Source organism: Cynocephalus volans, chromosome 2 (assembly GCF_027409185.1).
Source record: "Cynocephalus volans isolate mCynVol1 chromosome 2, mCynVol1.pri, whole genome shotgun sequence".
NCBI classification, from domain to species: Eukaryota; Metazoa; Chordata; class Mammalia; order Dermoptera; family Cynocephalidae; genus Cynocephalus; species Cynocephalus volans.
The window spans coordinates 133338990-133400438 of record NC_084461.1 but is presented as its reverse complement, the minus strand read 5'-3'; the positions used below and the strand labels follow the sequence as shown (position 1 = coordinate 133400438).

The window sequence follows — 61449 nt, the reverse complement described above, 5'->3', positions numbered from 1 at the left end:
GGTGACAATCAGCTTTGCACCCCATGAATATTCATATCCAATAAAAAAAATTTTTAATGTGTATTCTGTAAAATAACTTGTCTGGATTCTTCAAAAATGTGAATATCGTGAAAGATTAAAAAAGGAAAAGTCTGTAAAAATCATTCCTGATTAAAGTAGAATAAGAAGACAAAAAAAAATTGTGTTCGTCAAGGATTCAGATCCCTGTACTGGCCAGCTGCAAAAAGAAAAAAAAAATTGAAATAAATAAAATACTTGTGTTTGGTATTTGAAAAATAATATGTATTTTTTATTTACTGGTAAAAATGCTTATTTATTTCTATGCAAAATTAGTAAAAATTTCTAATAAGTTTATTTAGTATTATATTAATTTTTGTGTATCTCATAAGGTTTGATTTCTATGATAATTATAATGTCACAATGTGATTGAAAATGTATGAACTTTTATGAATCTTTTGGCTATGCATTTTAAATTCTTATCTATTATGTTTATAAATGTTTAATGGCTAAGAATATTGCCTGATAGATTGTATTAACCACACTGATTCATCAAATTATTTTTGTTTATATTATTCTTCAAATATCATATTATTTTGTGTTTGTTCTTAGTAAAAACATTTTTTTCTTTCTTAAAAAAAAAAAGAATCCTCCCCCAAAAAACCCATATGGACAAAATAAAATAAAATTTAAAAGTTCATGGAAAAATAGAATTGAAAGATAATACAAATCTTTCCAAGAACTTTTTTAAGTACCCTCGTGTTTAACATTAGCTGTTATGATTTTGTGCATATAACACATATTTGTGATAATTCTAATATCTGGAGTATTGTAACTCTGTTTATGTTATTAACATATCTATTACTACAGTTTCTTATTATTTTATTGTTCTTGTTATATTTAATTGTATGATTGATATTTTGTTTAAATTAGGATTTATAGAAATAATTGGAGACTTGGATGATATCAATTTCCTCTAGAGTGTATTTCCTTTTCTTTTGTGGAATGGAGTTACAGGTCACTTAACAAAAGAGATCTATCTGCCTAATCTTGACACAAGGCTTGAGATTTTTCTGGGCCATAGAAATGACTGTAGATTGTGGTGTCTTTTTTGTGTCATAGCTTGCTTCATGTTATTTCTACGGTGCAGAGAAAAGTAATCGAGCCCAAATTAGTGAGATGGTATTATAAGCTTCTTCATCTTTTTGCTCAATTAGTTCTGTGAAGCTGTCAAAAACACAGCATAGCCTAATCTGTATTTTTTTTGTTCAACACTGGCAAATTTCCTTTGGGCAAAAGCAGCCCAGAATCCACAGATCATGACATTGGACGAATATTTCCTCCCATATTTGCCTATTGATTCCTCACTATATTGTTAATTCTTTGATACTTTAAGAAATATTTTGTAAATATTTCATACAACTTAAAATTTTTTTTTTCTCTAGTAGAAAGGTAGGTCCAAAGTACTCAGCCAACAAATCCATATCCAGAAATCTAACTAACCCTAAATGCATTTTTTAATGCTGGCAACAACTGTTTAAAATAAAATTTATAAATATATATATAACACAAATGTATTAAAAATATACAGTAAATCTAAAAAAGTGCATCACTTATTTAGACAAATTAGAATTTTTAAGATGATATTTAAATAACAATAAAAATCTTTATCATATACAGTAATATAAAGACAATATTTTAATTACGTCAATTCTCCCTAAATAGCTGCAAGGAAACACCTATCAAATTTCCACCACGTTTTTTCATGGAACTTGACAATTTGAAATAAAGAATTTGCATAAAATTTAATTTTACCTCAATTAAGCTGGGGGGGCAGAAATATAAAAGAGCAAAGGGTCAAGAAAAACTGAAACACTACTGAAGAAGGAAAAGAAAATTTGATGGTTAGAGGTAAGAGAGAAATAAATACAAAGAAAAAGACATAAATCCATTAATTGAAAAATAAAATGTTACGTCTTTTGGGGGGTAATAAAATATTCTTAAATTAGATAGTGGTGATATTTACACAACTCTGTGAACGTACTAAAACCATTAAATTGTATACTTTAAATGAGTGAATTTTATGTTATATGAAGTATACCTCAATAAAGATGTTTTAAAAGGAAAAAATTAGATGTTTTATCTAAGTCCACCCATATCTCCCCCTTTTAAAGGCATTCAGTGGGTCATTTGCTAATGATCCATTGAGCCATCAAGTAAGGGCAGAGTAAAAATACCACTTTTGGGTAAAGCGGTAACATGTTGTGTTGCTTTGTTTCAATCGGTGGTATGATAAGGTGTTAAAGGAAAAAAAAAATCTACCCATATCAATAATTACATTAAATTTAAATGGTATAAGCATGCAAAGTAGAAGAGATTATAAGAGCCATTAAAAAGACCCAAACAGGGCCGAGCCCGTGGCGCACTCGGGAGAGTGCAGTGCTGGGAGCATGGCGACGCTCCCACTGCGGGTTCGGATCCTATGTAGGAATGGCCGGTGCACTCACTGGCTGAGTGCCGGTCACGAAAAAGACAAAAAAAAAAAAAAAGACCCAAATATTCTGAGTATTTTTAAAAAACCATTTTTACTATAAAAACATACAAAGGTTAAAAAGAAGAATGGAAAAATATATACCATGCAAACAATAATCAAGAGGAAGTAGTAGTGGTTATATAAATGCCAGACAAAGTAGAATCCTGAACAATGAAATTAGAAGGGAAAGTAAACATACATAACAGCTGAAGGTCATTTCATCAAGACACACAAGCCTAGACATATGTGCACTCAACAGTTTCAAAATACAAGAAGCAAAACGTAGAAACCAAGAAAAAATAGACAGACAAATACACAATTTTAGTTGGAGATTTCAACAATCCTCTCTCAATAACTGATAAAACAACTAAGCAGAAAATCAGCAAGGATATAGAAAATCTCAACAACATCATTAACCAACAGGATCTAGTCAATATCTATAATACCTAATAATACCAAAAAGCACATTCTTTACAAACACAGAATATAAACCAAGATGGACCATATCCTAGGCCATAAACAAATGTTAACAAATTTAAAAGAATTGTAGTCACACAAAGCATGTTTTCTTACCACAGTAGAGTCAAACTAGAAATTAATAACAAAGACAACAGGAAAATCACCAAAAACATAGAAACTAACAACACACCTCTAAATAATACATGGGTCAAAGAAGAACTCTTAAGGAGAAATATTTAAATACATTTAACAATAAAAATGAAGATAAAACAAATCAAAATTTCTGGGATACAAGTGAGAAATTTATAGCACTAAATGTTTACATTAGAAAAGAAGGAAAGTGTCAAATTATAATCTCAATTCCCAAATCAAGAATTCAGAAAAAGATGAGCAAAATAAACCCATAGCAAGAAGAAGGAAAAAGAAGAAAGGTAAGAGCAGAAATCAATAAAATTGAAAATGTAAAATTGATGGAGAAAATCAATCAAACAAAAATATGGTACTTTGAAATGACTGATAAAATTCACAAACCTCTAAAAAGACTAACTAGAAAAAAGAGGAAAAAAACACAAATTACTGGTATTAGAATTGAAACAAAGAATATTACCACAGACCCTGCAAACATCAAAGAATGATATGAGGATATGTCAGGCAGGAATCTCAGATCCTTCTGCCCCTTCCTGTACAGGTCACGAGTCAGGTAATTGAAAGAAGATCCTAGCAGCTTTATGCAAGGTAAACATACTTTATTCTTCAGATGTGAGCTACACAGACATGCTTTGTTCCTCCAAGACAAGCTCAGGTTCTGCCCCCACTCTGCTGACCCTCCTCCATGCTCTCCCAACCCCCAGTGCCCCTCTGTGCTCTACTGACCAGCAGTTCAGAGCAGCTGTCTCTTTTATATTACACAATAGTGGCCGCAAGCCAAATGCATAACCTAACTACAGCAAACATGCTAAATCAGTAAATAGGCACACATGTGCAGTTACACTACTCTTATTATAATGTGTTGCTAATGAATGTGCTGAATCTTGCCCATTTGTAATAGATGTAAGGTGAGTGAGCCTGACTAAGCTGTTCTTTATTTCATACTGGTATTACTTTCCTAACAGGATAATACAAAAAAATTTGACAGACGTAAATTTGAAAACTTAGATGAAATGGGCCACAGCCTTGAAATGTACTCACCATCACAACTCACCCATTATAAAATAGTTTGAAAAGTCCTGTAATTACAGAGGAAATTGAATTTGTAATTTAAAAACTCTCAAAAACAAATCTCATTTTACTAATGCATAAACAAGAAAAGGAAATAAAAGGTATAAAGATTGGAAAGACAGAAATAAAACTGGGGTTTTTTTCACAGATTATATGACCATCTATGTAGAAAATCTAAAGGAATTGTCAAAAAAAACTCTTAGAACTAATAACCAATAATAGCAAGGCTGCAGGACACAAGGTTGGCATACAAAAGTCTACTGCTTTTCTATATACCCAAAACAAATAAAATTTGAAATTAGAACACAATGCCATTTACATTATCACCAAAAAAATGAAATAGTTATAAATCTAACAATACATGTATGAGATCTATATGAGGAAAACTACAAAACTCCAGTGAAAGAAATTAAAGAACTAAATAAATGGAGAGAAATTCCTTGTTCATGGATAGAGAGACTATTATTGTCAAGATGTTAGTACTTCCCAATGTGATCTATAGATTCAATGAAATAAGTTCTATTGGTGTACAGTTGAACTAGGCATCTACAATTAACATTAATTTACTGCATGTTATGAAGTAGATAGAAGAGAGGAGATCGAATGTCCTCATCACGAAGAAATGATTAAGTTTCGTAATGATGAATATACTAATTATACTGATTTGATCATCGCATTGTATACAGATATTGATTTTCAACTCTGTACCCCCAAAATGTGTATAATCAATTACATTTCATTAAAAAACAATAAATCAGAAAATTAGAGCAAGTTATTTTATGGATATTATCAAAGCAATTCTAAAGTTATATGTTGAGGCAAAAGGCCCAGAATACCCTACACAACATTGAAGGAGAAAAGTTGGAGGACTGAGACTACCTGACTTCAACACTTACTGTAAAGCTACCGTAATCAAAATAGGGTGGTACTGGTGAGAGAACAGACAAAACAGATCAATGGAATAGAGAGCCCAGAAATAGATCCACATAAATATAGTCAATTGATCTTTGACAAAGGAACAAAGGCAATACAAAAGAGAAAAGACAGTTTTTTCTTTTTTTTATTATTACTATTTTAAATTTTTTTTTATTGAATCATAATTAATTATACATATTTTGGGGGTTCAACATTGAGATATGTTGATCAAATCAATATTACTAGCATATATACGGTTACAAATCGTAATTATTCTTTATGCCCCTTGTCCAATCTCTCCCCATCCCCCTCTCCCTCCCCCTACCCCCTCAGATAACCCTAGATTTCTTCTCTCCTTCTGAAAGAATAATGGTTACTCTGTTGATTTGTTGCCTAGATGATCTGTCCAATGCTGAGAGGTGTGGTCAGGTCCCCCAATACTATCTTAGAGCAGATGCTTCTTCTGTCTCTCTGAAATTCGCTTTGTGGAGAGAGACATCCTCTTCTTTTCTCTATCTCTGCTGGTGACTCTCCTTGTGTCAGTGCACTCCAGTGCCTGGCCGACCATCTACGTGGAGGTTGTGGTGTCTAGCTGCTTTTGTAGCAGCCATGGTTATTGTGGTGGCTATAGTGCGCCACCACTTGGAGGTGACATTTTGGGCATCCTCCTTGGTGCTGCAGGCAACTCTTTGGTTGTGGGGAGTGTCTGGTCCCTGGCTCCGGCACTGGCACAGTGTGCCTGGTTGTAGAAGGGGGGTCTGGTTCCCAGCTCCAAGCCTCGGGTCCCAGGCAGGCCCCGAAGCGCTGGCACATTGCCTGGTTGTGGGAGGAGGTTCCGGTCCCCAGCTTCATGCTTAATGTCCCCTGGCAGGCCCCAAGGCACTGGTGGTGTGCCTGGGCCAGAACTAATTTTTTGTCCTTTTCTTACTTCTAACATGGGGGAACTTCCTGTGGGAACCAGTACTTGAGCTGTGTGGTTGAGCTAAATTGCTGCTTTGCCGCTGTTTCCCTAGGGAAGGCTTTTTGTGCAGCTCAGGGTTTAATGGTTGACCTTATAGGTACTTCAGGCTCTCCAGAGACCTGGTGTACCTGGGTTGTGTAGATCTGTGACAGGCCCCTGTGATCTGGGCCTGAGTTTTTCAGCAAACTGCACCTCATGCAATTCTATATTTCTGACCAGTTTCCTCTGAGTGGTCCTGCACTGATTGGGGGGTGGATTGGCTGTCCTTGCTGTGTCCCAGTGTTCTCCTGGTGGGCCCGTCTCCCCCACCGCCAAACACTTCGCATGGGGTAGGCCCTGTGCCAGTCCCTTGCGATGACTCACCAGCCTCTGAATGGCTCCCCTTTTTCAGCTGTTCTGGCTCCTCACTCCTGCCTGGGTCCACAGGAACCCTATTAGTGGTTTTGCTGTCCTGGGGGCCACCAAGGCCCTCTTCTCCCCTTCAGCCTCCAAGTAACTCCATCTGAAGGGCACAGCTTCTGCTTCTGCCGGCTCCTGCACCATGTGCTCAGCAGTTGCAGCCTTAAAGTGGCTGCAGCCCAAAACACTCGGAGCAGTTCTTTCTTTCTCTCATCATGGTTTCTCCCACCTTCGTGAACTCCATAAGTCTCTTCTCCTCTTCTCCTGAGCTCCAATGGCCCCAGCTCGGCTGTTGTTACATTTTTATGGTTGTAAATTGGTTGATTTGTGGGAGAGAGTGAGGCTGGGGACCGTCTATTCTGCCATCTTGACTGGAACTCTCTGAAAAGATAGTTTTTTCAACAAATGGTGCTGGAACAACTGGACAGCTACATGCCAAAAAAAAAAAAGATGTATCCAGACAGGGTCTTTACACCCTTAGCTCAAAATTAGCTCAAAACGGATCTCATATCTAATTGTAAAATGCAAAACGTATAAAACTAGAAGACAACATAGGAAAAAGTTTAGATGATCTTGAGTTTGAAGAATTGATAAGCTGAACTTTATTAAAATTAAATTTTTCTGCTTTGCAAAAGACACTACCAAGAGAATGAAAAGACAAGCCACATACTGGAGAAAATATTTGTAAAAGACCTATTTGATAAAAGATTATTATCCAAAATATACAAAGAGCTCTTAAAAGTCAACAATAAGAAAACAATCTGCCTGGTTAAAAAAAATGGGTCAAAAATCTGAACACACATCTCACCAAAGAAGGTATACAGATGTCAAATAAGCATAAGAAAAGATGCTCCACATCATATGATACCAGGGAAATGAAAATTAAAACAGTAAGAGGGCCGGCCCATGGCTCACTGGCTGAGCGTGGTGCTGACAACACCAAGTCAAGGGTTAAGATCCCCTTACGAGAAGGAAGGAAGGAAGGAAGGAAGGAAGGAAGGAAGGAAGGAAGGAAGGAAGGAAGGAAGGAAGGAAGGAAGGAAGGAAGGAAGGAAGGAAGGAAGGAAGGAAGGAAGGAAGGAAGGAAGGAAGGAAGGAAGGAAGGAAGGAAGGAAGGAAGGAAAGAAAGAAAATTAAAACAATGAAATACTACTACACACTTATTACAACAGCCAAAATCCAAAATACCATAATACCAAGTGTTGGTGAGGATGTGAAGTAACAGAAAATCTCACTCATTGACAGAGGGAATACAAAATTGTATAGCCACTTTAGAAGACAGTCTGGTGTGTTTTACGGAACTGAACATATGATTGCTATATGATCCAGAAATCATGTTCCTTCGTATTTGCCCAAATAAGTTAAAAACTTATGTCCACACAAAACCCCACACATTTATGTTTCTAGCAGCTTTGTTCATAATTGCCAAGACTTGGAAGCAACCACGATGTTCATCAATTAGGTTCATCAATTGTAACAAATGTGCCACTTTGGTGAGGGATGCTAATAATGGGGGAGGCTGTGCATGTGTGGGGTCAGGGGGTATGTGGGAAATCTCTGTACCTTCTGCTCAATGTTGCTATGAACCTAAAATCACTCTAAAAAATAAAGCCTATTAAAAAATAATAATAGATTTCCAGGCTCAAAGGATGTTATGGGAGAATTCTACCAAGCTTTTAAGGAAAAATTAACACCAATTCTGTACAATTTCTTCGAGAAATGATAGAGCATCACAAATATTAGTTTAGCATAAGAACGGTCATGTTAGAGCTTAATGCTGAAGGAAGAATTCTGCTTGAACAATGAATAATCACTGCAGTTTGTAGGAATAATAAAACAAGGCCATAACTCAGTAATTTGCAAAACTAACAGTCTTGTTTGAAGTTGCAGATATTCTGGGGGGGAGATAAAGCCAGAACCAAAAAGTCTGACTCTACGCTTCACAGTACTGAGCCTGAGGATGGAGATTAAGACATGCTGATCTGCACATAGTTACTGACCCCATCCCTGCTCCATTTTTCACTACGCTTCTCCCTTTGTCCTTTTGTCCTAGATAACCATCCCCCCAAACCCTAAAGCTCTGAGGCAGTTCTAGTCTGTCTCCTCAGACATCTAATAATAAACTTCCTGCCTTGCAACAACATTTGGGACTGACAAGTCTTTTGTTTCTGAGCAGAGAGCAGCAGGACCTGTCTACCAGTAACAAAAACAGGCAGGAGGGAACACTTCCGAACACATTCTATGAAGCCAATATTACCTTGTTATCAAAACTAGACAAAGACACTACATTAAAAAATTACACACTGTAGTGGATTGAATTATGTCCCTCGAAAACTCACGGAAGCTTGAATTGTGTCCCCCAAATTCTATATGTTAGTAGCTTAGCCCCCACTGTGATTATTAAGAGAGTGGAAAATCCTATTATGGTAATCAAAACGTGGAGCCTTGAAGAGGTGATTGGATTGTAGGACCGTGCAGTAGTGAATGGATTAAAAATGATGGTCAGGGGCATGGTTCTGAGGGCTTTAAAAGAAGAGGGAAGAGAATCTCTCTCTCTCTCTCTCTCTCTCTCTCTCTCTGCTGTCTCTGTTTCCACCATCTTGCAATATGAGACCCCTGGGTCACTGTCACCACCACCAGATGGACTTTGGACTTTCCAGCCTCAGAAACTGTAAGCAATAAATTTCACTTTCTTATAAATTACCCAGTTCCCTGTATTTTGTTGTAAGCCACAGAAACAGACTAATACACATACCAATTTCCCTCATGAATATAGATGCAAAATTTTTAGCTAAAAATTAGCAAATATAAATATAAAAAGAGTTGTACACCATGACAGAATACATGGATTTAGGCTTAGTACCCACAACAGAAAAAGTGGCAGCAGGGGCACAGTGCAAGTCTCATACCATATGCAGCACATTCCAGTGCTTGGCTCAGACTCACAAATGCTCTCACAACTTCCCCCTGCCCCAACCTTTTGGGAAGGTGCCTGAATGCAAAGGGAGGGCCCTGGGAATAACAGGAGGGAATGGGATGGTTTGTGTCTTCAGGTGTATATTCCACCGTGAGACATAGACATATAAAAATTGCCAGGGATTACAGGGTGAGGAGCAGCATGGTTTCTTCTGGTTTTTGCTCCTCCTAAGGTCTCAAAGAACCAGTCCATTCAAACAAAATGCCAGAGAAGCTTATTTTCTTGTAAACATTACAGGCTTGGATGAGGTGTTGTTTAAATATTTTCCAGTCAGCACAACTACTCACCTCAACTGAAATAAGGGGGCAAAATCCCCCACTGACCTGGTTTCCATCCCTAGGGAATCTGGGGCTAAGATGCTGGAAGCAGTGTTTCTTGTCTATTTCACAATGTATGTCCCCACAGGAAGAAGAGCAGAGAGGGCATCAGAGCTGTTCTGTTCCAGCCTGGTCCTGGGCTGGGGAAGCCAAATGAGGGAGGGCTGAGCAAGTAACTCCAGTCACCTGCCAAGGGACCATCTTCCAAGGATGTCTCTCTGTGCTACCTCCATTGCCCACCACCTGGTCTGTTGATTGCAACTGAATGGGAAAAATGACATGAGTCAGTCCCTGTCCTGAGAAAAGGGCCATAACGGAGAATAAAATTGGTATACATAAGGTTTTGTTGGTTCTTAAACATCCCCCACAGTGTCAGTGTTCTGGAAAATAGACACCTCTTGTTCCTGCCCTGCCATGTCTCAGTAATTCCCAGCTCTGGGGACCATTCCTGCCAGGAACTCTGCATCTGTGTCCTGTATCTGAACATAAACTACCTTAAAATTTGTTTTGGAATCTTTCTACCCTCTCTAACATCTTAGTCCTCATCAGTGCCCATGGAGACACAAACAGTATTGTCTACAAATTCCCCAAAAAAGGTTGAGCAACTTCTCTGACACCGTGTGATGATGTCAGCAAATGAGGATGTCAGTGACTCCACGTAAGACAGATGATAAGTTAACAAGAAGGTGGTGGAAGAATTGGTGGTGCCTGAGTCTCCCAAGATGGTAACCCCATGATATAAATGAAAATGTCTTTACTTATGAGCCCCAAAATCCCATCCTTGGAGGCTGGACCTTCTTTACCTCCTAAGAGTCACTCTCCACACACAAAAAAATATGTATGTAGGTAGCGTCTACCTTACTGTGACCATTCTGGGAAGATAATTTTTCAGTTTTGTCACCTTAAGGGACTTAGCTAGATTTAGGAAAGAGAAAGACATAAGTTCCTCTACCCTAATTTCCGTGTCTCTCCTGCAGGCTGATGATCATAAAGGTGCCCGTGTGTGTACTGAAAGCCTTTTTAGAAGCATGAGAAGGCTCACTTTCATTTCCTGGACATAGGGGCCAGTTCTTCCGATGTCTTGCAATGACCATGTATCTCGTGACACTTATAAGAGCTGATATTCAAAGAAGACACTAGCTGTCACTGATTTCTTATTCTTGCAAGTATTTTGTTGGAAAATTTTTAATCATCTAAAGGAGGAAGAGACTTCCTGGAGCTGCCGGCCAGGGAGCTGGCTGCACTCAGCGCAGGAGCCAGAGCCCGCGGCCACCGCCATGTCCCACCAGACCAGCATCCAAGTTTCCGTGCCACAGTCCATTTCTGATGTCAGTGCTTCCATCTTTGGAATGGAAATCAGTAAGCAGAGCAACTTGTGATTGGATCATGTAGGCAGGCTTCAGATTCCTGGGATTGTAGTGGGTTAGAAATCTGGATTCTCCTTTGATCTTAGAATAGGATTTTTAAGTAATCCATGAATGAGCCAAAAGACTCCTTGAGTAGGGGACAAAAGTCCACAAATAAGTTTGGCAAAAGCCATCTAATCAATTCTAATCACTGTTTAGGGATGGGATTGTGTACTTTGACTGTTTTAGGTTGCTGGTTTGATTCCGGCTTGAATGACTATTGACTGTTTAACCTACTGATTGTTCTTTAGATATGTTAAGAAAACTGCTTGAATGCTGTTTACATATGCTAAAGAAATCGCTGTAGGAAGTATATAGAAAAGAAAATGTTTACTAAGGACAAGCTGTTTGTTGGTGAATTGACCTAGCTTTTTACAAATTACATTCTGGAATGTCACACTGTTAATTTACTGCTGTTACTAGTTTTACACTGCCTGTTTTTATGTCCTTCTTTGATAATTGAATCAACTGATTTATCTTGTGAAACTACCTTGTCCTGTCAATAAAAAGAAAGGCTGGTTTTTGAATCAGGGCTGCTCCCCTGATGGGTGGGAGTCCCTCCAGGCCTCATTGATGGTACTTTGAGAGTGAATTCTTTCTTTCTCTTTTTTCCATCTCCGTTACACAGAGGAAAGTGTAACATGGGATAAGGACTATGATTCCTTTGTTTTACCCCTGTCGGAGGACAAACAGACATGCTATAAATTATTCAGGTTAGATTCTCAGAATGCTCAAGGATATGAATGGATATTCATTGCCTGGTCTCTAGATCATTCTCATGTTCGTCAAAAAATGTTGTATGCAGCAACAAGAGCAACTCTGAAAAAGAAGTTTGGAGGTGGCCACATTAAAGATGAGGTATTTGGAACAGTAAAGGAAAATGTATCATTACAAGGATATAAAAAATATTTTCTGTCACAATCTTCCCCTGCCCCATTGACGGCATCTGAGGAAGAATTACGACAGATTAAAATTAATGAGGTACAAACTTACATGGGTGTGGACAACAAACATCAAACACCACAAGGAGTAGCTGAAAGGACGAGTCGACACCAGTTGACATCCACCAGAGAGAGCTCGTTTATTAGGCGGCACACACACATATATATAGGGCTTCTAGGGAAGGCTGATTGGCTTAAAATACAATCCCTACTTAGAGGGCAACCAGCGCCATGATGGGGTGTGGCCGAGAAGAACTTATGTGATCAGGGTGTGATCCCTTGGGGCATTTGGGTCCTTACATTCCTCAGTGTGATCCCTTGGGGCATTTGGGTTCTTACATTCCTCCCTTTTTCTTGTTTTAGGAAAGGGGACGTTGAAGTCATCAAGCTACTTCCTGCTGAACTGGGGCGTTGTGGGGGGGGCAAAGGGAGGAAGGTACATAAATACCCATTATGAAACCCCAAAGGAGGGTGGAGAAACAAGTCATTTCAAAAGGGGAAAAGTCCATAGTTAGGGAAATACCGACCATGATCTGGAGGAAGGCGGCCCTTTTTTGCCTTGAGGGGGGATGAAGAAGATGGAGATTAAAGCTGAGTTGGTGATTGTGTTACCCTTGGTGTTAAGCAGACCACGTTCTTTCCATATGGTGGCATGAGAGAGAAGTATATGAAAGACATATTTGGAGTCCGTATATAAGTTAAGAGATTTTCCTTCAGCTAGAACGCAGGCTCTCGTGGCAGCGATAAGTTCAGCCTGCTGGTTGGTAGTACCCTTGGGTAAAGGTTGGGCCTCTATAACCGAATCAAGGGAGACTATGGCATACCCTGCGTAATGAGTGTTTCCTTCCTTGAATGAGGACCCATCCGTGAACCATGTGAGATCAGCGTGAGATAGGGGTCCCTCAGTGATGGAAGAGCGGTAAGGTATAAAATTTTGAAGGCTTTCTACACAGCTGTGCATAGGGGTGTTGGGGGAATCTGGTATAGGCAGTAGGGTGGCCGGGTTTAGGGGTGGGCAGGTAGTGAAGGATAGGGTGCAGGATTTTCCAGAAATGAGGATAGGAGGGTTAGGATTCTGGAAGGTGGGAGGGATTGGAGAGCCTTATAGGTAAGGAGGTCTTTGAGGTGATGTGGTGAGAGAATGGTGAGAGGTGCCCCAAATGTTAATTTGGATGCCTCTTTATGCAGTAACTGCCCCGCTGCCAAGGCTCTTAAACAGGGTGCCCAGCCTTGTACAGTGGGGTCTAATTGTTTTGATAGGTATGCTACGGGGGCAAAGGAGGGGCTGTAATTCTGTCCTAGAACGCCCAGAGCTTGTCCCGTATTTTCATGAACATAGAGGAAAAAGGGTTTAGTTAGATCAGGGAGATGAAGTGCAGGGGCTGTTAGGAGGGCCTGTCGAAGCTTGAGAAAAGGGCGCTGAGGTGAGGAGAGTAAAGGTTCTTCAGGAGGACCCTTACTCATATTATAGAGAAGTCGGGCTAGTAAAGAGAAATTGGGGATCCATGCTCTGAAATATCCGGCTAGACCCAGGAAAGATAGGATCTCTGTTTTGGTTTAGGGGATGGGCAGGTCAGTAAGGAACTGTTTCCTGTCCAGGGTGATTTCCTTCTATCCCGGGGAGAGGAGAAAACCAAGGTAGGTTACAGACGGCAAGGAGATTTGGGCCTTGGCAGGGGACACTCGATATCCCCTACCGGCTAGGAAGTTAACCGAGAAATGGGTAGAGGTTGCTGGGACCTTGGAAAGAAGAGTGTATGGATTTGATACAAGAGGTGAATGGGAATGACAGCGGCGTTAACAAGGCAGAGATCTTGGACGAGACGAAAGGCGCCATTAGGTTTTTTTACAGTGAGTATGGGAGTATTGAAAGGGGAGCGAGTGGGACAGAGATACCCCTTTTTTAATAGGTCCTGAATGATGGGGCTTAACCCGAGGAGGGCTGTTGTGGTTAATGGATACTGAGCCTGACAAATATATTTGGAGGGGTCTTTTAGTTTTATGTGTACAGGGGAACACTGGGCCAGAGTGGGGCTGGCAGTGTCCCAAACTGTGGGGTTAACAGGGTGCATCAGGATGGGTAAGGGCTTCCTTGGAGGGGTGGGATCAGTAGGATCTTGGGCTTGAACTAGCGCTAGGAGGAAGGAAACGGGGGAAGAGAAAGAGGACAGGGGCAAGGTAATGGAGGCTTGAAGTCGAGATAGAATGTCCCAACCCAACAGGGGGACAGGGCATTGTGGCATGACTAGAAAGGAATGGGAGAAAACGGATTGAGTGCCTTGAAGGAAGCAGGTTAAAAGAGGGGTTTCTTGGGGAAAGATTTGTTTACCTCCTACCCTGACTACAGGAGAGCTGCTGGAGGTGGTGGGGCCTTTATATTCCCTTAAGACCGAAAAGGTGGCTCTAGTGTCCAGGAGGAAAGATATTGGGTGGCTGTCCACAACCATGGATACCCTGGGCTCCTGCTTTGTTATAGAGATGGTCGGGAAGGGCCCAAGGCTCCTTCAGTCCTCCTCAGCGAGGCCCACCATAGGTGGTGTCCACGGTTCAGGGGACTGTGGGGCAGTTGGTCCCTCACCCCTTTGGGCGAGGGGGCAATCAGATCCCCAATGTCCCTTCTTTTTGCATTTTGGACAAGGAGTGGTGGGTGGCCTGGGGGTGGGGCAAGCCTTTGCCCAATGCCCTTCCTTTCCACATTTAAAGCAGGCTCCAGGTGGAGGCTTAGAGGTGGAGGCTGTGGGAGGGTGCCCAGGGGGTTTGATAAGCCGGGCCAACATCTGGAAGTTGGCGTGGTCGGCCTTTTGTTTTCGTCGTTCTTTTTCCTCCTCCCGATTATGAAAAACCTTGAAGGCCACTGACAGGATTTCGGTCTGAGGGGTTGCAGGACCCTGCTCTAATTTTTTAAGTTTAGTTTTAATGTCGGGGTAGGATTGGGCCAGGAAATAGGTCATAAGGACATGCCGGCCGTCTTCTGAGTTGGGGTCTAAGTTAGTGTATTGTTGAAAGGACTGAGTTAATCTATTGAGGAACTTGGAGGGAGTTTCCTCCTTTTTTTGGACAATTTCTTGAAATTTTTGGAAATTGATGACCTTGCGAGCCAATTTTTTGAGGCCAATTATTAAGCAAGAGGCAAAACGGTCTCGAGCCTGGATTCCCTAGGCTGTGTTATAATCCCAATTAGGTTCCTGTTCTGGGACTGCCTGGGGGCCTGGCAGGTGATTCGGATTGGTACGATGGGTGTCAGTGGCATGGGTTTGGGCTGTATCCCAGACCCTGCGGCGTTCCTCGGGGAGGAGGGTATTGGCTAGGAGCATGAAGATGTCATGATGTGTGAGGCTGTAGGCCTGCAGGATCCATTGGAATTCTTTAATGTAGGTGGTAGGGTCGGTAGAGAAAGAGCCTAGTCTTTTTTCTAATTCTGTAAGGTCAGCTAAGGAAAAGGGAACATGGACCCTAACTACTCCTTCAGCCCCAGCTACCTCACATAGTGGGACGATTGTTAAAGGAGCAGGGGGAGGTCCTCGGGAACAGGTGAAAGGGGGGCTTAGTGGGTCAGGAGTAGGTGAGGGTAAAGACGGGGGAGTGGATGGCGCAGGAGGTGCAGAAGGTGATGCAGATGACCGGGGAGGAGGAGGTCAGTAGGGTGGGGGTTCATCAGCAAGGTCGAAGGTGGAAGGATCGAGGGGTGACTGTGAAGAGGGTTTACAGGCTAAAAGGACTTGAGAGGGAGCACAGGAGGAGCAGAGGGTGGGGTTCTGAGCCAAGAGTCGAAAAGCCTCGATGTAGGGGATCTCCTTCCATTTTTTTAGGTGCTGGCAGTAGTTAAAGAGGTCGCGTAGAATGTTAGGCCCCTCAGGAGGCCATGTGTTTTGATTATATAAAGGATAATAAGGCCAATCTTGTGTGCAAAATTTGGTAAGGAGTTTGGGCTTAATATCTGGCCTCAGGGAAAGATTGGTGAGGTTCTTCAGAAGGCATTGAAGTGGAGAGTCCTCTAGGGAGGAGGAGGAAGCGCCCATTCTGGTCTCTTAATGGGAATTTAGACAGAAATCGGACAGAGATTTAGTGATAGGACAGATCCTTCGGCCGGTTGGGAAAGGCGGGATCCTAGAGGGCGTCCCCAGTAGGTCACGTCAGTCCCGGCAGGTTCAGGTACGAACCAGGAGGAGAGAAGGGAGGTGTGGGTCGTCACTCAGACCTCCACTTCTCTAGGGCAAAAGCCCGGTGCCTGAAGGAACCTAGTGCCAGGATTTTCTGGTCGGGTCCCGGACCCGGCAAGTGGAGAGAAGAGAGTGGTGGACAGGAGGGTGAAGGAGAGAACAGAATGGGGCTTTTAACCTCCAGAAATGAAAGTAAAAGTTTACCGGGGCTTTGGAACCTGTTATAGTTTGGGAATTTATGGTGGTCATGAAGACCGTGGTGGGGTGGGGTATGGGCGTTAGGGGCTACCGGACGATCCAGACTCCCTGTGGTAGCCTGAAAAAGGGCTGGTGCCCTTTAGGAAAGGGGGCTTACCTAATGATGAGCTGGTGGTGAGTGGAAGGAGCCAGTGCCAAAAAGAATGGACGAGGGTGGACCGTCAATGGTGAGCGGTGGAAGGGAGGCTGGTCCTGGCAGGATGGAGCTCCGGAGGGGCGACTTGGAAAGTGCTGCCGCTGCGATCCGAAAAGTGTCGCTGCTCGAGAGAAGCTCCGTCCCTGGTTTCGGCACCAAATGAAAGGACAAGTCGACACCAGTTGACCATCCACCAGAGAGAGCTCGTTTATTAGGCGGCACACACACACATATATATAGGGCTTCTAGGGAAGGCTGATTGGCTTAAAATACAATCCCTACTTAGAGGGCAACCAGCGCCATGATGGGGTGTGGCCGAGAAGGACTTATGTGATCAGGATGTGATCCCTTGGGGCATTTGGGTTCTTACAGTAGCATTTCCTATTTCTCGAGAAGCTTTTCAGGCTTTGGAAAAGTTAAATAACAGACAGCTCAACTATGTGCTGTTGGAAATAGATATAAAAAATGAAATTATAATTTTGGCCAACACGACAAATACAGAACTAAAAGATTTGCCAAAAAGGATTCCCAAGGATTCAGCATGTTACCATTTCTTTCTGTATAAACATTCCCATGAAGGAGACTATTTAGAGTCCATAGTTTTTATTTATTCAATGCCTGGATACACTTGCAGTGTAAGAGAACAGATGCTGTGTTCCAGCTGCAAGAGCCCTCTGCTAGAAATTGTAGAAAGACAACTACAAATGGATGTAATAAGAAAGATTGAGATAGACGATGGGGATGAACTGACTGCAGACTTCCTTTACGAAGAAGTACATCCCAAGCAGCATGCACATAAGCAAAGTTTTGCAAAACCAAAAGGTTCTGCAGGAAAAAGAAGAATTTGAAGACTAATTAGAGGTCCAGCTGAAACTGAAGCCACTACTGATTAAAATCACTATATTAAATGTGGCAATACTCGTTTTTTAAAGTCCAGCTTTTAGTATAGGAGAACTGAAATTATTCCATGTTGATATATAGTAGGTAAAAAATTGCACTTTTTGAAAAATAGCACTTTTCACGTCTGTGTGTTTTTAAAATTAATGTTATACAAGACTCATGATTTCTATTTTTGAGTTAAAACTAGAAAAGGGTTCAACATAGTAATGTTTAATTTTGTCACACTGTTTTCATAGAATGTTTGTTCTATACTTTCACATAATTCTTAAAATTTTATACAGTTGAGCAAGTTCCAGAAAGTCTAATGTCTCAAAGTAGATATACTTCTTATTACTCCTTAGGGAGACACCTGAATTTTTTTTTAAGACAGAAAGACCTTAAAATATTCATAGTACTTAATGATTATGTTAAGGATCAGGTTAGATTATTTTCTAAGCTAAAAATTTAGTGTGCCTAAAAAACGATGGAAGTTGCTTACTCTGAGGAGCTGTGCTAACTCTATCAGACTGTGGGAACATGTCTGCAACTTTTAGAAACAGTGCTTTATTGCAGCAGTCTTTTCTATTTGATTCTCTGGTTTTTCATGGCATTGAAGTTCAGCTTACTCTGAAACTTTAAGGTTACTAGATATTTCCTAGACTGCAGGATTTCTGATGGCATTGAAGGACTTTAGACAGCTTTAGTAAATTCTCTATCTAGTGCTTTAGAAAATTTCTGTTTCCAGATTGTCATTTCATCATAAGTAATGTAAGGCCAAATATTTATGTTTAGATTGAAATTTGAATTAATATCATTCAGAAGTAAACAAAACTAAAGTTAAAAATGCTGAAAAACTTGTAAACATCAAGATCAATTTTTTTTCTCCAAAACCATGTATTTATAGGTAAATTGTGTTCTTTATCACTTTTGAGCAAATATTCAGATTGAAAATTGTTTTAAAGTCCTAGTTCTTAGCTTAACACAGATAACACTTAAGAATCTTGTTTCAATTAATACCTTATTTCAAAACATATTTAACTGTTTTCTAAAGCTTTGCACACTTTCAGTTACAACCTAGAGAAATTTTGAGACTCATATTTCTTTGATACTTGAAATGGAGGGAGCTAGAACACTTCATGTTTAATCTGTTAAACCTGCTGCAAGAGCCATAACTGAAGAGTTTTCTAAATAAACTGGGGGGATCCAGGATTTGGAATTTCTTGATCTAAACTTCATGCTGCATAAAACAAATATGAGACATGCACATTTCATGTATAAAATATGAAACACTAATTTCTAAACCTTATTATCTAACGTAATATATGCACCTTTCAGAATTTCCATGTGTGTTCAAGTAAGTAAAACATATTAGAATAATTATGGGTTGGCAGATTTTTAAAAATAGAATTAAAGAGTATCTGTGTGGGGTTTTGTTTGTTTACAAGTATCCGACTATAGTATTTAAACATGCAAAACAATCAGTGGTAAAGTTGCATTTGTTTACTGAAGATACACGTTAAGTAGTTCCATGGGTGTGCACATAGACAGATGCACATACACACAAATTATTGCATTAAGAATCCCGGAGCTGTATTGCAGACCATAGCTGAAGCTGTTATTTTCAATTGGGAAGAATGTTATCTGTCATGAAGGTATAAAATAATTTAGTAGTGAATGTTTTTCTGTACCATCTGTGCGCAATTGTACTCTAAATTCCACTATACTACATGAAAGTAAATGGACATTCCAGAATATGATGTGATTATGTAATCTTAAACTAATTATTATTAAACCGATGATTGCTGAAAAATCAGTGATGCATTTATTATAGAGTATAATTCATTGTTTACAGTATGTTTTAGGTGGCATCATAACTAGATGGTGAATAACATATTCCCAGTAAATTTATATAGCAGTGAAGAATTACATGCCTTCCTGTGAACATTTTATAAGTGCATTTGATATCACAATAAAATTTTTTTCTTTTTAAAAAATAAAAATAAAAAAATAAAGGAGGAAGAACACAGTAAAATCCCATATGATATCCTGAAGAAGTTATTTAAGGCATCAAACCTATTTGGGACATTCTTACAAACATTTTTATGTCCATGCAACCCAAAGGAATATACAGATTCAACACAAATCCTATTAAAATCCCAATGGCATTTTTCACAGAAATAGAAAAAACAATTCTAAAATTTAAATGGAACCATAAAAGACCCCAAATTGCCAGAGCAGTTCTGAGAAAGTAGAACAAAGGTGAAGGCATCACACCTTCTCATTCTCAAAGCTATAGTAATCAAAACAGGATGGTACTGGCATAGAAACAGACACTCAGATCAGTAGAACAGAATAGATAGCCTCAAAATAAATCCAAACATGTATTAACTCATTTTTGACAAGGGCACCAAGAATAAACAATAGGGAAAAAGTAGTCTTTTCAATAAATGGTGGCATTTTCAATAAATGGCAGATGCAAAAGAATAAAATCAGCCCCTTATCTCACACAATATCTCAAACAATAGAACTACTGATGAAATTAAGGGAAAGGTTGTTAGGAACCACAAACTCCATAAAATTTTATACATCAGCTGAAGTGTGTGTGACCACATATATAGATTTCTATGTCTTTACATTAAAGAAGAGGCTTTGTTTAATCTTCAAATGTGCCTTAGACTCTAAAGATTCAGATGGCAGTGACTGGGTATGTTTCTTCTCACCAGGACTGGGGCCCTGCACACAGCATCTATCAGTATATATTGAGCAGACTAGCTCGGCAAAATAGGATTTCTACTGTTTTTTCATGCAATAAATCAATATACCTTGGAATACATACAGATATATATACACATACACACATGCGTGTGCTCATACACACACACATACATTTTATTTATGTGTGTGTCCATATATGTATATATAATTCTTTAAGATCTTATTATTTCTTCTTACCCAAATTTACTGGTCAGTATCCTCTTCCCTCACCAGACTATGTTCCAAAATAGAAATAGAAAGTAGAGGATAAATGTCCAACATGTTCCAGTTTTTTTAAATTTTGTTTTGATTTTTGGCGGCTGGCTAGTGTAGGGATCGAACCCTGTATCTGCACCAAGCTCTAACCAACTGAGCTAACCCACCATCCTCTCGTGTTCCAGTTTTGAAGGGAGAACATGTGGCTTTCTGGTGGAGTCAAGGGTAAAACTTGACTCTCAGATACTGAGAATAGTAATGGAGATTGGGTAGGGGATGAGTCAGTAACGTGAGACATTGCTGAGTACTAATCTCCAAGAGGAGAGAACGCCATCACTCTGAAGTTGAATGTTTTCCTTCAAACTGACCTGGATGCTAAGTTGAAATGAATGATGACATCAGTGGGTTCCAATGCTCCTCAGTGGAAGATCCAAGATCAGGGGGCACTTGGCATCAGATGTGGACAACAGTTTCTTCTCAGAGGTCTTTCTAACTCCACGTCTTCCCCCGTCTTGAACAGACAAAATGAGCACAGCTATAATCCAGAATCAGAGTTTTGACAGATCAGGAACCTAAGTGTGAACTGGGCAGGCTCTGAGGAAGGGAACAAGTGGTCTGGGATAAATTATGGCTGAGTGTCTTCCATCATCCCAGTCTGTGAATGACAGTCCGAGCCTGGAAACAAAGGTGGAGGAAGAACATGGGAACAACAGGTAAAGAGCCTGGAGTAGGAAGAAATTTGAGTGGGCCGACTAAAAAAAACAAAGGGGCACATTAAGTTAGGAAATTATGCCTGAGTCGTGGATGGGAAAAGTGAGGAGGAAGTCAGGAACCAGAACTTTGGGAAGAAGAGGTACAAGAGCTAGAGACAAGGACATTTTTATTGTGATCATTGATTAAAACTGATGTAAGGTCTGCAGATGTTCAGCCTATAGTCTTTTCTAGAAGATGACCTTATGCAGAGGTCCTCCTAGTTTTGCTTCTGATAAGAAACCTGAATTCTTTCCTCATGATAGGAAGGAAGACAACAGGCTACTTACTTTATGGGAAAAGCTTCCTTTATGGGAAAAGCTGCTTCTAGCATCCTGTGTTCCACAAGCTACAATTATTCTTCCATTCCGTGTGCTGGAAGACATGGGTTTCCCAGGAGGAGTGTGAGAAGGTAGAGTTGTGATGATGCTGGAGAGTGGTTAAACTAGACAGGAGAGAGGAAAGCAGGAGATACTGAAGTTCGGATTTGAGGACTGGAAGAAATTAGAAGTTGGATGAGGAGAGAGGAAGGGCACACTTTTCTGGAGAGTCCTCATCTTTGCTGTTGAGTTTTTCTTTCCAGATCCAGCCTTATGAACTGGAGCACTGAGTATATGGGCAGGACTGCACTCTCGTTGCCTAGAGCTACCAATGACCACAGAGGCCTGAGGTTATCAGCCTGAGAAACCAAAACCTGCAGCTGTTCTCCATCCTGCAACCTGTGAACTTTACGCTGTACAAGACTGAGTAATTAACAATCCTCTGGAATAAGAGGTGGAAAAAATTAGTAACTAAGGAACTTTTTATGTAGTTCTAAGGACAAATGGAGAAGGATAACTTTTCTTTGTAATAGAACAATTTTATATTATGTATTTTCAATTAATCCCTGTTTAAGAAACTGTGATATGAAATATGGAATGTGTTTCACTTGTTCTACCACTGCCCTTTGAAAATAGAAAGTGAGCCTTATTACATTAGCTAGATGAGCCTTTTACTACTGATTAGATGACAGTTTAGCAAGGGCAGGGGTAAATAGTTCTCAAAGGATTGGACTCTCTGACTCAGTTTAAACCTTGTGACTACCTGAGGTCACACAAGGGATCACATGTGAGTTTTGGACCTTTCTGAAGCATTTCAGACTTTCTTCTTGGGAATTTGGGAAAAATTCTTCTACTGTTTTGTAATATTTATAGTTTGGGAACCTTTTCTGGGTTATCGGGGGAAGGGCATTTCTCTTCTTACAGTTAGTTTGCTGTAAAATATTTTGAGTTTTTAATGTTCCATAAGAGGGAGAGTATTTTTAAAAGCTACACGTTTGAAAACTACAGGATAATCTCTTAATCAAAAGTTATCTTGATGCAACATGCTTTACAAGGAAGTTCTAGTGTAAGTGTGCAGGTAGAATATAGCTGAAATGTTTTGTAATTTATAAAATGAATTCCTGGAAATTTCTCCAATTCACATTTATAAGCTTCCATAATTACCCAGTGCATAAAGGGTAAAATTTATATTATCACATTATATTATTGCACTAACTTCTGAAATGTGTACTTCAACAAGGTTTTCTCCCACTACATCATCTCTTATCTACCCAATACCATCCTCTCAAGATACCACTCATGTTTTCTTCACTTAAGCTACATAGATATCCTCATCAGTCTACACAATCTTCCTTCATTTAATCTTCATCGTACACTTGCTCTTGCCATCTGTCCAAATTGAGTATTGTTTCCTCTTCTGCAGAATTTTTATAACCCTCCCCCTAATCTGAAGCCTAGCTCAAGAGCCATTTCCTTTTGATCCTTACCTGATACTTTCACAAGAAGTTATCTCTCGGTGCTCTAACATTTCATCATTCTTACAATATTTTTTACCTCACTTACAGTCGTCTGTGGGATATACTCACATAAGGGAATCCTATGCAAGAAACAGTGCAGCATACAGGCTTTGATGCCTGACCATTTAAGTTGAAATCCTACACAAGCTACTCACTAGCTGAATAATCTTAGGCAAGTAACAACTTCTTTGTGCTTTGATTTGTTCATCTATAAGCAGGTGTTAATATAACACCTATCTCAGAGAGAGGATTCAGAATTCAGTGAGTTAATCCATGTAAAGCATCTGCTCATGCATACAGATGACAGTTTCTGACACATAATGAGCACTCAGCAGAGATTAGCTGTTAATATTTAAGCATTAGAATTTTTGCATATGGGATTATGTCTTACTAACACAGATTTCTTTTAAAAAAGTAGTAGAACTAATAAGTGAATTTGTCAAAGTGGTAGAATACAAGGTCACTATACAAAAACCTATTGTATTTCTATATAGAAATTGTTTGTAGGGATCATCCTACAAGTAATTTGAAAGAAGAAAAAGACCATTTGTAATAGCATAAAAAGACAAAAATAGGAAAATTTAAGAAAATATGCATAAATTCTGTACTCTATAAACTATAAAACATTGTTGAGAAAAAGTTAAGAAGACATAAATAGATGGAGATGTTCACAGAGTATAAAATTCCATATTGTTAAAATTTAAATTTTACCCAAATTAATCTGTAGGTTGAGTGTAAGTAATCCCAATCAAAATCCCAGCTGGGTTTTTTCAATGTGTTGTTTCCAAATTTTGTATAAAAATGCAAAAGATGTAGAAAAGCCAAAATAATTTTGAAAAAGAAGTTCAAAGACATACGTGACTTCAAGATATAATTTGAGATGAATCATAGACCTAAGTGGAAACTCCACAACCGTAAAACCTTTTAAAAGAAAGCATAGCAGAATATCTTCACAACCTTGGGATTGGTAAAGATTTCTTGGACAGGTAAAGATTTCTTGGACGGAACACAAAAAGCATGAACCATAAAAGAAAACATTGTTGAACTAGATCTTATAAAAATTAGAGATGTCTGCTAATCAAAATACCATTTAAAAATTAAAAAACAGTCCACAGACTGAGAGAAAATATTTGCAAAGCATGCATCTGATAAAGAACTTGCATTGGACTATATAAAGAATGGCTACAAATGAACAAAAAACCTAATTTTAAAAAATGGACAAAAGACTTGAACAGACACTACAGAAAAGAAGAAAAATGATTTTTCAATAAGCTCATGAAGAGGTGCTCAATATCTTCAGCAACAGGGAAATGCAAATTAAAACAGCAGTAACACATCCTTTCACAATCACTGGAAGGGCTAAAATCAAGAAGACCAACTATACTAAATGCTGACGAGGATTTAACTCAACTGGAACTCTCATACATCACTAGTGGGAGTGTAAAATGTACAACCGATTTGAAGACCTGTTTGGCATTTGATTGTATAATTAAACTTACATCTACCCTATGATACAACAATTGCACTTAGGCAATTAATAATAGCCTAATTAATAACAGCTTTTTATAATAGCCCCAATGGTGGCCAGTTAGCTCAGTTGGTTAGAGTGCAGCCTTGTAACACCAAGGTCAAAGGTTCAGTCCCCATACTTGCCAACTGCCAAAAAAAGTAAATAAATAATAGCCAAAAATGGGAAACAACAGTAAAATGGCTAAACAAATCATAGCATGTTCATGCAATGCAATATTTCTCAGCAATATAAAAAACAACAAACCACCAACACACGCAATAACACGGATAAAACTAAAATACAGAAGCCAAACAAAGAGGAGAATCCATCACATACTTCTGTATAAAATCAACAACAAACTAATCTATGGTTATAGAAATAAAAAAAAGTGGCTGGTTGGGAGGTGGTTGAAGAATTGACTGGAAAGTAGCACAAAGGAATTTTTTAGAATGATAGAAATGCTCTATATCTTTTCTTAGATGGTGTTTATATATAATTGTCATATATAATTGTTAAATACATCAAACTGAACATCTAAAATCTGTGTATTTTGTTGTATCTCAATTATACCTAAATTTACATTTTATACTATTCAGCCTGTAAAAAGGAAATTCTGACTTTTGCGACAACATGAATGAACCTGGAAGACATTATGTTGAAGTGAAATAAGCCACACACAGAAAAACAAATACTTATATGATCTCACTTACATGTGGAATCTAAAAAAGTCAAATTCATAGTAGAGAGCAGAATGGTGGTTACTACAGGTTGGTGAAGGCAGGTGAATGAGGAAAGGAGAAATGTTAGTCAAAGGGTACAAAGCTTCAGCTAGACAAGAGAATAAGTTTTAGAGACCAGTTGTGCAGAAAAGTGACTATAATTAATAATAATGCATTATATATTTCAAAATAACTTAAAGATTAAATTTTAAATGTTCTCACCACAAAAAAAATTGATAAGTATGTGATGAATGTGTTAATTAATTTGATTTCATCTGATGGAGTTTGGATGTGTTGTCCCCTCCAAAACTCATGTGGAAATTTGATCCCCAGTGTGGCAGTGTTGGAAACGGACTGAGTCATGGGGGAAGTTCCCTCCTGAATGGATTAATGCTCTCCCTGGGGGGTAGGGGAGTAATGAGTGAATTCTTACTCTATTAGTTCCCATGAGAGCTGGTTGTTTATAGGACCCTGGCACCTCCTCTTTCTCTCTCTGGCTTCCTCTCGCCATGTGATCTGCTTGTACTAGTTGGCTGCTTGCCACTTTCCACCATGCGTAGAAGCAGCCTGAGGCCTGTGCCAGATGCAGCTGTCCTAGAATCATAAGCCAAATAAACCTCCATTTTTTTATAAATTACCCAGTCTCAGGTATTCTGTTATAGCAACACAAAACAGACTAATACATCATCATTCCACAATGTGAACATATTTCAAAACATCACATTGTACCACATATGCATATATACACAACTATTTGTCAATTAAAATTTTTTTTAAGTTTAATTGGAAATGTTCAAAAGGAATATTAAACACTGCATGCTTATATTCATGATCAATATTGCTAGCAATAAAAAAAATACAAATTTACAAAAGAAAAAACATTATGCTATACAGACAAACACCCTCAAAGAGGTAAACATATGTTCTAAATATAATGTATGAGATCTGTGAGAGTACAGGAAATGCCACCCTTAACAATATGCTAGTGGGAGAGTATATTGACACGATATTTCTGAGGAGGAGAGGTGGAAATGCATATCAATACCTCTTAAATTTAGCAATACTCTGACCCAACAATTCCATTCCTAGAAATTTATTGTAAAAACAAATTTATCAAGGTCTGGTGGCTTAGCTCAGTTGGTTAGAGTGTGATGCTGATAGCACCGAGGTCCAGAACAGGTCAATCCCTGTACTGGCCAGTCACCAAAAAAAAAAAAAAAAAAAATTATCAGACAATGGCATAAGGAGATCAATGATAGATAGATAACAGGGTTGAAGAATAGTGTCTACCCAAAATTCATGTCCACCCAGAATCTCATAATATGATCTTTTAGAAATAGAGTCTTCGCAGAGGCAATTAACTAAGAATTGAGATGAAATTATGCTGGGTTAATGTGAGTCCTAAATCCAATGACTGGTGTTGTTATAAGAGAGGACACACAGAAACACAGAGAAGAAAGTGATGTGAAGATGGAAGCAAAGATGGGAGGAAGCATCTACAGGCCAAGGACACCAAGGATTTCCAGGAGCCATCTGAATCTAGAAAGAAGCAAAGAAATATTCTTCTGTAGAGTCTTCAGAGGAAGCATGACCCTGCCAACACCTTGATTTGATTTAAGACTTTTAGCCTCCAGGATTAAGAGAATTAATTCCTTTTGTTTTAAACCACTAAGTTTGTGGCAGCCCTAGGAAACTAACAGATAGAAAGATGGATGGATGGATAGATAGACAGATAGAGCTAAATAGAGGTCAGTTATTTATAATAATGAAAACAGAAACAATGAACATATACTGAAGTAGGTCATGTTACAGTGACAATACGTTGGAGAAAAAATTTGCATGGACAAATGGGGAAAATACATTTATTTGTTAATATGTTGTGGGTATTAATACACTTTCTTTACAACCCATCAAAAAACAACGGATGAAATGAACAATTGTTATGCTAGAAGACAATGTGGCTCTTTTTCAAATTGAGCAGTTCACCCTCTATTCCAAGCTATCATTTAGAAGTGCACAACTTTCTTAAATCAAAGTTTGTACTTTTGAAATGCTGGAATCAAAGACTGAGGTATGTAAGGGAACTCAGAACTTACCTAGCTTTGACTCCTCATATCCTTTTTATGCCTGGCTTCCAGAAATCACATTTATAGCATCATACAGTTAACCTGAGCACCTCCTACTGAACACTTCCTCTTGAAGCTGCCCATTGAGATATGAGAGAACTTTGCCCCCCCAAAAAATTCCTCTTGGATCTCATTGAATTTCCTTAAGATTGTTCCTTGGAATTCCTTTTCAGTCATTTCAAGGGTTTCCTGTTCTATGGGGTCTGGTACTTGTGAATACCGTATTTCTTCAGTGGTGTCATATTTTCTTGGTTTTTCATATTTCTAGTATCTCTACATTGATGTCTGGTCATCTGGTAGAGCAGTTGCTTCTTCTAATACTCTGGAGTGGGCTTTGAGGAGAGAGACATTCTCTTCTTTTTCCAGTCTCTGCAGGTGACTCTCCTTGTATGAATGCAGTCAAGTGGGCAGAGGGCCACCTGCATGGTGGCTGTGGGGGCTACTGTGGCAGCAAGCCACCCTTGCAATGACTGTGGTTGTGGTGCTGGCTGTGGTGAACCACCATGCAAAAGTGGTGTTTTTGGCATGCTCCTGCCTTTGCTGGATGGGGAGTGTTGCCCATGCCTCCAGCCTAGGCCCTAAGGCATATGCCTGCCTTCTGTTGGGTGGTGGGTGCTACCCAAGCTCCTGCCTAGGTCCCTAGGCATGCCTTCTGCCTCAGTTAGACAACATAATGAAGTGGAAAAAAAAATCCAGGATATGAGGGAGGAAATTTAGAAAGAGATTAATCCCTTAAAAAAGCATGTAGCAAAACTCTGGAACTGAAGGATTCATTCAATTAAATGAAAAACACAACCAAGAGGTTAAGAAGCAGTTTAGGGCAAGCAAAAGCAAGAATTTCTGATCTCTAAGACAATCTTTTAGAAATAATCCAGGCAGACAAAAAAAATAGAGAAAAAAAATTTTTTAAATGAAGAATATCTGAGAGAGCTAGCAGGCAACCTTAAGTGCACAAATGTCTGAATCATAGGTGCGCCAGAAGGGAAGGAGAAAGGAAGAGGCATGGAAAACCTATTCAACAAAATAATAACAGAAAACTTCCCACACATGGGGAAAGACACTAACCTTCAGATCCAGGAAGCTCAAAGATCTGCTAACAGATTTAACCCAAAAAGATCTTCTCTAAGACACATTAGTCAAACTGGCAAAGCTCAAAGGCAATCTTAAAAGAAGCAAAAGAAAAGTGTCAAGCACCTATAAGGGAGCCCATATCAGACTAACAGCAGACTTCTCAATAGAATCTCTACAGGCCATGGGCCGGCCCGTGGCTCACTTGGGAGAGTGTGGTGCTGATAACACCAAGACTATGGGTTCGGATCCCTATATACGGATGGCCAGTTAGCTCACTTGGGAGAGTGTGGTGCTGACAACACCAAGTCAAGGGTTGAGATCCCCTTACCAGTCATCTTTTAAAAAAAAAGAAAGAAAGAAACTCTACCAGCCAGAAGAAAATAGAATAATATGTTTAAAATACTAAAAGGAAAAAACTGCTAGCCAAGAATATTATACAAAGCAAAACTATCCTTCAGAAATGAGGAAAAAATAGTGTATTTTCCAGACAAACTGTGGGAGTTCACCACCACACAAACAGCCCTGCAAGAAATCCTCAAGGACATCCTTCATCTGGAATCTGAAAAATGATAATCATTACCATGAACACACAAGACAGAACCAAACCCACTGGTAGAACAAAAATGCAAACAAGAAACTAAAACTTACCACCACAAAAAACCACAATGATAATGTAATGATGCCCCTGCTTTATTTCTGATTTTAGTAATTTCGGTCTTCACTCTTTTTTCTTGGTCAGTCTAGATAAAGGTTTGCAAATTTTATTGGTCTTTTTAAAGAATCAATTTTGTGTTTTATTGATTTTCTCGATTGTTTTTTAATTCCCTACTTCATATATTTCTGTTGTCATCTTTGCTATTTTGTACTTATATTTGCTTTTGGTTTAATTTGCTCTTCTTTTTCTATTTTCTAAGGTAGAATTTTACATTACTGATTTGAAATTTTTCTTATTTTTAATATAGGTGTTTATAAGAATAAATTTTCCTCTAAGCACTGTATGAGCCCTACATCCTATAAATTTTGATATGTTGTGCTTTGATTTTTATTTCAACGTACTCTCTAATTTCCCTGCGATATTTCCTTTTACCCATTATTTAGGAGAGTGTTGTTTAATTTCCACACACTTGTGAATTTTCTAAATCTCCTTCTGTTATTGTAGTCAGAGAACATATTTTCCATGATCTTAGGTTTTTTAAATGTACTAAGATTTGTTTCGTGGCAATAAATAAATAAATAACCTAAAAAAAAAGGAAAACAAATGACATTCTTCGTAGAAATAGAAAAGACAACCCTAACATTCAAATGGAACAACAGAAGACCCTGAGGGAAAAAACAAAAGTTGCAGTCTTTACACAACCTGACTTCAAATTATACTACAAAGCTATAGTAACCCAAACAATATGGTACTGGCATAAAAACAGATACTCAGGCAGTGGAACAGAATAGAAAACCCAGAAATTAACCCACATATTTACAGCCAACTGATATTTGACAAGAGCATACACTGGGGAAAGGACAGCCTCTTCAATGTGTGCTGGGAAAACTGGACATCCATATGCAGAAGAATGAAACTAGACCTGTACCTCTTGCCATGTACCAAAATCAATTCAAAATGGATTAAAGGCTTATATATAATGCCAGAAACTATAAAACTACTAAAAGAAAACATAGGGGAAACACTTCAGGAAGTAGGACTGGGCAAAGACTTTATGCCTAAGACCTCAAAAGCACAAGAAACAAAAGAAAAATAAACAAGTGTGATTATATCCAACTAAAAATTTTCTGCACAGCAAAAGAAACAGTTAATAGAGTGAAAAGAAAAGAATGGGAGAAAATATTTGCAAACTATGCACTCTACAAGGGATTTATATCCAGAATATACAAGGAGCTCAAACAACTTAACTGTAAAAAAACAAGTCACCTGATTAAAAAATGAGCAAATGAGCTGAATAGGCATTTCTCAAAGGAAGCTATACAAATGGCCAACAGACACATGAAAAAAATGCTCAACATCACTAAGCATCAGAGAAATGCAAATCAAAACCACATTGAGATATCATCTCATCCCAGTTAGACTGGCCATTATCAAAAAGAGAATAACAAATGCTGGCGAGGATGTGGAGAAAAGGGAACCCCCATACACTGTTGGTGGGACTGTAAATTAGTGCAGTCAGTATGGAAAACAGTATGGAGTTTCTTCAGACAACTACAGATGGAACTGCCATAGGATCAAGCAATCCTACTGCTGGGTGTATACCCAAAGGAACAGAAATCATCATATTGAAAGGATTCCTGCACTCTCATGTTTATCACAGCTCTATTTACAATAGCCAAGAGTTGGAACCAACCTAAATGTCCATCGATGGACTACTGGATAAGGAAAATGTGGTATATATACACAGTGGAATACTACTCTGCCATAAAGAGGAATGAAATTCTGCCATTCACAGCAACATGGATGAACTTGGAGAAAATTATGTTAAGTGAAATAAGACAGGCACAGAAAGAGAAATGCTTTATGTCCTCACTCATAAGTGGAAGCTAAAAAAAAAAAAAAAAACAAGTAAACAAAAAAAGAAAGAAAGATACAATTATCACAATTATTTGTTGAACTTTCAAAAGGAGAGAACAGAACTGAGACCACCAGAAAGGGAAATGGGGAGAGGAGGTTTAGTGAGAAATTGGTAAAGGGCCACAAAAAAAGACTACATTGTGTAATGATAAATATAGAAAAAATAAATAAAATCTTGAACAGAAAAAAAAGTTCTTCTTTAGACCAAGCTTAAGGATACTTAGAGATACTCCCAGTAACCCTAGCTAGTTCTGCCCATTGGAGCCACATACAACGTCTCCTCCCTGCTTCCACACAACTACTGAGAGCTATTCTTATTTTTCCTCATATTTGATCTTATTATCTTCTCCAGGTAGAAAAATCCCCGGTTTATTTCTCCTTGTATGGACACAGGTTACGATTTCTTCTTCATATTTTAACTATTTTTCTCCAGGCATTTTCCAAGCAGCCTTTTAACTAGTGCCTAGGGCATGGGGCTTTGAAATCAAACACTGCTGGTGACATACTTTTTTGCTTGGCTGAACTTCAGTCAGGCTACCCTGGACCATCTCCCCAGTAAGACCCATCTATGTGATTCCTTGTAGAGTCAGTTTTAGCAAGAATCCTGCTATGTCATTTTAGAGAGAACTTCCCATTCCCTGATCTTTCCTCCTTGATATCGAATTCCTCACACCAACTATGCCCCAGGTGATATCTGATCACACTGGCCTGCCTTCAGCAAGAATCTTGTTAGGTCAGTTCAGCCAGAATACCCCCAAACTTGATGTCCTCTCTTAGTAATTTTCCATTCACCAATGCCTCCCCAGCAATCTGCTCCTTGCCTATAAATCCCTACTTGTTCTGGTCATATTTGCAATTAAGCTCAGGTCTATAGTCAAGTCTCTCTCCCCCTATTGCAAAAGATTTTTGAATAAAATCTATCTTTACTACTTTAACTTCTGTCCAGGTCTGGTTTTCTTTAACACAAGCTTAGAATCCAGATTTCAACACTTACTAGACACATGATCTTGGGCAAGTTATTTAACGACCTTTAGTTTCAGTTTCTTTCAGCTATAAAATAAGAATAATAATAGAACTACAAAACATGAAGGTGGTTGTATAAAATGAGACAATTTGCAGAAAGCCAACAGTGCAATGTATTACATAAGCTGGCAAATAATGTAGGAAAGTCAAAGGTCTCAGTGCAAGTTTGTGAAGACATAAAAACACAAATGGGGCAGAAAGAGTAGGTGCTTTAGGCACAATTTAGTTAGATTAGGAAGGAAACTTACCAAGTTTCCTGTAAAATTGATAATAAAGTCATAATGGATTTTAACTAACTAAAAATCTAGTCTCTTCTAGTCACTCATTTTTCTCTCAGAAACTGGTTTATGCAATGGGTTGCCAGTACTTAACAAAAGGCAAACATCCTCAGAACTCTTTCCTCCTGTATCTTTTTTTCTAAATTATTGAAAGTGATTCACTAAATAGAAGTTTAGCCACTAGAACATGCTTTAAAACAGAGTGAAAAGAAATAAGATTACAAAATGAAATGGCATAAATTACAAAACATCTTTTGAAATTTTTAATGCCATAATTAAAGAACATTTTCTTTACATACAATCTTTTCAAAGTGCCTAATTAGCAAAATAATACTGCATTGAATGATCTATCCTGAGCTTGTAACTGAGACACCTGAGAATTAGTATCCCCCAAAGCTTTATATACCAGTAATTCTATAATGATCATTAACTTTGAAAATGAACCACTTTTTCCTACGTATTTGAAAACACTTGAAATATGTACATGTATACACACATACACAGCTTCCAAATTAAGAACATTAGTTTATAGCCATTGAGATAAGATGATAATGGGAGGTAAAGTCCAGTCCTGGATCTGCCACTTATTGGCTGTGGACTGTGGCAAATGACCTAGCTTCCTTCATATTGACTGTTCCAATTAGTAAAAAGTAATCAAGGTCATTATGTCACTAAAATTAGATAATATAGAGCTTAGTAAATAGCATTCAGTAAATATTTGCCTGAAAATAAAATAACTTTTCTTTTATCTTTTCCTTGATCAGATCAATCCTAAGGCAATTAGGTAGCCAGATAAATGACTATGGCAGGGACAGGGGGAATCCTGTGGTGGCCCAAAACAGGGTGTTAAAGCACAAAAAAGATGAAGATGATGGACTGGTTAGGGGTATTGAACAAACCCAAGTAGGGTGAGAAGAACATTGCTCAGAGAAGAATCCTGGTATGGCATGTTAGAGCCCAAGAAGGTGAGGAAGGCATTGCACAGGGAGTGTAGGATGCAGTGGCAATGACATATTGGTGACATACACAGAAGGTTTGACCAAATAAATATATTAAGGCATCTCATTGTTGAAGAAGATAGTTCCAAATATGGAAAGGGGAATGAACCCTGTGGTGTTAAATTGGAATTAGAGGTATCAATATGAACCCTGGTTTTCAATATAAATAGATATAGTTATCTGGGCATCACTTAGCCCAGTCAAGTTAACACATAAGATTAACTACCACATCTCACTTCTTTTGTTCTAATCTTCACTCCCTGATTTTAGGCGGAAAATTGCTGTGATGCCTCACTAAACTTCAAGTTAACAGAAACATTTAAGAAGAAACTTTCAATAGATGCTTAGAAAATATTTTTATGAGGGAAAATATATCAAAATAATTTTCTAATAACAGAAAATTCTATTGAACAGTTAGAAAAAGTTACTTTTGAAGTAAAATATTTAAGTAAAAGTCTATTAAATTTCTAAACATTGAATGAGAACAATGGAGTATTTCGTAGAATTTTATATATATTTTCCCTCCTTTTTTTAGGGGGGGGTCTTTAACTTCTGTCATTCCTAGCTGAGTAGCTGAAGTCCTCTGATTATTAAACCTGCTGCTTTCTATACCTTGAGCCTTTTCAGAATTTGTCTAAGTCTAAGGCAGAGCTAGTTCTCCCATTCCAATGCCCGTTATTTAAGAAATTCCTTCCTATGACAGAAATCTACACCCCCTCACCATTATTTTCTATCAGAATTCATAGAAGCGATTATATTAAAAGCAATAGTTCTTTAGTTACATTACTATTTATGCTCTTAAATCTGAGGGAAATGTTGATTTTAAAAGTTTCTTAGACTACAAGTGGTAACATTCTATTATTTTCTTCATCTTGTTTGCAGTCTTCTCACTTTACTAGAGAAAGCTTAGTTCTGAACTCTGCTAAAGTTTATAGTTACTGAGAGATTCTCACAGTTTTTTCATGACTTGAGATAATTTTTCTGAGAAAAATAACACCAAAACTGCTACCCTCAACTAAGCATAACTTGAGATTACTTTTGAGGGACTCCATTGAGGCAATTACACAAAAGAAATAAAAATAGCTGAGCACAAAATAGGAACAGAAACTTCCTGGAATTGATGTAGATAGGTATGTTTTTCTATTTCTCTCCTGGATTTTCCATACTATGTCTGCCACCGGCTGGCAGCTACGCTGTGCCCGCCTCCCCCATGCCTTCCCGAGCTGATTGGATAAGACTGAAGGGGTGGAGCCAAGCCTTGCTCTCTGCCCCACTCCCCGCCCTCTTCCTGACCTACACAAGGACTTGCCTCCATTGTTTTCTTGCCAAAATGCTGGAAAAATCACCATTTTCTCCCCAAAGTCATTAATCAGGCAATGGAGTAATTTCATAGAATATAAATGAAACCTATATTCCCCTTCTTTTCTCAAAGAAAAATCTGTGGCAAAAAATATGACCTACTCTGGAAATCAATGGTTGAAATAAGAATGTATGTGATTATTTGGGACTGGAAGAATTTTATTCAGGCAGAGCTTCTTTTTTTCCTCTCCCCTCCGCCTGGCAGGAATTACTAAGCCCTCAGTTTTATTCTGGAAGTTCTTGTGTCAAGAATGCTCAAAGATCACAACAAATTTCAAGAAAGTTACCTTTACATATCGTTCTACTCTCCCTCCCAAGCTGAAATAATACGTTTCTGATTAATTTTGAAGTTTCAAATATTTTTGGAACATATTTTCTTTTCCTCTGTGTCCTTGTTTCTACTGTCTAATTTTAGGTGTACAATAGCTCTTTTACAGAGCTTTTAAGTTTACTGAAACTTTGTAAGCAGAGACTTTCAACAAATATTTTAGAGTGCATTTCAGTGAGGACCAATAGCTTAAAATGAGCCTTCCAAGTAATCATAAGAATAATAGAAGTTTCCTTGAAGAATTCTTAAATAAAACATTCAAATTAAGCAAGTTCAAAATTCTGACAACTTCAGGAGGACCAGGGGGATTGTACAATGTCTGCCATTTTGATCATTCTTGTTTCTTTTCTTAGGTGTCCTAAGCTTCTATTTTCCACGTACTTACGGATCATTAAAATCAGTTTCTGTCACATCCAGTCTTTCAGAGTAAAACAGAACCTCTCAAAGGGCAGAGCTACCTCCCACCCTCTCCCAAAGTTTAGAGATCCCTTTGGATCAACAGAAAGGCCCATAGTCTTTGCCAAAAACAGATTTTTTTAAAACAATGAATAGCCTATTTTCTCAAAACTATTACTTTGGTATCTGTGCTGCAGGACTGTAAGTGAAAGTGTTCCATTTTCAGAATTTAAAAAACTTGACTGAAAAAAAACCTTGACTAAAGTTAAGAAAATGCACTGGGGCCCAGAGGTGTGGAGCCAGGGGAAGCTGAACCCAGCTGCAACCAAGAAAAGAAACACCATTTCCACACGGGTAGCCCACCATAGCCACTGCAATTGCCATGGCTGCCACAAAAGCAACTAGTCTCTATAGCAGCAGTCGCAGTCACCATGCAGATGGCACACCAGACTCTCAGTTGCATTGACACAAGGAGAGGCACAAGCAGAGACCAAAAAAAAAAAAGAAGAGGTCCTCTCTCTCCACAAAGTGCACTGCAGAGCAATAGAAGAAGCATCTGATTTACGATAGTAGGGGAGGACTTGATCACACCTGTCTCAGTACTGGACAGATCATCCAGGCAGCAAACCAACAGAGGAACAGTTAATCTACCAGATGGAGAGAACAAATCTATGGTTATTAGAGCGGGGTAGGGGGAGGAGGAAGAGGGAGGGGAAAAGAGGAAGGGAGGGGGAAGGGGAGAGATTGAATAAGGGGTAAAAAGAATAATTATGATTTTTAACATTGAATATGCTAATAAAGCAAAGATGCAATCCTCCATTAATCTGCACAGCTAAGCTTTGTTAAACATCAGTGAAAAACCTCAACTCTTAGAAGTTTCCTGCTGTTCTTTTCTAGGTGACTTTTCATTCTTTTCTGTTATCTCATGTTTTTCTTCCCCGTATGATGACTGAGTTCTGCATACCTTCATACTTAAATTTATGGTTTTCATTTAGGCTCTTCCATCATCCTAACAATATTTCTGAAGGGAAAATTAGCAAAATATTGCATTTCATTCAAAAACTTTCTCTGAGAGGCTGTTTCTGAGGTGAAATATTTACAGATGGTCCTGACTTAAAGATGGTTCAACTTACAATTTTTCTACTTTACAATGGGGCAAAAGTAATAGGCATTCAGTGGAAAGCACAGGGAGCTGCAGCTCCCAGTTGGCCACAGGATCACGAGCGTGAACAATTGATTTTCCACAATGCACTGTATTGCCAGATGATTTTGCCCAACTATAGGCTAAGGTAAGTGTTCTAAGCACATTTAAGGTAGGATAGGCTAAGGTAAGTTTTCTAAGCACATTTAAGGTAGGATAGGCTAAGCTATGATGTTCAGTTTATGTTAGATGTATTAAATGCATTTTCAACTTAAGATATCATCAATTTAAGATTGATTTTTCAGGATATAACCTCATCCCAAGTCGAGGAGCATCTGTACTTAATAACACACACACACACAAAGGTATCTGAGTAAGATATGAGAAGACAGTAACTCCCTGGAATTGAACTGTTTATATCATCTATTTTTCTCTTCAGGCCATACTCTCCTTGGCTACCTGACAAAGCTGCCATCTCACATTCTTTATTCAACCTTCCTTTTCTCTTTTTCCCCCTTTTCCTTTTCTCCCCCCTTTCTGATGGGCACCACGTCATCTCCCCTTATCCAAGAATGTTTACTCTTTAGAATTCCTAGTCTGTTCATGAAGTTGTTGAAAAACTCTGTGATCCCACATCAGCTTGCCACCCGTATTCGTTTCCTAGGGCTGCCATAACAAATTATCACAAACATGGTGCCGTAAAACAAGAGAAATTTATTCTCTCACAGTTTTGGATGCCAGAGGTCTGCAATCAGGGTGTCAACAGGACCACACTCACTTCAGAAACAATGCATTTCTTGCCTGTTCTATCTTCGGGTGTCTCCAATCTTTCCTTGGCTGCATCATTCCAATCTCTGTTTCTGTGGTCACATTGCCTCCTCCTCTCCTCTCCGTGTGTCTCTCCTCTGTGTGTCTCTTATAAAGACACTCATCCTTGGATTTAGGGCCCATCCAGATAATCCAGGGTGACCTGTTCATCTGGAGATCTTTAACTTAATGAAATCTACAAAGACGTTTTTCTTAAGTTAACCCTCACAGGTTCTGGGAATTAGAAAGCGGACATGTCTTTTTGGGGGGCCACCATTCAACTCACTACAACGAGACAGCTTATTTGTTCCCTTTGAAAGTGTTAGGCTCCTTGCAACAAAATAAAAAGTTGTGGTTGCATTAGCTTAACTTCTCAAAAATTTAAAATAATTCAGTACTAAGTATGGAAAAGGAAAAAGTTAAGAGCAATTTACTGCCCTATGTCCAGAGATTCCACAGATCAGTCTTTGACCAACTGCATCTCAATTCCTAGAATACAAAATATCTTCATTTTTAGAGTGGTTATCAATTCTTTATTATATATGACCCAAACAATTGCTAGGTAGAATGAGACAACAGCATCCATATTGGACTTTTTCTAACAAGAAGAAAATTTAAATGTTTTCTGAGGTGCAAATCTCGGTTAAAGGTAAATAGAAGTATAACGAACTCCAGTAATGGAAATTCTAAAGTCATTAATAACCATTTAAAAATTCATAAAGTATGTATTATTTATATTGTTGTTGAAATGGAAAATTACTTAAACTATTTTCGTATATCACATATGCTTTTTCTCTTTCCATTTGCCTGGGTTTTCATTTCATTGACACTGAATTCCAACCACTAAACGTTCACAGTACAGTCATATTATAATCTGCTTTTTTTCATTAACATGCTAAGACACGAATCTTATTAAATCTTATTAAATTTTCACTTTGCATTTGTGACTTCATTTAATACTTATGAGGTAAGCATAATTATTTTCACCCTTAATTCACAAGAAAGTGATGTTCAAAGAGTTTGTATTGCTTGCCCTCGATCACAAAGCTAATGAATAGTGAAGGCCAGATTCTATGAGCCCTTGCTCTTAGTCTCTGGTTACGTTGTTTCCTGGAACGGGAGGGAGGGAGGAAGATGACAGCCAATGAGTAGTGCGAAGTGTGAATTTTCCACCCAGAGAGGGTGGGGGTGGGGGTTAATGTAAGTCACGATAGCTACAAAATGCTGAGACATCTCATAAGGAAAAGCAAGTTGTCTCTTCAGTGTAATCCCAAGAGGGCAGAGCTAGCAGCCCTGGGTCCTGATGTCACTCTCACTGAGAACAGAATTCTAACAGAATAGCTCTGAAGGGGTGGCTTCAGCAAGAAGTGAACTCTTTTTCACTGGCATGTGACTCTCGAACTTTTACACTGATCACCCAGGGATCGTTTTTATGAAGCAGGTACTCAAGACCCTCTCCCAGGGATTCTCAGTCAGGAAGTTTGAAGCAGGGCCTTGGGATCTGCCTTTGTAAACAAATGCTCCTGGTCAATCTGTCACACATGGTCTAGGACCACACGGGAGAAATACAGAACAGGCAACAACTGGCAACCCTGCAGTCACAGAAGGAGGTTGGACTGGATGGCCCCTGGTACCTCCAGAGTCTCTGAAACCACAACTGTAAAGATAATGTCCTGATCTGCTAGGAATGTGATAGGATTAATGCCCAAAACTTCTGTGGGCTAACCTCTCCATGTGAAAAAAAACAGTTGTATCACCCTCTGTGGACTGCCTAAAAGTTCTAAACACTTATTCACCCTGAAAACACGGAATGATTTTCTCATTTAATTCTTTTTTTTTTTTTTTTTTTTTTTTGTGATTGGCTGATAACAGGGATCAAACCCTGGACCTTGGTGTTATTAACACCATGCTCTAACCAACTGAGAACAGGCCAGCCCTCTCAATTGATTCATATAGGCTGCACATTTCACAGACAGGGAACCAGACTCAGAAAGGCTCAATAGAATCTAGGCACACACAGAATGCTGGTCCCACCTCACCAATTCCCAGTCTACTGCTTCTCATGAACTTGAATTGTGCAAGACTAATCTTATGTTTGTCAATCACAAATTTTCCAGGTTTTCCTCCAGCAGGCAATTAAAAGAAGGTTTAAGTTCTAGTTAGCTATCACAGTGAAACAAAGTTCCCAGGTATTCCAGTGCAATATTTTCAAAGGGTAGGAAACTGCCTTAAAAACGCAGAATTCTTGGTTCTCTCAAACCCACTGAATCAGAATCTTAGCAAATAGGGACCAGGATTTTGCTTTTGTAAAAGTTCTCCAGGCATCTGGGTGCATACTAAGGTTTGAGAACCATTGCCTTCAGGAAAAACACTAAAATTTTGAATGAAAAGAAAGAAACTTTCCATCTGCAAATTAAAAGTAATTCTTACTAGTGACAACTAATACTAAACACTATTACTAGATACTAAAAGAAAATAAGATTTGCTGTGTGAGCATTTGGAAGGTAGTACAAGAAAATTTGTTTATTTCCAAATACGTTTATCACTAAATGGATGATTAAGTAAATAACATGAAAAACTGCATTTGCATTTTGTGTGGATTATGTTATGCTTTAACACATACACACAGGAGAGTTGCACACACACACATACATAAACACACAATCTCCCAGACTGCGTTCCCCTGGACTAGGTAGATATGTATAGAGGCATGTCTTTGGAATGTTCGTTTCCAAAGATACAGGTTTGGTTGAAGAAAGAAATCTGATGAACCCAGTTTTGTTAGAAGTATAAAAGCTGAAATTACCGCTGTAACAAGAAATGGAGCAAAGTGTCACAGATAATTTTATTAGTGACAAATCAACAATACATGTATTCATCTCTATTTGCTGCATCCCAAATTCTTTTGTATGAGCAGTTGACCTTTTCCCAATCTTACATAAAGGGCAATGAAAAATTATAGCAGTTCAAGTGCATTTTCCAACCAGATTATCACCCATTAGCCCATTATATTAAAATTCTGGAGGTGCCACTGAGAAGGTGCAATTTTGTATTTTTATCTTTTGTTGCTTACCAGTTGCTATGAGTCAAATGTGTCCCCCAAAAGTCCATGTGTTGGAAACTCATTCCCCATTGTAACATGGTTAAGAGGGTGGGAAATCCTATTATGGGAATTGAAAGGGGGGCCTTTAAGAGGTGATTAGATTGTGAGGACTTTACCTTGTGAATGGATTAATCCATTGATGGTTTGATGGGTGGTCATGGGTGAGGTTCTGATGGCTTTGTAAGAAGAGCTCTCTTGCTCAGCCTATTCACCATGTGACACCCTGCATCGCTGGGGAGAGTCACCACCAAGAAAAAGGCCCTCACCAGATGTGTGCCCTGGACTTTGGACTTCCCAGTCTCTGAAATGTAAGAAGCAAATTGTAGAGGGTTAGAAATCTTGATTCCTATTTGATTATTAGATAGGGTTTTTAGGTAATGCATGTATGGCACAAAAGTCCTCGGATAGGAGGCAAGAGCCTACAGCTGGGGGGGCAAGAGCCCACTGAATCAATTCTAATCAAGTATATGTTGATTCTCAGTTGATTTTTAGTATAGGGTTTTTAGGTAATGCATGTATGGGACAAAAGTCCTGGGATAGGAGGCAAGAGCCTACAGCCAGGGGGCAAGAGCCCACCAAATCGATTCTAATCACTTTTAGGTAAGGGATTATATATACTGGTTATTAATATAATGGGTTCATTGGAAGATTTTGTGAAAAGGAAACTCACACACAGGTTTAAAGCCTTTGATGTGAACAAGAGAACTGAAACAGAACAAGGATTGTTCTGAGGGCAATAACCTTTAATACAACGAAGCTTAAATGATGGGAAAACATGTGAGTTAAGATTTCCAAGGATGTTTTGCTAGATTAGTTAGTCCATGGAGGGTTTTCCATATTTTGCTTTGAGCTGTTTCTGTGAGTTTCTCAAGAAGTTGGGCACTTTCACGATTGTTTATTGTTTCTTTTGCATGTCACCTAGCTTAGATTTATGATTCTCTTATGATATATTGTTTAAACTATTTTAAACCATGCATGCTTGGATGGAGATTGTCACCTCGCCAATTTCTGTATGTTCTCACTATTATTGGTTAACCATCTGTTCTTTTCCTGTAACTTCCTTGTCTTTTCAATAAAAATTGAAGCAAAAACCGATTCAGGGCTGCTACCTAGTTTCTCCTTCTAACAGAAGAATTGCTGAGGGGCAGTCCCTTCAGGCTTCTCATCCCATTCATGTCACTTTGAGTAATCTTTTTTCCTCTCTGTTGCACAGCGAGAAGTGTAACAACAAATTTTATTTCTTTATAAATCGCCCAGTTTCAGGTATTCTGTTATAAGCAACAGAAAAAGACTAATACACCAGTATAGTAGATAATGCTCAGTTGCCCTGTTTTATTCCACTGTTTGTACTATTTACCAGACGTCTCCACTATAATTTTATAAATGTTGCAACTGTTTTTCTTTTTTTCTAGTAATTCTCAAATTAGTTGGTTATTTTTGGAGTTGGGGTTGGAGAGAGTGGAAGAAAGGTTATTAATGCTCTTTAGTTACTACAAGAAATATTATTGTCCCATTTACCAAACATCCTTTTCTTCTAAAATGTGATTTCTGCTAACTGCAGTAAGGATATTAAGTGTTAAATGTGGAAACATGAACTAGCATATATTGAGAGTATATTAAAAACATGTTCATGTGTTATTCTTACCTATAAGCACACAAATACTCTTTTTACTTAATTTAAATCATTCCATGCAACTAAATAATATAATGTAAGCACTAATTTCCATAGATACAATTTTTTAACTCTGTTATTTATTACCAGACCCTACATTTTTCAAAGTGGCCTATGAATTTGGTATTTGTATTTTCATTCTCTTTCAAAACCGCTATATGTTGTCTCACACTTTGGATGATGTTCACATAACTATTTCACTATTCTTATAGGTATTTGTATTAGTCAAGTTTCTCTACAAAGACAGAATCAATAGGAAAGATAGCTAGATATAGATATAGACATAGATATAGATAAAAGATATAGATATATGAGAGGGGATTTATTAGGGGAATATACTGATGGGATTATGGAAGCTAAGATGTCCCACAACGGGCTGTCTGCAAGCTGGAGACCCTGGGATGCTGGTAGCATGTCTCAGTCCGAATCCAAAAGCCTCAGAACCAGGGAATCCAATGGTGTAATTTTTGGTTTGAGACCAAAGGCTTCATTCCCTAGGGGCTGCTGGCATAAATCCTGGAGTCCAAAGGCCAGAGATCCGGGAGTTCTGATGTCCAAGGGCAGGAGAAGGAGTGTCCCAGCTCCAGAAAAAAGAGAGGAAATCCTTTTCTCTCCTTTTGAGAGGTGGGGCCTCTGGGAGGTGATGAGGTCGTGAGGACTCTGCTTTCATGAATGGGACTGGGGCCTTTGTAAAAGAGGCCTGAAGGAGCTTGTCCGCCCCTTCTGCCATGTCAGGACATATAGAAGACACCATTTATGAGGAACAGGTCCTCACCAGATACTGAATCTGCTGGCACCTTGACCTTGGAATTCCCAGCCTCCGGAACTGTGAGCAATAGATTTCTGTTATTTCTAAATCACGCAGTCTAAGGTATTTTGTTTCAGAAGCCCAAATGGACTAAGACAGAATTCTCCTTCACCTCTTTTCCCCTGAAGCCCTCCTCTCTTACTTCTGTACTACTGCGCCACTCCTGGGAACAGTTGTCTGTTCTGTCTCTCCCTCCTAACCTCACACTCACTCCTTAACGATTGCATGCATCCCTATGAAAACACCGCCTATCACATGACTTTTTCAATCCCCTTGCTTTGCTTCTTTCTCTTTGTTCCCCTTCTGCCCCTATTTAGTGTTTCCCAAGTTCTACGTTTAGCACCTCACTCCTCATTTGTATATTCTGATCCTGTCCACTTGGATAGCATATCTACCATATGTGATAATCCCCCAAACCATAACTCCAGCCATAAAATTTCTCACAAGGAATAGACCCAGTTTTCCAATTGCATCCTGAAAGTGTCCACCTGAATATCACAAGCACCTCAAACTCAACACGGCCAATACTAAACTCATTATCTTAATTCCAAAATATGTTCTTCCCCCCTGTATCATATGCCTGGGTAAATTTCACCCACTCACTGAAGCTACAACCCTAGAAGTCAATCTGATTCTTCTCTTTCTCTTTTTGTTTCGAAATTTAAACTGTCTCAGAGGCCCATAAATTCAGTGGAATCCTTTTACCTAAGTTCTTAGTTTATTAGGTGTTCTTTAAATAATAACTTTACACATACTCATTCTAGCACTTTATTGGAAATTTGTTGAATGCATTAAAGAAATCAGATCAAAGTAAAAGCATCATTTTCATACAATAATATCCTGATATCTCTGCTATCTTCTTACATAATTTAATATATCCCAGGACATTCCTGATTTTGGTATCAAAGCACTTGAGTCCAGAAATATCTTTATATAAATATAAATCATAGCATCTAACATAACCATCATTGTTTTGAGTTGGTTCTAAAAGCCCTGGGAACATCTCTTAAAATATAAGTACCTTGGACTGGCTGCAGTGCTTGTGGGAGGGAGTGAAGGGAGTGTACATAGAGCTAATTATAGCGGAATCTGGGGCAGGGGGACACAGCTCCTCTCATGAAGGGTACACAAGAGGAGGGGGCTGGAGATCCTGAAAGCTGGGCAGGGAACTCAACCACCCTGCATTTTCCAACATTGCTTGAGTGCCAAAGCTGACAGAGACATGAGACTCCAGTGCAGAAAGAAGCCCATCACCTCAACTCCCTTGGCATTAACCAAAAAAGAAGAAAAGAAAAAAAGGCAGAGCTCTTCTGCAGATTATACAGGGGAAGAGATTCTGACATAGAGAAGATTCTGGAAAGTTCTACCCATTTCCTTCAACCTGCCATACTCAGTTCCCTCCCAATTGAGAAAACATGAGGGAATGGCACCTCAAAGAAAATAACCTTAAGCCAATGTACCACTGGCCCCTGGAATGAGGACAAGGTGCCCTTTGTTTGGTTTGACATCAGGGGCACTGGCAAAGGCTGCTCTACCCCCAGTGTCTCCCTCAACACCTTTAAGGCCATCATCAGTAATTAGGTTCTTTGGCTCTTCAAAGTTTCTCAGCACTCAGCATAACATCTGTATACCTGTGGCGGCTTTGCTGCTCACAAACAGCTTTCACCTCCACTTAGTCCATTGTTTCTCACAACCCTACGAGGTAGGAAGGGCAGGGATCATGATCCCCATTTGAAAGATAAGGGACCTGGAACTCATAGAGTTAGGTCCCTCAACCCAATTCACACAGCTGACCAGTGACAGAATCAAAACTAGAACTCAGGTCCAAGCTCCAAAGTCCCTCCTGCTGCTTTTCAGAGAATGGGGAAGAGGCTGGGGGATGGGACACCTGGCCCTCTTGGGAGGTTCTCAGACAGCCCCACTGAGGACTGGATGAGTTCGCATGCGATAGATGATGACTGCAGTGGCTGGGCACAGCAACAAGGAGGTCATGATGACAATGGTGGCCAGGATGATGAGGACAATGACCCAGACATCCAGGATGTGCTTGGGAAGCTCGACTTCCACAGGGACTTGGCTGACCACATCCATGCTGCTTCACTCTGCAACAGACAGGAAAGGAAAGTCACCATTGTGCACCCTCTCCCTGCCTCCCTGGTTGGAAGGAATCCTCCAGAAGTCAGAAACTTGGGTTTCTTACTATCTATGTGATCATAATTACAATGATCAGTAATTACAATGGCTTCATTTGCTGAGGGCTTCTATTACCAGGCCTGTGCTAGACACTTCATGTCTATTAACTCATTCAGTCCTCGCTTCAGCCACCAACCCTATGACATAGGGACTATAATTACTGTCTGTTTTTTATTTCTGGCCTTTATCTTCAGTTACACCCATTTAACAGATAAGGACTTTAAAGGCTTAAAGGGTATAGATGTTGTTGATTTGACCAAGAAAGGGAACCCAGATGGGTGAAACTTCAAAGCCCCCATGCTTACCTATTAAACCACCATACTACCAGTCTGTTTCCTCATTTGCAAAATGAGAAATGCATTGTTTTTGGTCCTGTGCCCCTTCTCCAATTCTCCTGGTAACAGAACTCCCTCTTTTCAGAGGAGAACTTACCTATTCTGTGTGGTTTAGGTGGGGCATTCACCTGAGCACAGGAATGGATATGTGACCTAGGGCTGGCCATGACAAATCTCCATTGCCACAATTCAGGGATGGACAAGCAACCCAGGTTAAGTCAACCAAAGTTTTTATACACAAGCTCTTAGGGAAGATGATCTTTTTCTATTGGGATTGCTAAATTGAAATGATGTGACTCTAGAAAGAATGGGCCTGGAGCTATTATGCCCACATGTGAAGAGCCTGCCTAGAGATGGAAAGACAGATAGAGCCTTGATGACCTCATTTGAGCACCTGCATCCAGCCAAGATCAATGTCATCTGCAACCCTGGACATCCCAGATACATGAACCAGTATGTGAGTTCCTGTTTTTGCTTAAGCCAGTGTCCATTTCTTGTCTCTCACTTGCAGCCAAAAGAGTTCAGATGGATAAAGACATAAATCAGTTGTTCCCAATCATTTTTGATTCACAGCATCTTTGGTATCTTATTAACTATTTCATAGCACCCCAGGCCAAAAGAAATAACTAGCAGCTTCATACAACTATTTATGGCCTAATAATTTAGTAGCTGTTTGAAAAATAATACCCACAAATTGAAAGAAAAAAAATTTGTATTTCATTCTTAACCAGTTACTTTCTAATGGAATGTATGCACTTGTTGGACACTGTGCAACTTTTCAAACTTTGAATAAGATTGGATAATGCTATCCTCACTACCTATTCCACACTAATTTTTGCCCAGTACTTGCCATATCACGGCAACCACCAAAAACTCAACTTCATAAAATAGAACATCACCAAAAGGAATGTAATAGGATGAATGTTATACTATAAACTACCTTGAGCTAGTAGTTTGCATGGTGTCTAAGAGATGTCACATATCACCATTTCTGTCAAAAATTTTAAAGATCCTGCAGTACCCCCCTCCCTCCAGCAAGTTCACTGTGACTCCCCAAGGCATCTCAGGGTACAGCTTGGGAACAGATGTAATACTTGCCCTGCCCAGAGAGCACAAGGCTGGAGCAAACAATCTCCTATTTCCTTCTAAATCTGAGATCTATAAATCTGTGGTTCTAGGTCCCAGGTAAAATTCTCAACTCCAGTCCTGTTTCCTACTCTTATCTAATCATTCACTTTTCCTTTCTGGAGCCTATGGCTCCATGCCCACTCTTGCCACTCTAAGTAAGGTACTGATCACCATACCCAAAGTAGTCACCAAATGTCACATACCACGGTAAATGAGAAGCACCTTAGAGCAGTATAAAAACACTGATTTCTGGGTCCCAATACAACTCAACTGAATTAGACTCAAGAGGGGATGGAAGAGGACTTTTTTCCCCATTGCCCAGGTAATTTGAATGTACAGCCAGGTTTGGGAACCCCTGGACTCAGCCATCTCTAAGGTCTCTAAGACCCTTTCTAGTGCTAGGATTGGGGATTGATTGCGAGGTGCTCTGTAGCCAGTCTGGTCATATGTAGGCAAGTTCCAAAATGAAGGCGAAGCCTCTGGCAAGGCTCCCCAGGGCCAGGGGCCTATCAGCTTGGGGCCTGCAGAGGAGGAAGAGGCACAGGTTGGCCCTGCCTCAGCCTTTGGAGTCACTTTCTCCCAGGCCTAAGACACAGAAGCATGAGTCACAGGAAACACACTGTTAAAGAGGGACAGAGGCGAGAGAAATCATGCTTTGTGGTCTGATTACATCAACAGCTAGCCTGCCTTAGGCCAAAGGAACCCCACAACAGCCCTTTCCGGTAAACCCATTAACATCAAACAGTCTCTGTGACTACAAATGCCAGGAAAACATAATTTTCCTGGGCTGATTTTCATAAGCAAAACCTGTCATTTATGGGAACTCAGGCTTCAGGGCTCACGCACAATCAAGAATCACAGAACATTAAAGCTACAGCCATTCCTATTTTACAGATGGCAAAACAGAGGACCAGGGGTCTTCCCCCACCTTCAGTCCTATGCCCTTCCAAAATAACCATTCAAATACATGAATCTGATCATGCCACTGCCCCTAAGATCAAATAAAACAAAACATGTAGATGAATAAATGAAATTTTTTCTGTAATCTGTATCCTAGACTGTACCAATATTATTTTTGCAAATGAAACTGTATTTAAAACTCCAGTCAGAAAAACAGATAAAGTAAAACTGCTCTAGTAGAAGTGCGGGGTTCGGGGGGGGGCGGGCTGTGGTCCTACCCGACTCAGCAGGGCTGGATAGATACCTTTGGAGGCCCTAAGCACTAGAGAGTAGGGTAACTTCCCCCCTCATATACGCAATTCAAACTAAAAGCAATGTGAAACCATGACAAAATTTACATGTTATGATGAAGTTAACTTTTTTCTTCTAACTGAAAAAATCTGCAAAAATAACTTTTCCCAGTTATTTTTTCGGTGTCATTGCGTGAAGCAGTCTGCTTATTTGTTATTTGGCACAACTACTCAGCTTCAGCTTGACTTCTCAGGATCCTCACAACAGGTTGTGATGTGCTCCAAGGACCCTTCCAGAGTGACTTTTCCAGCATTCTAAGGCTGGCCATTAGATGTGGTCAGGCGCCAGAGGGCACAGGGAGCCATCTCCCTGTTTCATTCTTCTCAGCCCTCAAACATTTGTCCTTCAACAGGCCGCTCCTCTCCATGTAAACAGAAGTTCCAATCACTTCCATTTCTCCCCACTATGGAAGAAAAAATTTTCCCCAAAATAAAAACTAAGCAAACCATACATTCAGCATCTTGCAGGCTAGGAAATTTTGCTTGAGAAAAAGCAGGACTCTAAGCTTCTGCTAGTTGACTCCTGTTTGACCTCTGTTTGGCATTCAGGCACTCCATGAGAGCATAAAACCTTGTTTCTTGGTACATCTAATTAATAGCCATAGATCAATTTGCTTTATCATGCACTTCACAGATATTGCTTGTTATTTCTGATTAATGGTTCACGTTAGAATACAGCCCAAACCATTTGTGTCACAAATTTAACTCTATCATTGATAAGAATGTGATGTTTTTATGATCACGGGAAGTAAAACACCAGTCAGGCCTAAACTCCTGTCATTTTGAAGTGGTATGCTTTATCTGCTGTTTACCTCATTCATTAATAATAAACTTTGGCATATGTTTAATATAAGTGTGTCTAAGAAACAGCATTAACACCGCCCTGAGCTCACCAGCAGACAAGCCTCTAATACCAAACATGTGATCCCATCAGATTTATAGGCCCTACACCACCAGCTCTGTGAAATGGACACATCATTGCTCCCCTAAAGTCCACAGGGTTTAAGCAATTTAGCCAATTTAAAGGAAAGGCCAATAATCCCAAAATGACTATTTTGTATACATTAATGAGACTGAGCGTAAGGGTAAAAAAAAAAAAAAAATGTAGTTTTCCCAAAAGTGGAAAATTCATCTCATCTATCAGGTACTCCACTTTATCCAATTTAGGCAGGAAAAGGGATGCCCTGCTGCCTGATTAGGAAACACCAAGCTTCACTTCTGGGACCATTTTTCTTAAGCAACTAAAAGTCTTGGGCAAAAGAAAGAATCATTGTTCCAGCCAGTTCCCTCACATAGCAAATTTTCTAGTTATAAGAAAAACTATAGATTTCATAAATTAAAATTTCCCACAAGTTGGTAATTTTAGAATTAGACTCAAGGCAACAAGCTCATGCTATCTATTCACATTTCAACTATGAGACTCCCCAGCAAGCAACTTTTTCTTCTCTGACAGGGCAATATTGTTTTTATTTTTGGTTGAGTACTATCAGGACAAATAACTCTGTCCAGGATAGTCATTCATTTATTCATTCATCAAGTACTTGCTTTACGTAAGATACTCTCTTAGGAGTTATTACTACTTACAACTTTTACTTCCAAGAAGCACAGAGAAGTGAAGTACCCCTCCCCTTATTTCTTCAAACATAGGATCATACAAGCCAGCATTTGTTTAACAAATCATATTTGTTTAAATTTGTAAAAAAAAGTCTATTTAACAAACTTATATTATTTATACTTGTTAAGCAAATACAAATAATATAAATTTTATATATATATATATATATATATTTCTTTTTTTCTTTTTTTTTTCTAAAAAGATGACCGGTAAGGGGATCTTAACCCTTGACTTGGTGTTGTCAGCACCACGCTCACCCAGTGAGCTAACTGGCCATCCCTATATAGGATCTGAACCCGTGGCCTTGGTGTTATCAGTACCACACTTTCCAGAGTGAGCCACGGGCCGGCCCTAAATTTAATATATTAATAATAATAGTACTTATATTTAATATTAATGTTAAAATTTAAATATAATATATTAATTACTTGCTATAATATAAATATTTAATATTAAATATTATAATATATTATAATTATTAATTATATATTATTAATATACAATATATTATTATTATATATTTTATATATTATTGATATATTAATTACTATATAATATTAAAATTATAAATTTATAAATATACATATTATTAATAATATATCCTATATTTAATATAATTATTGTTAATATTATAGTATTATTATAGTTATAATATTAATGATTACTATATTATTAATTATTAAATTAATAAATTAATTATTAAAATAATTTATATTTAATAAACTTAAACTCATATTTAATAAATTATTAAATATATTATAGTTATATCAATATATTATAACATAAAATATTTTATTATATTATTTTATCATATTATATATTTAGTTATATTTAATTTAATATTAAATGTTAATATTGATTTTAACATTAATATTAAATATAAATACTATGCTGTCCTTGTCCCATACATTAACTTATTAAATGTTGACAATAATCTTCTTCAGGATATATTATTTTTCAGGTGTGAAAACTAAAGCTGAAAGAGTCTAACTGGCCAATGAAAATAAATCTAAGTGAATGGGATTCAAACTCAGGTCCCCTGATCCTATACTCACTGCTATACTATAGCTACCTCCACAGAATCCACAGAGACCCAAGTGTATTCTAAAAAAAAGGAATATAACAGATCCACAGCTTTCTTCTAAGTCCAGATCAGATTCATTGTTTTTGGCCGAAGGCCATTCCAGGTTTAGAGAATTAAGAAGAGATATGCAATCTACAAAGATCAGGATTTCCAATCCTGGTAATGGCAAACTAGACAATATGGACCAGTCCTTTTACCAAAGACAGCTAGAAAAGTGGACTCTTATTCATGTGCTCCACTAGTTTCTTGTTGACTAGGAATCTGCTTGAAGACACTAAGAACTAATAAAATAATGAAGAATGACCAGGCTAAGATATAGGAGAAGGCAAAAATCCAGGGAGGTGAACTTGGCATTTAGGACAGCATATCCCCTTGTGGAGAATGGAGACTGAGCAGTGCTTCTGATAGACTCAGGAGGCTAAGAGAACAGATGGAGTCCAAGACCGCCAAGACAGTGAGAGTAAAACCTCTGTACTTTAAGCATGGATCTCAAAGAGCACACTTAGTGCTAAGGGTAAACTGGAAGTATACCATTCTTCTCAAAAACTGCAACCCCGCTTTGAATTATCACAATCCCTGAAATTGAATTAAGGCTGTTCCAGATTCCTAGTATCTCTAGGTGCCTGGCAGAAGCAAACATACATCCTCCCTGGATGTGATAACATCACAATAGGACTCAAACATTTTTTTCAAATACAATGTCCAATGCATAACCAAAAGTAGTCAGGAATGCAAAAAAGGTAAAATGATGAAGACATAACCATCAGAAACAACAGACAGTAGAAAAAACCTACAGGGATCCACATATTGCAATTGTCAGATAAGACATACACTTTGTGACAAAGAACAATATACGTATAATTAGAGTACTAGAGGGAGAGAAGAGAGAATGGACCAGAAATAATGGAATAAATAGTAACTGAGAATCTTCCAAAGCTGATGAAAGACATCAATGCACATACTAAAGAAGTCCTATGAACTCCTAGCAAGATAAATAAAATGAAATCCATAATTAGGCACATTACAGTAAAGCTGCTGAAAACCAAAGAGAAAGAGAAATAGATTGTCTTCAAATGAGAAATAATTAGATTGACAGCCAACTTCTCAACAGAAAAAAATGGAATCAAAGAACAGCAGAATGATATCTTTAAACAGGTGAACAGAAATAACTGCCAAAAGTTATAGTAAAATAAGACACTTTCAGACAAAAATACAGAATTAAAATATTTAATAGCAATAACAAACAAATAGTGGAAGAAATAGAATTAAAGTAGTTTATTTTCTTGCATTGCTGGGTAAGAACAAAAGAACCAAACAATATGGGACTTTGTTAAATTTAGGATGCATATTGTAATATTTAACGTGGCCATTTTTAAAATAGTAAAAGAGTGCATAACTTCCAGGGGGAAAAAAGAGAGGAGGAAAACAACAACTTAGAACAGATGGGACAAACAGGAAGCAAAAAGAAACACGGTAGATTTAAACCAAACTAACAAAGACTATTACACTATAAAAAACAAAAAGGCCCATGGCACCCCCCTCATTCCAGCAGAAGAGCCCAGGGGGCTTCTTGCAGCAGCTCAGTAGTGGCTGGCTAGATGCTAACTTCGGGGGCCAGTGGGATGGGAGGGCATGGCTGAGGCCCTAGGCCTCCCATTTCCACAGCTCAGGAGCCCAGGGCACTTCTGGTGGCAGGCTGGTGGTCATTCAAAGCTAGAGATTTGAATCCTGGCAGATGGCGGGGTTGTTGCTCAGTTTCCTGGGGCCAACCCACGCTTCTCCTGAGGTGTGTATTTCTTACTTTTTGTATCAGACTTGCTTTTAGCAGGCTGCTGTTCACTCTAGAGCCAGCCTGCACTTTGTCTGTGAATGTGTATTTCTTGCTTTTGTATTAAACTTGTGTGGGCCCTGCTCAGTCTGTGGAGCTAGGCTGCATTCTCTCTGTGAAATGTGTGTCTCTTATCTGTTACATTAAACCTGTTCTCACTTCCTACTGTGACTCTGCTCTTGAATTCTTTTCTGTGGCAGAGTCGAGAACCTGGTAAGAGGACAGGGTGGGTTGAGGCTGACTATTGGGACTCCCCATACCTTCTCCTCTGGTATCACTTTCTTCAATGCCATCACCATCTTGTTTGAGATGGGAGCTGTGGGAGGAAAGAGTGGGGAGGTTGGAGAAAGTAGTGTAGAATAAACTGATGTAAACAATGAGAGCCAGGCAGGCTTCTGGACTATGCCTTTTTGCTATTTAAAAGCTTGTGGGGTTCCTTGAGGCCCAGAGCCCTAAGCAGCTTCACAAAAGGTGAGGCGAGTGGTTTTCCAGGATCACACACACACACACACACACAAACACACACTAACAAAAGAAAAGAAACATCCTGTCAGAATCACTGATGTATGTAGTTCCACCTTCGTGTTTCATTCCCTTGGCTTAAGGCCCAAACACAAATAAATCTAGTGAAGAAAATAATGGGTAAACCTTGCAAGTTATTTATTCCTCACTGTAAGTACATCAGAAAAGAAGAGACACTAGAATCGTGTTTGTAGTAGGACATTCCACCAAATAGGAACAAATCCACATGCTCACAGAATGAGAGACTGAGAGGAGTGGCAGAGACAGCTTTGCCTGGGTTCCAGCTCTGCCCCAGCACCGATTATACCCATAACAGCTCATTTCTGCTTTTCCTGCACATAATACCCTCTACTTCTCTACTCAGTGGCTTAGGTACTGAATAAACATTTCTCAAATCAACAAATCCCCAAGCTCCTGTATTCTGGTAGGGCCATGGAAAATCTCCCAAGTGGAGGGAATATTTGCAAACAACAGGGAATGTTTACATTCACACTACAGAATAGTGTTAAAAATCCCGACTCTGGAGGCCACTGTGCTTGGATTTAAATGTGGCTCCATCTGAGCAACCTTAATAAGTTACTTAAACTTCTTTATGCTTCTTTTTACTCAACTGAAAACAAAAACTAAAACGGGAAAATAGTATCTGCTTCATAGGGTTGAGAGAATTGCATGAGATAATCACACAGAGTACTTAACAGTGTCCTGACACACTCTACAAATGTTAATTCTTATTACAGTTAATAATTCCTGGCTGTAGGGACTCACTGACCCAAGCAAATATCCTCCCTTCCTTCAGCTATAGGTTCTTAGCATCCCAGACGAGTACCATGTCTTTACTTTATGAACAAAGATGATAGATAATTAATCCATATTACTGACTTTTTTAAATCAACCAGCAGAGCGATTGATTAAAATGACCTATTTCTCCAGTCCAAGTGTGAAACTAGTATAGTTAGCAATTCAATCCAATTCAATAAACATTTGTGGCACCATCATTAACACTGGGGATCAAGGAATGTGTGTAGGGATAGAAATAATAAAATACAGTGTTTGCCCTTAAGTTCACTCTCTCCTGGAAGTAAAAGACATCGATTATAATCACTAAGAGTAATACTAGGCAGAGAAGTGCTGTACTGAAGGCACAAAACACTTGCTACTGGAGAAGAGGAAAGAGCATGGGCTCCAGAGTTGAGGATCTTGATTTGAATCCTGCCTTCCACCCTTATTAGCGGTGAGACTTCGGACAAGTTATTTAAAAATCTCTAAAGCTCAGTCTTCTCATCTGTAAAATAGGGATATTAAAAGCACCACATGGCAGCATCCTATTGTGAGCATAAAGTGAGACAATATGTAAAGAATCCTGGAACATAATAGATGCTCAAAAAAGTATTAATCCCTATTCCTTTGTTTTTGCCTAAGTAGAGCAGAAGTCTTTACAAAGAAGGGGGCCTTTGATATGGGCTCTGAAGGATAAGTAGGAATTCAAAAGAACAAAATGAGGGGAGAGGTAGGATGAGTAGAAAAGATGTCATCAACAAAGCCTGGAGGTGATGAGATACATGGTGTGTTGGGAGCATATGTAGTCCTGGTGGCTTTGGCAAGAGGCTTATTAACATTTTTGAGCTTCAGTTTCCTCATTTGTAAAATGGGAATAATAACAGCTAACAGTACTAACCACTTCACTGGGATGCTATGGAAGTTAAATCACTAATGTACATAAAGCACTTAGGACAATGCCTGGTATACAGTAAGGGCTTCACAGAAGTTAAACCGAGCTAGAGAACACAGCATTGTCCCTAAATTCGAAAGGAGTTCAGAGACCGCACCATAAGTTAGGGCACTGTGACTTCTCCATGACTGATCTGAGACCAATGTAGGAATAAGCTTTAAAAACAAATAAACTTTGATAGTCTGTCCCCAGCTTTGACCTTCTGCAGGAAATGCACACCCTCAACATTTGAGCTACAGCTAACAGTTAACTTTTGAGAGATTGCCAATGGTTAACCAACTGGTTTTACCATCAAGGGGATCACTGAGGAAGAAGTCAATAAAAGAAATGACTTCCTGCTGGCAGGCAAGCTTATTAAGCAATTATCCCAAAGTGAGAGAAAAGGCAGATAGAGGTAGGCGGCTTCCTGCAGGTGCGGCCTTAGTCCAGCCCTACCAGGGCTCTGAGCAGCCAGGGCTGGCTGTTTCCTTTCCACCAGACCTGAGGCAGCTAGAACCAGCTCTGAGTCACTGAGGTCGGGGGCATCCGAAGATGTGTGATTCTTCAAGCATCTTGCAGAATGTGAACAATGAGACTGATGGTTCCCAGGGCACAATTTGAGAGTTTGCCAGCACTGCCCACCTTATAGGACACCCTCCTAAGGCTCTACCCTCAGAAGGAGTTGCCGAGATTGTCAGAGAAGAATGAAACATTTAGGCCAGAGGGAGGGGGCAACTCAAGTTCCAAAAAGGTGCCCCACTGGCCACTTCATAGCCTGGGGCATCTAAGGACCCATGTCCCAAGGACTAATCCCACTTGAAGACCTTTGTGCTTGCTGGAGTTCCCTCTTCTTAGAATGCTCCCTATACCCTTACCCCACCCCATGGTCTCAATGTCCATGATCTCAACTTAAATGTTACCTTTTAGGAAGGTTTTTCCAGACCCACCCTGTTAAACTACCACTCTCACCCTCCAGCAATTCTTTGCCTCCTATCTTGTTTTATTTTATTCATACACCTCTCACAATCTAACAGTTTGTTTGCTGCTTGTTTGTTTTTATTAGCTTTTATTCCTAACAGGCTAGAGAGTTGTTCCTTTGCTCGCTCAAATGCCAGCACAAGGGGAGCAGAAGGCTCGTGTCTTGTTTAATGCTGGGTCCTCAGGGCCTAGCACAGGGTCTGGAACATCACAAGTGCCAATAAATATAAGATCAATGAAGGAATGAATGTGGGAAGACTGGGTACTTCAGATTTGAGCTCAACTCACAGAACTTAGTTGACGGAGGAGGTCTAAAAAGAATCTTCACCCCTGCAGAAATCCCAATGACCCTAAAAGTCAGAATCTTATCTCAAAAATAAAATGACATCTTGATTTTATTTTCTGGGCTCTCTGCACATTCAAGTAGGATTATAGGGGTCTCATTCTTTCCCACTGTACACTGACATACTAGGCCAAGGTGGACTGGCCTGTCAGAACAAAGTCCTCTAGGATTCCCTCTTGTTGACTTGCTGGGGCTGGGGAGCTCAAATTCAAGTTTTGAGTCCCTGTATTCGGGAGCTGGACATTGAGGTGGGGGTCGGGGTGAGGGAGTTGCTGCCCAAGGTGTGAACCTTTCTTTCTCTACTCTCAGAAGTGGACAGGGAAGCTGATAAAGGAGGAGCAGGTTTCCCATAACAAGTCCAGTCTGAGAAGGACATCCCAACCTCACATTTACTCTTAGAAATAGTCCTCCTCCCATTGTGTAATAGCCTCAAACATTCACCGAACAAGCACAGAGTCATTTCACCAGGGACCTTTGTTCCAAAAAAAGAGGCCAGAGGGAGAAACGGTCAGGACACACAAACTATCAAAAATGTGAAATGAATCAAATCGAAGGCCTTTCTCCAATGACCCCAGGTCCCTGAGGAGCACTTGGTTCTCATTTCATCACTACTGGCCCCTGTCTCCTCCAAAATTCCTGATAGGCTAAAGATTTGTTTCCTGCCTGAGTTTCTATCTGCTCCTCTGCGGCTGGAAAAATGGAAAAACACCAGGATATTCTGAAGAGATCAGCGTGCAGCCAGAGCCGTTCAAGACTGCACGTACCGTCTGACCCAGCCAATCACAGAGTCTTAGAAACCAACAGAGAGCCAGCAGAGGAGAAAACTCAGGCCAAATCCACAGCATCCTGTTTAAGTCACTACCATCTATCATTGTCATTTGCCAGTGACTAAGTGCCTGCTGTGTGCTGGGCTGACAAAGGAGACTCTAGGTGAGAGGGACTGTCAAGGGGCGCCTAGGGAGAACTGCAAGAGCACCAGGGTGGTGAAAATCCCCTGCCTCCTTGTATGATCCTGAAAAAGTCACTCTCCCAAAGTGGGCCTCACGTGTCTGATAGGCAAATAATGCCCCATCACCTCCAACAAAGATGCCCATGCCCTGGTACCCAGAACCTTGAATATGGAAAAGGAAGCATAACTCAGAGAGTAGAGCCATGAGAACACAGGCCAAAGGGACTCTGCAGATGTGATTATAGTTAAGAACTTTGAGATGGGGAGATAATATCCCAGTGGGCCCAACCTAATCATAGGAGCTCTTAAAAGTGAAGAGGAAGGCAAAAGAGTGGGTCAGAGAGGTGTGACATAAGAAGGACTTGATTCGCTGTTGCTGATTTGAAGTGGAGGAAGGGGGCTATGAGCCAAACTGAGGCAGCAGCCTCAGTTTACAGCCAGCAAGAAAACAGTGACCTTGGTCCTACAACCACAGGAACTGAATTCTGCCAACAACTCAAATAAGCAGGAAACCGACTCTCCCCTAGAGCCTCCAGAAAGAAATGCAGCCTGATGACACCTTGATTTTATTCTCACGAAACTCATACTGAACTTCTGACCTACAGAACTATAATATAATACACATTTTTAAAGCCACTAAATTTGTGATAATTTGTTACAGCAGCATTAGAAAACAAATATGCTGTGTGATCCTGAGTAAGTCACTCTTTCCACCTGGGCCTTGGTTTTCCTGTCAATCATAAAGGATGGACAATGTGATCTCTAAGGGTCTGGCCAGCTCTCGATGACTGACAGCTCTCCTGACATCCTACCTCCCCAACAGTCCCCAGTTCCACGATGATCTTGGGCTGAAGACCATTAAAGAAAAAAACAGAAGAGTGAAAGGAAGAGAAAATTAATCTTTAAAAAGCCCCAAGGTGTTTCCTAAGATACCACCTAGGGCACTCAAACAGAAAGGTCTCCTGTTTTGCCACCTGCTACTTCCTTGACCATACCCCAGAGGAATGAAGTGGAAGTCTGGGAGAGCAATATGAAAGCTCCAGGATCAACTGAACAGTTAGGAAAGACTCGGGGTCCTGTGGAGATGAGGTACAAAGCACTGATTATCAATGCCTGCCTGGGATGGGAGATCAGGAATAGTGACATGTGTGCCAGATCAGTTTAATCATTTAAACTGATTTGGGAAACACATTTTAGTTTTCTGTGTCTCTTTCTCCCTCCTCCATTTCATTTTCCCCTGATCCTATATAGTGGATCACCAGCAAGTCACAAACCCAATCATCCAATCAGAGTCCAAATCAATAGAATAAGGAAGCTGTATCTACATACAACTAAGTAATTTAAAGAGTATGGTTTAGCTGTTGAACCTGGTTTGCTGTTGTTCAATATGCCAGACAATTATAATTCTGACCTGTTCCCCTTCCTGGCTACCTACCTGTTAGCTTTTACTGCTAGATGTCTCCATTCTCTCTTGAGGTTCACCTTCGTCTCCCCTAGTGTGTTGGAAGCATGCTAGAGTCTCCAGTGATCCACTACTACAGTGACTGTCAAATTCTCACTTAACTTCCCCTAGGTCACCCTGCAAGTAAGGGACAGAGGCAAGCTCTGAACCCTGGTGTCCCTAATTCCAGTGAGATTTAGAGGATAGGCCCCAGAGCCAGACTGCCTGGTTCAAACTGCAGCTCTGCCACTTACTTCCTGTGTAATCATGGGTGAGCTTCTGATTCTCTCTGGACCTCAGTTTCCTCGTCTATAAAATGGAGGTAACAATGGTCCCTAACAGGATTCTGTAAAGACTAAATGAGTTAATGCATGTAAAATGCTTAGAATAATGCTTGGCTTATAGTAAGCACGCAGTAAATGTTGAGTACGATTATTATTACATCATTCTGCTTACTTGGCCAGTCAGGGCAGGGGGCAGCTGCAGGGTGTGGTAATGCCAACATTTATTCTTGTAAACTGTGGGTGTGAGTACATGTGCCTTTGATACACTGCCAATAGCAGCAGTGTAAGACCAACCAAGATAAAGATCCTTTTTTCTTGGAGATATTTCCTTCTTTTGAATGTTTTAATCCATGGAGTAGAAAAAGAAACACGCTTTTAGAGAAGGATCAGAATACGGCTAGGAAAACATATAAGGTTGTGACCTCCCCTTTTACCCCCTTGGTTTGTCACTCCCCAAGGGCCCAGTATCGACCCAATGGCAGGCCCCCAAGGTCTCTAATTTGTTTTTTGTCTCTAACACTTCACCACAGCTCAGTGGTTCTCTGGCTGTGCCAGAGAAGGAGTATCCCCAGACCTTTTGTGCAACAAGGCCACAGTTCTGACGTCCCGAGAGGTCAGCGTGTGGGAGACTTATGGAGCATGACTTGTAAACGCCACAGCATGATTCATAATCCAGGCAGCTGGACACAGGAGGTCCATGCCTGAGCAGAGAAACACTTCTTGGCTTGTTTGGCTGTCACTGCAGAAGTATGTGATGTCCCAAAGCTCTGCTGGGCTGTCTTGTGTGTGTTCAGAGGCTTCCTGAGTGGCCTACATAACCCAAAGAGCACACTATGCTCAACCACAAACAAACACACCTCTGTTCCACTCCCACTTCTTCAATTTACAGATGAGGAAGGTGAGGTCCAGAGAGGGGAAATGTCTCAGTCAAGGTAACTCAGAGGTCTCCAGACCCCCACCCGCACCCCATTCAGGCATTCATAATCCTTCCTGTTTACCCACTGCCACAGATCATAGCAGATGTTCAGGTAATCTCTGATCCTTGAATGAGTGAGCAGCTTTCATGGCTAAAGCCTGGAACTTTGAGGAGTTTGGTATTCACCGACCATAGGTGAATGGGAGAATCATCAGCCCCCAGGTGTCAGCTTGATTCATGCTAAGTCAGAAAGGAACTAGTGGAGCTGCATGAATAAGCGCCCCGCCTGGCCACTCAATCCCCTGAGGTATGCACAAGTTTTTATGGTTTACACCTTCCTTTCTTACTTTCACTCAGTATGCATGTATCGAGCACCTACTATTTGCCAGGCCCTGTACCAAGTGCTGAGGATGCCTCAGAGCTGAGGACAGGCAGTCCCTACCCTCAAGGAGGGGGGAAAGGATGCGAAAGAACCGGCAATTGGAATAACTAAGTCCTAAATAAAGGGGCAAATAGGAGCTTGGAAGGAAGCCTTCTCTCCAAGATACTTTTCACACCCCCTTTCCCATTTGCTTTCTGTACGCAAAGGATGTCTTCCCCATTTCACAGCTGCAGGAACAAGGCTCAGAGCGAGGATGGTGAAGCAGCTAGAGGCAGAAACAGGGCTGGAACCCATCACTCCTGGCTCCAAACTCCTGGCGCCTCCTACGCGGGGCTCTGAGAAAAGCGGGACAGATAATCCACTGTTCTGCGTGGTGCAAAGACCCAAACCCAGCGCAGCGTCCACGCGGATGCTCGGGCCCGGGAGCTGAGCCCTGACGCCCAGCCGGAGAGCCAAGAGGCGGCAGAGCCTGCTCGAGGAGGGGGCGCGTTTCCCGAGACGGCAGGAGCAGGGAAACCCGGGGAGAAGCCCAGCTCCCAGTGGGACTGGGGCTCCCACGCAACCTCCGGCCTCCCCAGAGGCCCAAGATTGTGCGCAGAAGGTGGCTAGGACTTCGGGGGCGAGAGCGGGAGAAAAGGGAAGAGGGGTGGGGAGAGAAATGCAGAAGTGATGAAGGGGAGAAATGAAGGAGGAGAGGGCATGAAGAGGGCGCTGGGGTAGGAGCAGCAGGAGAGCTGGGTCCAAACAGCTCCGCTCAGCCGGCCCCACAAACTACACCCCATGGCCCCACTCACCCCGGCTCCGCACCGCTGCTTTTAAACCCTGCGGCCCCCGCCGCAGCCAGATCGCGGCGGATCTGCGGGAAGTTCCCGGGGCAGGGACGGCTCGGCGCTTCTCTGGGTCTGCAGGACCGCACAGGACGCGGCAGCCGGAAGCGACCCCCCAGCTCTGGAATGGCAGCCCCAGCCCCGAAAGTGCCCCGGCTCCTCTGAGCCCCGGGGAGGCGGGAGCGCGCAGGAGCGGCCAGGACTTGTGGCTCGGCACCCGGCGCCCCACGCTCCGGTGGCTCTGGAATGCGCGGCCGCTAGGGACCGCCCCCGGAAAGCCCGGGCCCCTGGCCCCGGGCAAACCCTGCCCAGCCCCACCCCCAGCGTCCCCAGCCAGATGCGGTGGAAAGGAACCCGCAAGGGAAAGAGACAGAGGAGTCTCGGGTTCCCCTCGCCGCCTTGCCACACACACGCCCTGTAGCCTTAAACAAATCACTTCGCTTTTCGGGGGTCTCCGTCTTCTGTGTTGTAAACCGAGAGAGCTGGCCTAAACTGTGTCCTCCAAGATAACCTTCTAGCTATAGTCCAGACACGGGAAGGTCTAACAAGTGGGTTTGGATAGAGGAGCCGGGACTCAAGAGTGCCTGCTTTGCAATGTCCTGATTGTAGGCTTTGCCTCTCTGTTTCATTCTCTGTCAAGTG

General features: G+C 40.0%; 2 protein-coding genes and 1 non-coding gene across 3 annotated transcripts; 2 read left to right on the top strand and 1 right to left on the bottom strand.

Moving 5' to 3' along the window:
* The first annotated feature begins 2159 nt into the window (after window positions 1-2159).
* Window positions 2160-2295, top strand: LOC134371390 (small nucleolar RNA SNORA21). Its single transcript, XR_010022814.1, has one exon. It is a non-coding gene; the product is annotated as a small nucleolar RNA SNORA21 (small nucleolar RNA).
* Window positions 2296-11974: 9679 nt separating this feature from the next.
* On the top strand, window positions 11975-17525 carry LOC134370984 (twinfilin-1-like). Its single transcript, XM_063087940.1, has 2 exons — window positions 11975-12227; window positions 17053-17525. The coding sequence occupies exons 1-2, from the start codon at window positions 11975-11977 to the stop codon at window positions 17523-17525; spliced, it is 726 nt and encodes a 241-aa protein (XP_062944010.1).
* A 26253-nt stretch (window positions 17526-43778) lies between these two features.
* Window positions 43779-61041, bottom strand: SMIM3 (small integral membrane protein 3). The gene is made up of 2 exons (XM_063087338.1): window positions 60775-61041; window positions 43779-45126 (listed from the first exon to the last, which is right to left on the bottom strand). The coding sequence occupies exon 2, from the start codon at window positions 45113-45115 to the stop codon at window positions 44933-44935; it is 183 nt and encodes a 60-aa protein (XP_062943408.1). The 5' UTR covers window positions 45116-45126; window positions 60775-61041; the 3' UTR covers window positions 43779-44932.
* Window positions 61042-61449: the final 408 nt, after the last annotated feature.

Excerpts from the sequence above, each read along its gene's own strand:
- LOC134370984 (XM_063087940.1), top strand. The coding sequence starts at position 11,975 with ATGTTGTATGCAGCAACAAGAGCAACTCTGAAAAAGAAGTTTGGAGGT. Across the intron at positions 12,228-17,052 it reads AGGAGTAGCTGAAAGGACGA|CATTTCCTATTTCTCGAGAA; the intron begins GTCGACACCAGT and ends TTCTTACAGTAG.
- SMIM3 (XM_063087338.1), bottom strand. The coding sequence starts at position 45,115 with ATGGATGTGGTCAGCCAAGTCCCTGTGGAAGTCGAGCTTCCCAAGCAC.